Source organism: Marmota monax, unplaced genomic scaffold (assembly GCF_021218885.2).
Source record: "Marmota monax isolate L192 unplaced genomic scaffold, Marmota_monax_Labrador192_F-V1.1 WCK01_AAM20220418_F8-fsc00062, whole genome shotgun sequence".
In the NCBI taxonomy this organism is placed as follows: Eukaryota; Metazoa; Chordata; class Mammalia; order Rodentia; family Sciuridae; genus Marmota; species Marmota monax.
This window is the reverse complement of record NW_026695221.1, coordinates 5,008,376-5,080,464: the sequence shown is the minus strand read 5'-3', so window position 1 is coordinate 5,080,464 and position 72,089 is coordinate 5,008,376. Positions and strand designations below refer to the sequence as shown.

At 39.9% G+C, this 72,089-nt stretch overlaps 1 long non-coding RNA gene across 1 annotated transcript; it reads right to left on the bottom strand.

Annotated features, from left to right (window-relative positions):
- Positions 1 to 60,406: 60,406 nt before the first annotated feature.
- Positions 60,407 to 70,043, bottom strand: LOC124085239 (uncharacterized). Its single transcript, XR_006849378.2, has 6 exons — positions 69,568 to 70,043; positions 67,063 to 67,201; positions 63,102 to 63,171; positions 62,876 to 62,968; positions 62,136 to 62,265; positions 60,407 to 61,384 (listed from the first exon to the last, which is right to left on the bottom strand). It is a non-coding gene; the product is annotated as an uncharacterized LOC124085239 (long non-coding RNA).
- Between the last annotated feature and the right edge of the window lie 2,046 nt (positions 70,044 to 72,089).

The window sequence follows — 72,089 nt, the reverse complement described above, 5'->3', positions numbered from 1 at the left end:
GGGGCAAGCCTCCTGCCAAAAGGCCTCGTAATGCCCCTCTTTGGGGACTGAATTTATCCGCTCAGCTGTCCCTTGTAAATTTATTCCTGTGTGAGATTTTTCCCAAACCATTCATTCCTCCGCTTAGCTCAGGCAGCTGGAATGCAGAAAAAAATACATTTTTTTCTTTTTTCAAGAATGTGCCTTTTGTGTGCTGGGAGGGGCTGGGCAAAAGTGAAAAGAAAACAATCAAACATGCACAGACACACGCTCACAAACACTCACCCTGCTGTGAACAACCCCACTGAGGAACAGGGGCTGCTGTGGGCTGGTGAGGGTGGCAGGGGGCTCCTGGCACACGAGCAGTGAATATGTGTGCAGTGTGGGCCGCGGGTCCTCAGCCTGGGACTCAGCCAGAGAAACACCTCACTGGTTGTTTCCATGGCAACATCACAGTTTCACTGGAATGGAAAGCCTCTGTGGTGGGTCAGAGCCAGGAGAGGCTTTCCGACTGCACGTGTGCACGCCTGGCCAGGGTCTGTGGGGAGGAGGAGGGCGCTGGGAACTTTGACTTGATTTTTCCTTGAGTGATTATGGTCTCTGAGAGGCAGGTGAGGGCCGTGGAAGGGACTTAGAGATGACATACATGCTTAAAGAATTTGGGTTGCCTGAGGGGCAGAGAGAGTTTACCTGTGAGGGACAGGGACATTGGCATAGCAGGCATGTGAACCCACTGACCATGTACTGCCATGATATTTCTCTTCCCACAATGTCCCAGCACCTAGGGAAGGGGAGAAATTTAGCAATGGTGGTGCAAGAGTCTAGGACAGGAGTTTGTCTCATTTTTCTGAAAAAGACCCATGTGCCATGGAACAGAGCTGCAGGGAGATGTAAGAGAAAGAGATTAGAAATCCAGGGTGATATTCCAGCATCAGTCAGAGCAAGGTGGATGAGCACGCCCAGTTCTGGACTTATGCCTGTGCCCACAGCACTTTGTGAGTGATCCCACCATGATAGGCAGGTGCAGAAGCACTGAGGCCCCCACACATTCAGGACTACCTGTTTTCTTTTACCAGTTGGCAACCAATTTTTAGAATCAATGAGTGTACAACTGATGTATTCTGCCTGTAGAATACACTTTTGGAGGGCAAGTGCCACCTTTATCCCTATAACACAAGAAGACTTGGGAAACTTGGCAAGTGTGGTTCTGATTTTTCTTACATTTTCAAGGGCCCTCCATGGGTCTAGTAGCTGGGGCTGATGTGCATAGCTGTGGTTATAGGGAAGGATCCCTTCCTGTGGGTTGGGTTGGGTTGATGGAACCCAATTGACTATACAATGCCCAGAAAGAGGCCAAAAAGAAATTGAAGACGAATCCTTAGTGTTTAGACAGTTGTCCGGGTGATGGGGAAGATGGTAGGAGCTGGAAGGTGACAGACTGGAGAACAAGTCAGTGAGGGCATCTGAAGGCTTCTCAAGTTCAGGAGGTTCAGGTATTATTGAGGTTCTACCTTTCTAAGGAACTCCCAGACAGTGCCAATGCTGCTGATCCACTGACCACCCTTTGGGTAGTGAGGGAGTTTTGCACTGTGGAGAATGGAAGAATATTCTCATTATTACCTCACTGCTGTTCTCCTTGGGTGGAGTGGTAGCTCCTCTTTTGGAAGTCTGGTCTTGTCCTCCCATAAATACTAAGTAATCCAAATGCTGGTTATCAATGCCATTGTGACAACTGTCCAAATAAATGTGTTTAAGGGCAACAATTGTTTGAAATTTTAGTATCATCAACGAATAAGAGCACTTGGCATCAGTGAAACCTGGATTTGAATACTGGCTTGCCCACTTACATAGCTATGCAAACTTACAGCAGTTATCTGTCCCCTATAAACCTAATTTCCTTAACTGTACAGAATAAACGTAACACATGTGAAGCACTCCATTAATATCAGCTATTGCTATTAAATTATGATAATTTTGCTAGTCAGATTTGAGTCACTGTGACCAAAATACCTGACAAAAATAACTTAGAGAAGGAAAGATTTATTTATTTTTCTTTTTAAATTGATTTTAAAAAAATAAATGACAGTGGAATGCATTACAATTCATATTACACATATAGAGAACAGTTTTTCATATCTCTGTATATAAAGTATGTTCACACCAATTCATGTCTTCTTCATACATGTACTTTGGATAATGATGTCCACTACATTCCACCACCCTTGCTAATCCCCTTACCCCTTCCTTTCCCTCCAACCTCTCTGCCCTATCTAGAGTTCATCTATTCCTCCCATGCTCCCCCTCCCTACCCCACTATGAGGTAGTCACCTTATATCAGTGAAAACATTTGGCATTTGGTATTTTAGGATTGGCTAACTTCACTTAGCATTATCTTATCCAACTCTATCCATTTACCTGCAAATGCCATGATTATATTCTCTTTTATTGCTGAGTAATATTCCATTGTGTATATATGCCACATTTTTTAAATCCATTCATCAACTGAAGGGCATCTAGGTTGTTTCCACAGTATAGTTATTGTGAATTGTGCTGCTATAAACATCTATAAACTCTGATGTGGCTGTGTCCCTGTAGTATGCTGTTTTTAAGTCCTTTGGGTATAGACTGAGAAGAGGGATAGCTGGGTCAAATGGTGGTTCCATTCCCAGTTAGGAAAGATTTATTTTGATGCATGGTTTGGCTGGCTCCAAGGCAGAAACATCATGGCAGAGGGCATAGAGAAGAAAAGATGCTTAACTCATGATAGTGGGGAAGCAGTGAGAGAGAGAGGGAGGGAGAGAGAGAGAGAGAGAGAGAGAGAGAGAGAGAGGCCAGAGACAGATGAGTCTCCAAGGCCATGATCTCAGTGGCCCACTCACCTTCTCCAGCCGTGCCCCATCTGCCTACAGTTACCATCCAATATGCCTGTCAAATAATTAATAATTAATCCATTTATGGATTAATTCACTGATAAGACTATAACCTTTACAATGCAATAATTTCACCTCTGAACAATGCTGCATTGCCTAACACCTGAACTTTTGGGGATACATTCCATATCTGAACAATAACAATGATTGATACATATCAGAAATCATGAACTAGAATCTCAAGGCCAAATCGGCAACCCCTGACCCCCATGGATTTTGTTTGGCCTGTTTAGTGTTTAAGTAACAGTGAACTGTTGCCAACATCTTAAAGTTGGGAAATTTCACATAAAAAGCTGAATTGAGGGCTTATATTGAAAAATCATTCGCTTTGGCAAAATTGAACTGATATTTTTCATGGTCAAAAGTCAGCAGCGGGGCTGAGTAGGAATGTCGACTTTTCGTGGGGTTTACACCTCCTGTTTGCCATCACACATTTCTCTTTGTGTCACTTCCTCCTGTGTTCCCACATCTATAGAGTCCCTTCTGACCCTAGGGATCTAGTTATTTTGGCCCACTGATGTGTAGCAAGGACTTCTGGAACTCTGAAAGTAAATTTAAAAAATTACCTTGCTAATAGTGCTTCTGCTAAAATTAAAGAAATCTGGTAGCTTCTTCTTTGAGATCTAACAAAGCAGTTGCCTTTATTGCTCTAGCAGTACTCCTGGGGACCAGAAATTCTCCCTCATCTATCACTAACCACTGGCCATCTCAGCAGCAGGCCTCCCTTGCTTTCTCCCGGAAGTAAAGATGCTCATGATCTTGGTCCTGCAGTTTGGGTAGGTGCTTCTTTTGCCACAATGCTGACATCTGGGTGATTTATAAACATCATCACTCTTGTTGAACTTTGCTTTTTTGAGTCTCCCAAGCTGTCTGGGCCAAGTGTCTAAGAACTTTGCTCCTTGAATTAAGAGCCACACTGAAGCATGTCCTGAGCCTTTGATTCTCTTCTTCACAGTCTTTTCTGTAGATGCCCACCTTCCTGATATTCTGTGAGAGCTCAGATGGGTCCCATCAGGAGAGTGAGCCCTGGAAGATGGCTGGGTTTGGGTTGGGGAGTGTACTCAGGGTAGAGGGATGAGAGTGTCCCCAGCTGATATTGCAGGTGGATCAATTTCTTGGCTCTATTGTGAATGATGCTGTGTGAGTTCTGTTGCACCCTCTGCCCCCTTCCCTTGGGGGAAGAGGCTTTCCTGCAGGTTGATGGTTACTTGGGTGGTGAGAAGGAGAGGGGAGGCTGCTGTTGGGAGATGTGACTCTAGTGATTCTTCACATATGTGTCAAGTTCTCCAACTTTGAAAACAAATGCACTTTGAGTTTTGGTTTTGTAGGTTCGTATGTAGAAGTGGGTAAAAGACTTATTAAAAGTGGCTTGAAATTTCTGCCATCTCCTCTAGACAGTAGGAGTAGAACACCAGGAAAACATCCTTTTATCAAGTTTAGGTTCCTTCAGTTAATCCAACAAGGGTAAAAGGAGCAGAAAAAAAACTCACCTTTAATTTTCTGGAACTTTGATAGCATTAAGAAAATCTACTAGTGTGTTTACTGATGTAAAAATTAAAAATCAGTTGTAACAGAAATTAGGTGTACTGATACTATGTGTGGCTGGATAGGAGTGGTCTTGTCTAACCACTCAACTGTTTGGCATGGTGCAGACAGGATCTTTAGTCTTGGTGGCCGAAGGCAGACATTGTGAAGAGGCTGCTCAGATGCTCCTTGTATCTCTCAGCCGTGAGAAGCCGGGGGCAGTGGGGAGCCCCTGAGCTTGTCTAAACCCGAGGTCCCTGAAGAGTGTGAGCCCCCTTCACCCAAAGTGTGTGTAATTTTCTGCTATAAAATCTGAACTGAATCACCTGAGAGCTTTGTCAATACAGAGTCTAAGGTGCCTCCAGATCCACCAAGTCAAAGCTCTGGAAGGAAGCCAGTGATCACACTTTTAACAGGCATCCCCGGTGACTCTACATGTTAGAACCACCAGTTGTACACGTGGACTTTAAAAACTCATGTGGAGAATGTTTCTCATTGTTCAACTTAAAACTTTCTTTAATAGTATCTCTGCTCAGAGTGGAGATGCTCCAGGGAGAGAAAAATCAAACTCTAGGAACCTGCAGGCCAAGCCCTGGAGGGACCAGGATATGGGCTCGTAATCTTCTCATGCTGTTTCATACCCGCCAGGCCAGGTGAGTGAGCGCCTCATTACCTGGGTCGCCCACTGTGAAGGAGCCTTTATAACCTCCTCTAGATGTTCCAGTGAAGTCTGAATTGTATTTTTTAAAAGTTTGACCTGAATGCACCGTGATTCCAGGTGGAACATATTTTTTCACTTGAAACCATGAAATATTGGCTCTAAAGGGAATTTAGAGATCTATTCCAGAGCCCCCACATTTTTTTTTATAAATGAGGAATTATAGGTTAGAAACAGACAAAAAAAAAGTTATGATGATAAATTCCTGAATCTACATTCAGGGAGCTTTATGGGGAGAAGCTTGGGAAGAGAGCAATCCACTAGGAACAAATCATTCCCACCAAACCCAGCCAATAACTGGGAAGAAGTGACCTTCAGGTTTTCAAGAAATCCCTGTAAGGCTAGCGTGTACATCAGGCAGGGGCTATGAAATTCCTTGTCTTCCCCAGGCTTCTTTGTCAGCCCCACCCTGCCTGAGCAGGAAACTTCTGGGCTCTTACACCCCAAAATGTATCAACTCCTAATTTGCATGTGGTATGATTTAGTCTAAAAATATTCAGTGCCAATTATGTGCCAGGTCTCCTCTAACAGGAGAGATGGGAGCTAAATGTTATAGAATTTACTATCAAATTCTAAACTCATTAAATTCTATTTCTGTGTTTTTAAAGTTCCAGTGCTTTGGGAGTGGTAGGTGAAGGCATCACACTCCGATGTGAGATGTGAAGCATAACAGGAGCCTCTTGAGAGAAGTGGGACAGGGAACAGCATGCACAAAGGCCCTGAGTCAGAAGTGCATTTGGTCTTATCCCAGGAACCCAGGAGAGTTGAGGGTAGGGAAGAAAGCAAGGGCTGGATTATAGAGGGACAGGCAGGTGGTGGAAAGGAGTTTTAAACCATAGGCAGATTTTATTTGATTCACATTTCTAAAAGCACCTGTTTGTATGGCTGAGAACAGTGAACTGAGAACCTGGGCAGAAACAGCATTTAGGGGCTATTTATGCAGGCAAGACATGACAAGGGCTGGGGCCAGCAAGGCAGGATGGGGGTGGAGAGAATGGGTTAGGAACAGATTGCAGGTACAGCCAAAAGGGTTTGGGGGACCAAGGGCTTCTTACATGGAAACCCTTTGAAAAGTATGAAACATATAAATATGAGTATTGTTCTACAGTCACTCAGCATAAGCTTCAGAAAAGCAGGGACCATGTCTATTGTACACAACACCTACACTACTTATGAGTTGAAGCTCACAATATATGCACAGTGAAGAGGGGCTGCATGTGTTAGAGGAGTGAAACAATCCAAGTGATTGTTTCCTTTCCTAGATTAATTTTAAATAGTTTAGATTAATGCACAATAAATAGCCAAAATGAAAATATAGCTATCTCAAGTGTTCAGTTGGATGAGTTTCATTGTGGTTTTTGATGGCCACTTTTATGATTCAGGCTTTCTCTCCCTGCCCATGACCCACACTCAGCCATGACCTCGAAAGCCTTGATAGGTGGGACTTACAATCCAAGCAAATGAAATAAGCTCCTGGTGGAGAGCCCTTCTGCCACTTATCAGTAATACAACATTGTGATCCACAGCTGACACTGGAGCATCTTGAGGTTCTCGCCACATGGCCATTCCATGGAATGAAAGAGACGGGGCCAAAAGGAGTTGCTGAATTAGCTACTTGCCCAGTTTGAATATACAGAAGAAAAAAAGGCTACCTCAAATGGTCTGGGTGGAGCAGAGATCTGGACTGGGCAAAGGGACAAGAGAAGCCTTGAACCGAGAATACTTTGGAGCATGCTGGAAAGAAATTACTCAAAACTTGGCTGTGGGCAAGAGATGCCTGGGTGTTCTTTCTCAGTGCTAACTTTATACTGTCATGCACTGCATAACAATGTCAATGATGGACCAAACACAATGGTATGTGCGTTAAAATCTAGGTAGAGAGCAGGCTATACCAGCTGGGTTGGTACAAGTACACTCTATGTGATATTTGTGCAACAATGAAATTACCTAACAATGCATTTCTCAGAATATATCCTGTTGATAAGCCACCTGTGACTGTATTATTTGTGTGACAGTCATGATTGGACTTCTTTGAGCATGGACATTGTACCATCTCTTCCTCTGAAATTAGGTAGTTTTCCACCCTCACCCAGGTACCCACCCCTTTCCTGGGGCTCAGGAGGTATCAGACCTTTGGTGCATGGGCTCCAGCCATCAGACCTAGCTCAGCAGAGAAGCATATCCTTTATGGATGCCCACTAGGGGTCCCATACCTGCCCTGCAGTTAGATTCCTGAGTAAGCTGGGCTGGGTGGTGGAGGGAGGTGGTATTTAAGGCATGATAGTGGGGATACAAATACACAGCATGAACAATCCCTTTAGTTTTCCATTTGCCAAGTTGTTCCAGGGTCCAAGTTGCCAACTTGTGAGCTGGTGACTCATGCTGAATGGAAACACTTGTACAGCAAGGCACAGCTTCTTTCCACCCCTGACTGGGCTGCAGTGACCGAACCAACTTGGCACTTTCTTTTACCTCTTTTAATGTATCCATGGGAACCTGGAGGCTGCCTCCTCAGGGGTTTCCTGAAACATTACCCATTCCGGTCCTGCAAAGCTGCCAGGTGGGATGGAAGGAAAACAAAGGTGGCTCTTGAAGCCCTAGGAGCTGACCTTAAATCCTGACACTCCTGGGGTGTGAAAAGGTCTGAGGGGACAGCCAAGTTGAGGTGAAGCAGTAAAAACCTGTGGCTTGTCAGGAAAGTAGCAAGAGTCAAATTCTACAATTCTAGCAATTTACTGGCCTTGAGCAGCCTGCAGCTGCATAATTGCCTTGTAAAATGGTATAGAAATGCAGTGTCTATGAGGTAGCAGATCACTGGGGAAATGGGAGTCATCCCACATCTGGCAGAGCCCTGTAGAGTGGAGGCAGCGGGTGGTTTGAAAGGTGTAGCAGCCCCATTCTTCTTCTGGCTGGCAGGGAGCTGGAGGAGCCTAACCAACTTCCCCAGAGTCTGCAGCCCATCTGGTGCACTTTATACGGTCTCAGTTCGCTCTGTTGGGATAGTAATGAAAACTCAACCTTTGTTCTGGGTAAAATACTAAGTGCCTCATATACATTTAATCTTCATGGCAGCCTTATGAAGTAGGTATTATTATCCTCATCACAGAAAAGAGACTCAGCCTTTAGGCCATTAGCCCAAGGTCATACTACTGGCAAGGGAAGGATGGGACTTGAACCCTGGTCTGTTGAGCTCCCAAGAATCTTACTATTACTCACTGTTCCAGGTAAGATTGTGAACCCATATGTAGAAAGATTTTAATAATAGAATGGAGGGACTGCCAATTTTTTTTCCCTCTGGCAGGACCAATTTTTCAGTGAGACTGTGAACATAATGAGAGCAAAAGCTCAGGCCTTCTACTCCTTGATGTGCCCTGTAGACCCCAGAAGTGCAAGGCATGTAGGCGGTGGACAAAGAGTGGTATTACTGCTGTGAACTTTCATTAGGATGTATAGAATTCTGTTATGTGTTTGGAACAAATCCATCATCTCAAGGGGCTATATAATGCTCAAAACAGCTTTAGAAATTCTCCTTGGAAATTGCTTTCTGAGCCCCAGGCAGGAATGGAGATACATACATCTCATACACACACATACATATATGTATACACACACACACACACACACACACACCACACACACACACACACTCTCCAATCATAGCAAGTCTTAGTCCTTCAGGGATAGTTTGGAATGTTATAGAAATCCAATAGTAATTCAGAGCCAAATTTAGTGAAAGAGGTGAATTGTCGATTTCAAATTTCAGTTTTGATCAAAACCAAGTTTGTGTAAAGCAGCAAGGTGGATGGTCTTGAGTAGCCCATGGCACACATTTCTACATCAGAGGAGTTCTAACAATGTTTTAAGTCAGGGCCCCTGTCTTTACTGCCTGTCTTACCAGCCTCAACTCAAACTGCTTTCCCTATCCCTGTTCCTGTCCCCTGGTAGGATATGTGTGTGATTACCTGACTCTGCCTCCTTTTGTCTACCTCCTCTGTCAAGCTTCAGTTACATGCCATTTCTGCAACATAACCTCCTCTCCTGTTATTCCTCCCTCATGACACCATGTTCATTTCATTCTCAGCTATAATGACTCTTTACTAGTCCAGTCCTCAGCTCTAAGACCACCCTGCAAACTCTGTGGAAGTAGAGGCCATTTCATCTTTGATCACTGCTCTGCCTTCAGTGCCTAGCCTAGTGGATACTATGGTTTGAATGTGTCCCCTGAATGTTCATAGTTTGAAAAGTTAATCCCCAAGTTCATATATTAATGCTATTTGGGGGTAGGATCTTTGGAAAGTCATTAGGACTGGATGAGGTCATCAATACGGGCCTCCCATATTGACATTAGTAGTTATTAAGGTTTGGATGTGTGGTGTCTCCAAAAAGCTCAAGTGTGAGACAATGTAAGGTTTATAGGAGAAATGACTGGGTTCTGAGAGCTTTAACCTGATCAGCGATTTAATCCCCTGATAGGGATGGACTAAATGGTAACTGAAGGCAGGTAGGGTGTAGCTGGAGGAGGAGGGTCCCTGAGGGCATTATTTTGGGTATATATTTTGTCCTTGATGAATGGAGCACTCTTGCTCTCTGCTTCCTGGTGTGATGTCTTGAGCCACTTCCCTCCACTACATTCTTCTGCCATGATGTTCCGCCTCACCTCAAGCCCTGAAGAATGAATTTGGCTATCTATAGACTAAGTGTCTGACTGTCTGGAGACATTTGAAACCAAGAGGTCCAAAATAAACGTTTGCTCCTCTAATTGTTCTTGTCAGGTGTTTTGGTCGCAGCAGCAAAATGACTGATTAAAACAGTGGTTTTATGGGAAGAGGAAGAAAGACCCAAGCTGTTACCCTTGCTCTGTGTTATCATATAACGCCTGCTATCATGTTATGATGCAACAAGAAGGTCCTTGCTTTATGCCAGGGCCATGTTCTTGGACTTTTGAGACTCTGGAACTAGAAACAACCACACTTCTATATAAGTACTCAACCTCAGGTATTTTGTTATATTAACATAGAGTGGACTAAGACAGGGTATATTTTTGGCACTCAATAAATATTTTTGGGAGAAAAATAAACAGAAAAATCCAAATTATCAGTTACCAAACAAAACTGTTTTGAAACTTCTTCTTGGGTACCTTCTCCTCTCCCAGGTATCTTCCGGGCTTCATAGAAAGCCTTCTTTCTCAACCCCATATCACCTCTCTCTTCATCCAGGATACTTCAGTGGACCTCCTTACCTTTCTTGGTTGTCCTCAGGTTCTGTTTTCAGCTTTAGTTTCTTTTCATACCCAATTTTATCTTTAGCCTCATGTCTCTGAGGAACTCCAACCCAACTTGTCCAGTGACCAACTGCTCATTACCACACACTTGTTCCCTGGGTAACCGAAGCCCATCTCAAGGACCAGAACCAGAACCACACTTTCTCTCCCAATAGTTTTCCTCAGCACTTTTTTTCTGGAATGTTTCAAAATACATTCAGTTTCTTAAGAAGAAACCATAAAGTGATCTTCACCTTTTTTCATGTTCAACTTCTCATCAAGAGAAATTAATCTGCTTCTGGAATGTCACTTGCATCTTTAACTTCCTATTTATGCTGAGGAGAAAATTCCAGGAGAGGTCCTCATTCTTCTCAGCTGCACAATTAGAACAGCCTCAGAACTTGCCCCCAGTCACATCTGCAGCTGTCAAACTTTCCTTCCACCTTATAATTACCCTTCAAACTGTCAGTGCACAATGACATCACCCTTCATTGCTCTGGCTTGATCTATCACTACATCCCTCACTATTTTTAATCTAGTTGTTCTCAAAGTGTGGTCCTTAGATCAACAACATCAGCATCACCCGGGAGCTTGTTAGAAATGCAACTTCTTGGGTCCCACTCCAGACCTCTGGAATTGGGAAATCTAGGGTGGAGCCCAACCACCTGTATGTTAACCAGCCCTCCAGTTCATCTCAATGTAGAAAAAGCTTGAGAACCTCTGGTTTAATGGTGGCAGAGCTCTCATTTATCTTTGAAAATTGCAATTATATCTATGCTTCTGTGACTTTACTCATGTTTTTCATTTGAGTGAAATAACTTGCCTCCTTGACACCTCTTCCCCTCCACTCCACACTTTATCTTTTCTCCAATTTCCTGGTTGTTATTCAATGTCTTGCACAAAGGTTAATTCTCCACAAGGTGTTCCCTGATTCTATTACCTATGAGTTTTCACTAGTGCTTCTCCTTGTTTCCGATCTTCCTTACTGGACTGTGAGTTCCCTGAGAACAGCATCTAAGATGTTTTCACTACAGTATCCATAGCCTCATCTGTGATAAGCACTTGCTGGATTCACTTGGGTGAAGGTACTATTTCAAGTACACCAGGAGGAATGGGTGAGGTTTGTTCTGGAGAGGGAATCCAGCCAGAGACACTAAGCATCCCACCCCTGCAGGAACTTGATGTCCCAAGCAGGTGTCTGGTGGCTCCCTTCCAGCAATTGGGTCACCCAAAGTTGCATAGTTTGACTTTGGAGACATCTCCAGAATAACCGTAAGCCTCAATTTTTCTGATGATAGGATATTAGGGAAGGACAGAGAGCAAATCATGAGAAAGGTGATGAAAAGAAAGACTCAGGACCCCAAGCCAGTGCACCTAACCTGGCAAAGCTAACAAAGATAGTCCCCCCAATGCTCAATAAATGGAAGAAAGGTCTGTAGTTTTCTATTTTGCTGAGTTGGGCAATGTGGTACTGATATAGACATGGGAAAGCATTTACCTTAACTAATATTCAAGACTATTTCTCTTTGCTTATTTCAGACTGAAGTGTACCCTCTCAAAAATTATATGTTGAAGCTTTAACTCCCAATGTGACAGTATTCAGAGACAGGATCTTTAAATAGGCTTTATAATAAAGAGGTTAAATAATGTTAAATAAAATCATAACAGTAGGACCCCAATCCAACATGACAGGGTATTTGGTAGAAGAGAAAGAAGCACCAGGAATGCCTATGCTCAGAGGAAGGGCCATGTGAGGACAGCAAGCCTGTAAAGGAGGCTGCAGGAAAAACAAGACCTGATGGTACCCTCATCTCAGACTTCCAGCTTCCAGAACTCTGAAGAAATAAATTTCTATTGTTAAAGCCACCCAGTCTGTAATATTTTGTTACAGGAACCCAAGCAGACTAATATACTACTGCTTTCATTCTCCACCCCCCCCCACATCCTTTTCTTTTCCTATTCCCACTTACTCAATTTCTATCCTTCATTCATGTCTTGCTTTTTTTTTTGGTAAAAACAATAACAAATATGACAAAACAGTAAAAGCTGACTTGGAGACTTGTGTAGAATTCTATAGGATAGCTCAGAATCAGTAAACTGGAAGGTTTGGTTTCTATGGTAACAAATCTTCCATTAGAAATCATGCTCCCCAGACTTGTCTTCCATTAACACTCTTAAAATATGTATGCCTATAAATATACGTATATGCTCACAATTACATGTTATTTGGTCAGTCTTATGGGTCCACCCTTCCTGATCTAATTCTGTATTTTCACTCAGTTCTTATGAGACTGGAGATGAAATAATTCAAGAATTTAAATGCATTAACCCTCCCTAACTCAATTTAGAGGCATACTTCCCACTCTGTCTCTTGTGTTCTTTCTCCTCCCTAGAACTTTAGGTCCCAGGAAATAATCTCAGAAGAGAAAGACTTTGTCCTGCCTTTGACTTGACTATTTCAGTGATCTCTGGAATAGGCACTATTACAGAAATGGGGAAAATACAAGGACTTAAGCAAAAAAAAAAATACAGAAAACTTTTAGAATAAAGAAGAGATACCACCTAGATGGAAATCTGACTTTCATCTTTACCAATTGATAATTTCAGCCTGGTGGGTGCTAGTGGTGAAAACTGTTAACTGGCCTACTAGAGTAACATAGCAAAGAGACAATAATGAAGATAAGAATGATAATTTGGAAATTTTCAACTTATATGGTTTTATCCGATATAGATGAATGTCTATGACAGTTCTGAGAAATTAGTGTTACTAGTTCAATTTTATAGCCAAGAAAAGAGAAAGATCATAGGAGATAAAAGATTTTTTTCTCAAGATCATAATCAATAATGAAATGAACACAATAGGAGCATCTCACTCCAAGAATAATGCTTCTTTCTCTAGTACCTGCAAGGACTTTCATGACTTCTTTTCATTCTCTATTTCCTTGCCTCCTTACGATACCAGTTACATTTGTTAGACTCTATGCCTGTGTTGTGTGTGTCTTTTCTACTCTGATCATCTGTCTTCTGTTTGCGTGCACACACGCACGCACACACACACACCTTCAAACTCAGTGACTTGCTCTGTTATATCTAACCTACTCTCAAATCCAGCGACTTCTTGCTTTCAGATATGACAGTTCTAGAATGTCTATTTTTTTTCTTTCACTGATTTTCAATCATCTGTTGAAAATTTTCACCTTTCCATCTTTTTTTTTCTGTTTTCTCTCAAAGTATTTTCAAAGTCTTTCATTGCTTATTCTAACTCTTGGACATTTTGTGGCTCTGCCTTATCATGTTTTATTCCTCTCACTTATTTGCCACATTTCCCTACCCCTATTACATCTCTTTACTTACAGTGGCTTGCCAAACTCTATGTATAAAAGAACCACACAGACTGAGGTTGCTGTTTTTATCCCCAGAAAGAGTTTGTCCTTTCCCCAGATAGGATGATGGTACTAGAAGTTGGTCACTAAGATGCCACGAGAAAGTAAACAAGGCCACAGCTGGAGTTGCAGTTGGACTTGATTCACTTTGTTTTCAACTGTCTCTGGGGTGAGACCTGGTTCTTTTTTTTTTTTTTTTTTAAGAGAGAGAGAGAGAGAGGAGAGAGAGAGAATTTCAATATTTATTTTTTGGTTTTTCGGTGGACACAACATCTTTGTTTTTGTATGTGGTGCTGAGGATCGAACCCGGGCCGCACGCATGCCAGGCGAGCGCGCTACCGCTTGAGCCACATCCCCAGCCTGAGACCTGGTTCTTATTGACCTTCTATAATAGGACTTGGACTTTGGCTCCTAAAGAATGGAAGATCGGGGTATGTTATCTGGATTTCTGTTGTTGTGACAAAATAACTGAGATAATGAAAAGGAAGAAAGATTATTTTGCCTCACAGTTTCAGTTTCCAGGGTTGCTAGACTCTGTTGTTTTGGGCCTGTGGCAGCATAGTACATCAGGGCAAGAGATGTGAAAGAGAAGGCCTGTTCACCCCAAAGAGGCCAGGAAGAAAAAATAAAAACAAAAACGAGAAAGAAAGAGGAGAGAGAAGGAGAGAAGGGCCCAGATTCTAGTATCCCTTTCAAGTTCATGTCCCCAATAACCTAACTTCCTTCCACTAGACCCCTCTTTCTAAAGGCCCCACCATCTCCCAGCAGTGCCATAGGCTGGCCTTCAGCACATGAGCTTTTGAGGGGAATATTCAATATCCAAACTATAGTAGAGATAGATTGACTCTGCCTTCTTGGACCAGCTCCTTTTCTGGCCCAGCCTCTGGGCTTTGGACCAAGGTCCTATTGTGTCTGTCATCTCTGTCCTGGAAATTGAATTATTTAGCCTCTGCATCACTTGATCTAAATAAAATCTGCCAAGTGTTCTGCTGGAGACCCTGTTGAGTTGGTTGTAAGTCCTTCCCTTTAGTGTGACTTTGGCTTCTAGGAAATCTGAGGCTCTGGGAGATGTTACTCTTTCATGTCAATTCAGCCTCCCAGTGTCCTGTGCAACCCCTAGATGCAAAAAATGTCCCATGAAGAAAGCCAGCCATGCATCAGGGACCGCTCTGGGATACTAGCATGCAAAAATGTGTAAACCTCAGATTTCCTTTCTTTTCTACTTATGGGAAGGGAAGCCTACTCCTCAGACAGGGAGGACCTCAGCAAATGCCCCTAGGAACAAAAACACCCAGCACCCTTATTGCTTTGTGTGTGCTCTTTCCCTAAGGAATATGCATTCTTCTAGTCCTTTTCCTCTCTAGGACTCTCCACATACTTTTTAAAAGCACAATTTTTTTTGAAGATCTTTTGAATGGAGTGGTTGTCCTCATTTACTTGGGAATCAACCTAACAAAAGAGGTGAAAGACTTACACAATGAAAACTACAGAACCCTAAAGAGAGAAATAGAAGAAGATCTTAGAAGATGGAAAAATATACCCTGTTCATGGATAGGCAGAACTAACATCATCAAAATGGCGATATTACCAAAAGTTCTCTATAGGTTTAATGCAATGCCAATCAAAATCCCAACGGCATTTCTTGTAGAAATAGAGAAAGCAATCATGAAATTCATATGGAAAAATAAAAGACCCAGAATAGCAAAAACAATGCTAAGCAAGAAGTGTGAATCAGGCGGTATAGCGATACCAGACTTCAAACTATACTACAGAGCAATAGTAACAAAAACAGCATGGTACTGGTACCAAAACAGGCGGGTGGACCAATGGTACAGAATAGAGGACACAGAAACCAATCCACAAAACTACAACTATCTTTTATTTGATAAAGGGGCTAAAAGCATGCAATGGAGGAAAGATAGCATCTTCAACAAATGGTGCTGGGAAAACTGGAAATCCATATGCAACAAAATGAAACTGAATCCCTTTCTCTCACCATGCACAAAAGTTAATTCAAAATGGATCAAGGAGCTTGATATCAAATCAGAGACACGCCGTCTGATAGAAGAAAAAGTTGGCTACGATCTACATTCGGTGGGGTCGGGCTCCAAATTCCTCAATAGGACACCCATAGCACAAAAGTTAATAACTAGAATCAACAAATGGGACTTACTCAAACTAAAAAGTTTTTTCTCAGCAAAAGAAACAATAAGAGAGGTAAATAGGGAGCCTACATCATGGGAACAAATCTTTACTCCTCACACTTCAGATAGAGCCCTAATATCCAGAGTATACAAAGAACTCAAAAAATTAGACAATAAGAGAACAAACAACCCAATCAACAAATGGGCCAAGGACCTGAACAGACACTTCTCAGAGGAGGACATACAGTCAATCAACAAGTACATGAAAAAATGCTCACCATCTCTAGCTGTCAGAGAAATGCAAATCAAAACCACCCTAAGATACCATCTCACTCCAGTAAGATTGGCAGCCATTATGAAGTCAAACAACAACAAGTGCTGGCGAGGATGTGGGGAAAAGGGTACACTTGTACATTGCTGGTGGGACTGCAGATTGGTGCAGCCAATTTGGAAAGCAGTATGGAGATTTCTTGGAAAGCTGGGAATGGAGCCACCATTTGACCCAGCTATTCCCCTTCTCGGTCTATTCCCTAAAGACCTAAAAAGAGCATGCTACAGGGACACTGCTACATCGATGTTCATAGCAGCACAGTTCACAATAGCAAGACTGTGGAACCAACCTAGATGCCCTTCAATAGACGAATGGATAAAAAAAAATGTGGCATTTATACACAATGGAGTATTACTCTGCATTAAAAAATGACAAAATCATAGAATTTACAGGGAAATGGATGGCATTAGAGCAGATTATGCTAAGTGAAGCTAGCCAATCCCTAAAAAACAAATGCCAAATGTCTTCTTTGATATAAGGAGAGTAACTAAGATCAGAGTAGGGACGAAGAGCAGGAGAAGAAGATTAACATTTAACAGGGATGAGAGGTGGGAGGGAAAGGGAGAGAGAAGGGAAATTGCATGGTAATGGAAGGAGACCCTCAGGGTTATACAGTGGAGGGGGTAGAGAGAGAGGAGGGGAGGGGAGGGGAGAGGTGGGGAGGGGGGAGGGTGGAGGATGGGAAAGGCAGCGGAGCACAACAGACACTAGTATGGCAATATGTAAATCAATGGATGTGTAACTGATGTGATTCTGCAATCTGTGTATGGGGTGAAGGTGGGAGTTCATAACCCACTTGAATCAAAGTGTGGAATATGATATGTCAAGAAATTTGTAATGTTTTGAACAACCCACAATAAAAAATTAAAAATTTAAAAAATAAATAAATAAATAAATAAATAAAAGCACAATTTTGTGATACATTGTTCTCCACCAATTCCAGTGGGAGGAAATCTTTGAGGATACCTACTAAATCCAAGCTGGAAGTCAAGTCTAAACATTGACTATTGATTTATGTTTTCATCAATGAAAGCATACTGAGTCATTCTCCTTTGCCAGGATTTTGTTATGCGAAATTTGCAAACACACAGGAAAGTTTAAAGAAGTTTACAAAGAACAGCTCAAAGACCCAGTGGTGTGTTGGTAAGTTGATGTTCCAGGGGCTCGGGGAGAAATAATACAAATTCTGATTTGTATCATTTGCTAATTTCTTTGGTGTGGATGTTTCCACCACCAACAATTTTAAGCTGTCAATGTGATTTGGAAAATATCTGTGCAGAATCAGCTTCCAAAGCTCATGTGAGCAAACTGGGGCACATCACTGCAGGAAACTATCAATTTTATTATACTGCTAATATTTTAGTGTACATGTTCATGATCCATATATGTGTATTCAGATCTCCACCCATGATCAATATATCTTATTTTTGACAAATTTCAGTGTAATTAAATATATAAGCATAATTCTCTCTGCTTCAACATGTATATTCTAGATTTCATTATTTGAGATAAAATGAAATTTCAGTCTTCTCAATTTTGAGAATTCATATACTTGTGTAATCCATCTCCTTATCAAGATAAAGAAGAAAACCATTACCTTCAAAATTTCCCTTAAAGTTTAGTCAACTGAAACTTTCAACTGTTTTTGATATGAACTGTCACTAAACCAAGCCTTATATTGTATCAAGTAATTATCCTACCCTAAATGGATTCCTTTATGTTGCTCCCAATTTATACTCACAAAAATGAATGACCAGGAAATTTCTAACATATAGCTTTAAAAGTAGATGCAGAATAATAGCCTGAGCTCCAGTATCCAAAGTGTACACCCACATTGAGTCATGCCCCCAAAACACCCCGGACAGCAAAACAGACCAAGCCCACAGTCCCCAGGAAGCAAGGCAATGAACAAGCAGCCTCACATCCCATCCCTTCTGATTCTCTTCAGCTCCAGCTTCCACATAAATATATGTGAATCACTCTGATAATAATCCCATGACATAGTCGGCATCCCAAAGAACAAGCCTTTCCCACCCCCACCCCTGGCTGATGCTGACCACACTTCACTTGGCAATATGTGTTTGGCTTCCACCTGTCATAACTCAAGGAAAAATATCAGTCAGCAGTGGAAAACAAAATCCAGAAACATACCATGACAAGGGAGAAAACAATCATTTGACATCAATTATGAGGAAGGATATTTTAGATTCAAGTAGTGAGAAATACTGGACAGTGTTTCCAGTGCTAAACCACAAAAGTATATTCCAGATGAAGAAGGCAGGTTCAGAGAAGAGCAAACAAAACTCTCTCCTGAAATGCCAAAATGAAAACATAACTCAAAAATAATCTGGTATATCTGTAATACATCAGTGATTGGGACATGATGTCTGCCTTTTATTATTTGAGAACTGCTAACATCATAATATCTTACACATTGCAATATAGTTTTTGACATTTTTGTTCTGGTCACCTCATTTGCCAGACCTGGTGAGAGTGGAGGGAGGTTATAAGAAGGCAGATTTCTTTAACCATTTGAATCATGTAATAATTAAATAGGTGACTGATAGAAGCTTCCAGATTTTATGACTTCATGACCACATGACTCTCTAGTGACTGAATTTTCCCAACTGAGTTTGGGTTGTTTCTTTGTCAAGTAAAAACATGTACCCAGAGTTAACTGAATGTTCCAGAGTTTGTTGATATTCTGCTCATTTCACAAATGTATGTATTTATATATTTTCTTTAAATCTTTATTTATACATCTATACCACGCAAAAGATGCAATAGAACAATAATTCATGAATAATTCATTGGACCATTTTCCGACCCTTGAACATTTTGGTTTTTCCAATTTTTCCATATGACAAATATTATCACTTGCAATATGGCAACATAGAAAATTTTCTCTGTGTTTTAGGTTATTGCTTAAGCAGAGATTTAGGAGCATAAACTTTTTAAATACCATTGAGCATCATAATAAAATCCCCTTCTGAAAAGTTGTATCAATTTATAAAAAAGAAGCATGAGAGTGTCCATTTCTGTGCACCCATACTGATACCAAAAGAAAGTAATATGCTGGACATTTCGTTTTGAGGTAGTACATAAAGATGCAGGCTGGATATATTCCCATGCCAATTTGGAGAAGGATATAAAAGAGGCCTTGATCTTTAGATTAAGCTGGATGAAACTTAAGTTCCTATCTGAACTTCTGTGATTACATTTACAATTGACTTTAATTATGATACCATGATTGATAGGATAAAGCAATTACTTTCCTCCAAGTATTACTGCAAATATATATGAAAACCCTAAATTTGTTCATTTGACACATATTGGTATAATCGTTTGTCTTTCGTGATTTTTGGAAAAGAAAATGGGCATGCTTACAATTAATTCATTAAGATACAAACTATTTTTATTGTTACATGTGTGTATATGTATATATTTAATATGTCAATAAGTAGACATTAGCTTGGTTTGCTATAAGAAAATATCATAACCTGGGTGGCTTAAACAACAGAATTTATTTCTTACAGTTTTGGAGGCTGAAGTCCCAAATCAGTTTTGGTGAAGACTCTTTTGGCTTGTGGATGACTGGCTCTCACCATATCCTAAATTTAAGTCTACCTTTTATTATTTGAGAACTCTCCACCTCCCCGCTCTGTAACATGGTGGAAAGAGAGGAGAGGGAGAAGCGGGGAGGAGAGGGAGCATGAAGACAGAGAATCCTCCTCATTTTATAAGGCCATAGTTCTACTAAATTAGAGCCCCACTCTTATGATCTCATTTACCCTTGGTCTCCTCCTAAAGACCTTATCCTCTGATACGGTCACAACTGGGGTTAACAATTCAATCCATAACAGTATGTATCTCTAATAAAAATAAATTATTGGGATAATATTGAAAAACACTAAAGTATATATTTTTAAGTATGAGCTATCATATTGACTTTGTTTTCAGTCTCAAACTTTGATCTCAAGAAAGAATCTTTCTCTGACCTTTCCTTCAGATCTCTGGGGTTAGAGATCCCCCCCAGATCTCATGGGGTCAGAGATCACCTCTTCAGATTAAGGATCAGTGCTAAGACCTGTCATGGTTAACTTTGCTACATAACTAATTATCCCAATATTTAGTGGCTAAAAACAGGAACAACCATCTTACTATCTGTTGTGGGTTTTGCAGGTCAGAGATTAGAGAAAGGCTTGGTGATTTTTGCTTGGGGTCCTGTTATGCCTGTAATCAGATGGTGGTTGACACTGGAACATAGGAGTGGCTGGAGCAGGGGGGGCTGCCCAAGCACTTCTTTCCGTTGCATGTAGCCTGGAGTCCCCTCAGTGTCATCTTTCTGCATGGGCTGGTTTGTGCTTCCTCACACTTATGGGGACCCCATGGCAGTCAGACTCTCTTCATGGTAGCACAGGGTCTCAACTCTCAAGGTGGAAGTAGCATTCCTTTGGGGCCTAACCTTTGAAGCCAGACCATGCCTTTTCCTCAATGTTCTGCTAGTTATAGCTGAGGCACTGGACACCTAGTTTCAAGGAAAGGAGGGTTAGATGCCACCATTTAACAGGAACCTGGTAAGATTCTCAAAGGGCCACTAGGTGAGTACTATTGTTTCATTCATCTTAGGAATATACAGTCACCCAGATTGAGAAAGGAATGCTTCTCACTAAAATCTCTGTGGACACTCTCAGACTGATGTTACAGAGCTAGGATCCTCAGAGAAACTGAGGCACTAAGAACTTCCCTTCAAACCCTGATTCTTGCAGTCAGCTCAGGAAGATTTTAGACATGTTGCTCAGAATAACAGGAATGAGTTTATTGAAGGGATAGGAAAAAGGGAAATGGGACACACTCGGGGGAGAGAGTAGGTCCTCTTCTCAGAGAGGAGAGGGACAATGTGTCTCCTGAACTCCAGTTTTATTGGGGATCCCAGTGAAGTTTCTAGAGAGTCCCACCCAGGTCCACTTTTTGACTTTTGACTGACAGTAGGGTGACATCAGACTTTCAAGTCCCCACTATCATGGCAACTCTAAGTCACCTTGGCACATGTTGACTGGTTCTAATTGGATTCTTAGCCATACATTCTTAACAGATTTTATGGTTAGGAGGAACTATCCTTACCTCCCAGAGTTTCAGGATCTGGTCACAAAAGTCTCCTCCTTCAGGGTAACTTGGGTTCCTTTTATCAACATTATTTTGGACTGCATTTTTCCTGCAGTGAACAGGTAGTTTGCTGAGGAATGTGACATATCCTGTCCTCTGAGGCAAGGCAGGGCTGTAGGCAAATTGCTTCTTGGAAAAGAAAGCATGTGGTGGTCAGCACAGTGAACCCATTTTATAGAATTATTCCCTTAACCTCATGTTCCCACCATTCACATCTGGCTGTTCCCTAACACTGACATGCTGTAAGTACTTCTGGGTATCTTGTGGTTTTTTTTTTTTTTTTTTTTGTACTAGGGATGGAATCCAGGGGTGCTTATCCACTGAGCCACATCTCAATCCTTTTTATTTTTCTTTTGAGACAGGGTCTTGCTAAGTTGCTTAGAGCCTTGTTAAGTTGCTGAAGCTGGCTTTGAATTGTGATCCTTTTGCCTTAGCTGAGTTGCTGGGATTATAGGTGTGAGACACCACACCCGGCTCAGGCATCTCTTTGAACCCAGGTGTACAGGAGAATGTGAGAGCTCATCCTAGGAGGAATGATCTTAAAACTGGCTTTCTGCTGGGTAAGAGGGGTGAGAAGAGACATGGTGGTGCTGATCTAGCACATTGGAAGAGTTGTGATGAAGGCAAGGATGAAGCTTGCCCTGGGCTGCTCCAGAGGGATGAGTATAGAATTTTTAAAGGACCTTGATTTTCCCAATGTAGAAACTTAAGGCTTCCTTGGCTGACTGCCTATTTTCTCCCTGTACTCAGCTTCATTGTGGAATAATTGACAAAAGTTGTATATATTCAAGGTGTACAATGTGATATTTTGATATATGTATGCATTGTTAAATGTTACAACAGTGAAACAATTAACATGTCTGTTACCTTTTTTGTGTGTGTGTGTGTGTGTATGTGTGTGTGTGATGGGAATATTTAGGATTGGCTCTTTTGGCAAATTTCAGGTATGCAAAATATTATTATTAACTATAGTCTTCATGCTGTACATTAGTCTCTGGGCTAATAACTTTTATCCATGTGTGCATATACATACACATATATACATATATATATATATATATATATATATATGATATATGTATGTGTGTGTGTGTGTATGCCAAAAGTTAGCGCATCTTTACAATAAGAAATTTGGAACTTTTTTGCAATAAAATAATTCTTATTATGGAGTTGAATGTAACATTCACTTGTATTTAAATTAGAAACTCTAAGAGAATTTCCCAGGTGACAATAGCTCATCAGGTGACAGCCTTGTATTCTCAGGCATACTGTGTAGAAAAGTTTACATTAACATAACTAGGAAAGAGCAAAGACCGAAGGGTGGGGTGCTTGGTTCACATCCTGGCTTTCACTTAACAGTTAAGAACCCTGAAACGTACTTAACCTATCTATGCCTTAGTTTCCTACTCTTTGAAGTACATGTGATAGTAGAACCTAGAGGAGTGATTGTAAGGACAAAATGAGTAAATTTAATTACAGGAAGTTCCAAAGCTACAATGAGATGATTTATGACTTTTTTTGACTTTATGATGGTATGAAAGCAATACATATCCAGTACACACTATACTCCAGATTTTGAATTTTGATTTTTCCCCCCAGATAGCAATATGTAGAATGATACCCTCTTGCAATGCTGGGCAGTGACAGAAAGCCACAGTTACCTGTCAGTCATGCAGTCAAGAGGGGAAACAAGCCATCCTTTTCAGTATGCCACGTCACCAGCATTTTTGGAGAGTGTGTTTGTGTTTTTACATCCCATCATGTCTACAAAATGCCCACCTGCATTTGTGCATAACATTTTCAACATTTAGTTATAAAATAGCTTGGGTGTTAGGTGATTTTGCACAGCTATAGGCTAATACAAGAGCATATTTAAGGGAAGCTTGCCTAAGCTATGGTGTATTAAATACATTTTTGACTTACGATAGTTTCAGTTTACAACGGGTTTATTGAGACATAGCCTCATTGTAAACTGAGGTGCATCTGAACAAATGGTGTTTAGAATAGGACCTGTCATAAGAGTAAGTACCATATAAGTTGTTTATTAAATAAATGAAAGTTTGAAAACTATGAAGGAGCCCATATGGAGAGAAATACGTAGATACTTAATCATTCGGCCATCGTGAGCAGAGGCTTGCTCATGTTGTGGCCAACAGAGAATTCTAACAAACTAAGACTGGAGCTAAGGTTACCCTCCTATTGGGTAGGTTTTGATGGTCTAGACCAGGGATCAACAAACTTTTTGCCCAAAGGGCTGAATAGTAAATATCTTAAAAGGTCATTCTTTGTCACAACTATTCAGCTCAGCCATTGTAGGGTAAAAATATCCATGGATGAGACATACCTGAATTAATGAAATATTGAGCACTACTGGTACCACTATCCTAGTTTGCAGATCTTTGTTTAGATTATGCAAGGTATGACCTAGTGAGATGGAAATATGATGGTTACTGAGGTGGATGAAAGGCAACAGGAAGTCATATGGTACTACCCAATAAAATGCTGCATTGTGAGTTCCTGGGGTAAGCTCATCTGGATTTTAAGCAGGTTCTCTGTTAGATGCCTGGGGCATTCAGAGTTCTGCATCCACAGACACCCAGGGAGATTGTATTAGAAATGGCAGTACACAAGTCATTCATTCCCGTCACCAAGTGTTTCATTATTGCAAGATATTTGAAAAGACAGTTGAGGCTTTTATTTTCCTTCAAACCAGCTCCAAACACTTGAAACAATGCTTTCCATTCTGTAGATGCTTAGTGAGCCCTTGCTGACTATCTTTATTTCTTCACCTGCATTGAGATCTCCCCAGGCCCATATGGAAATGTAAGAAGTTCATGAGGGACTAATTCAGTGAGACTCTTCCAGGGGAAGTTCAGTCCCTGTGGGAAGTGATTACACACTGATGGAATTTTTGCACACTGGATGGAAAGATGATCTTTGCCTCTTGGCTGTGTCACAATAATAAGTGGGAGACTGATTATTTCTAAGACTGCAGCTCTTCCCGGTACTGATAAGAATGGAATGCAGGCTACCATAGAGATTCAGGTCACTAATTAGTCCCAGAAGCCTTTGTGCCTTGAATCACTGTTATATTAATTATGCATCAAATTAGTATGTTTGCCAAGGACCAGCGCCAACTGTACTGCAGAGCCCGGTGACAGCATGGAGAGATCAAGGAATGTCCCGCCCAGGACACTGCAGGGACCCACAGATGAAACCACGTGACCTGCCTGAGCATGCAGTGACCCTGCCTGATCTCTGATCCAGCTGTTTGCAGACTCCTAACAAGAGAGCTTGTTATCAGTATGCAGTGGACAAAAGAAGGGAAGGAAGAGACTGATGGCTTCCCCTTCTTCCCTTTCCACAATCTGAGCTCTACTGCAGTAGTGTCCAGCTGAGAGAAGATCATTTGAGCACTTCATTTCAAGTAGAAGATGCTCCCAGATGTTTGCTGACATGGCGATAGCATGTCTGGACTATTGTCTGATATTGAGTTTTTATCTGAAGTCCTTACAGTTGGACGGGCATAGCTTTAGTTTTGGTTGAACTATTCCATCACCTCCTCCTCTTCCTTCATCTCCTTTTTCTTCTTGTGTTCTCTGTGAGCATAAAATCAAAATATACTTGCTGCTTGATTGTAAAATAAACAGATGATAAATAGCAGTCTCTGTGACTGTTGGGTTATAATTCCATCGAGGGCCTGGGTTGAAGTCATAAACCACAAGAAGTGAAGCATGACCCACAAATAGCCTTCAAGATGGAATTACAGCCCCATAATTTAGAATGGACCTTTGAAAAAATAATTGTAAAACCTAGCTTTAATTTAGGGAAAGGACCCTGATGGTGACATTTTCTGGTCAGTTCATCAGTACACAAATAATTCCTTTATATTAATCTGATGACATTTACTAATGCTGGGGTGGGCGCTCACCTGTTCTCTCAGGGGATTACTGTTGAAACCAGGCAGCATAGCCCAAAACAAAAGCAAAGAAAGAGCCACTGGGCATCATGGTACAAATGTTTTTGCCAGAGATGAACCTAAATGAGTGCAGGGAGATATATTCATTAGCTTGAGAGGGATGAGCAATAATGATTTCTGGACAGGGGAACAATAACCTCTTGCCTTTCCTTTTCATACCTCTAGTCTCCTGGCACCCTTTTATTTTCCCATTTGTGATAGCCCATAGTGTCTGAGTTTGAGTTTTTGTGGGGAATAATAGATCGTCATAATTTTCAACCTGTTTTGTACTTCTCTAAAGGTTTCTCCATAGTCTTGGTATTACATGGGATCAACATATGTACAAGGGCTTAACACACGGTCATTCATTGCTATTATTCATATCACAAGACTCAGAAATTCTTTATGTATTCTCTTGTCCATTGCCATCTGCTTCCCAAACAAGGCTCAAGGTATCAGGAGAATAAAGTTCTCATTTGACCCTTGTCTGCTCTATCACACAGTTAACTTAGAATATCATTTTTGATAAAATCTATGACATGAAGAAAAGCAACAAAAAAGGATGAATTGAAGCAAGCTATACGCCAAAATGATCACAGAATAAGAACATTTTAGAACTAGACTTACTGAGGTATAATTTATATATAAGCTGTGTGTTTACTTTGCTATTTCTTTTTTAGCAAACTGGAAAAAGATCACTTATTTGAGACTTTCCTTTTCTTTCAAATATAAATATTTTAACTTATGAATTTGACTCCAAATACTGATATCACTGTATCCCATCCATTTTAATATGTTTTTATTTTCACTTTGGTTCAAACTATTATATAATTTCTCTTGTGATTGAGTTTGGACTCATTGTAACTTAGGGATTTTTCCAGAAATCTTTCTGTTATTGATTTCTCTTTTAATTCTGCCATGACCAAAGAACATACTTTGTATGATTTAAAGTCCTGTAAGTTTATTAAGACTTGCTTCATGACTCAGAATATGATATTTCTTTATGTATATTGTGTGTGTATTTGTATTCTGCTTTTGTTGGGTGGAATATTCCATAATGTCAATTAGGTCAGCTGTTTGATACTTTTGTTCAAATGTGCTCTCCACTTGTAAGTAATTACTGAGAAAAAGATATGAAAATTTCTAATTATTACTGTATACTTATCTATTTCTCATTTTGGTTCTATTATTTTTTGTTTCATTTATTTTGACACTGTGTTAGATATTATTAGGTATAGGTATTTTTAGGATTATTATGCCCTCATGATGGATTGGCCACAATTATGAAATGTCTCTCTTTATTCTAGATAATATTTCTTGTTCCATAGTCTATATTGGTATCAGTCATAGATGTTTCAGATTTCTTTTACAGATTACTTTAAAAAATTTTTAAATTTGCTTTAATTAGTTATACATGACAGTAAAATGAATTTATGCACTTTGATATATCATACATAGATGGAATATAATTTCTCATTTTTCCAAGTGTACATGTTGCAGAATCATATTGGTCATGTAGTCACATATATACATACATGTCTTTTTCATTCTACTATCTTTCCTATCCTCCCATCTCCTCCACTTCCCTCCCATAACTTCCCCATACCTAAGCATAATTTAAGATAATGCTATTCTTCCCTAGGGCCTCCTGACTTATTGGTGAATTAGTATCTGCATATTAGAGAAAATATTAAGCCTTTGGTTTTGTGGGATTGGTTTATTTTGCTTAGCATAATATTCTCCAACTCCAACCATTTATTGGCAAATGCTATACTTTTGTTTAAATCTGATTAATATTCCATTGAGTATATATACCACATTTTCTTTATCCATTCATCTATTGAAGGACACCTAGGTTGGTTCCATAGTCTAGCTATTATGAATTGAGCTGCTATAAACATTGGTGTGGCTTTGTCACTATAGTATACTGATTTTAAATCCTTTGGATATAAACCAAGGAGTGGGATAGCTGGATCAAATGGTGGTTCCATTCCCAATTTTCTGAGGAATCTTCATATTGCTTTCCATAGTGGTTGCACCAATTTGCAGTCCCACCAGCAATGTATGAGTGTACTTTTTTCCCCACATCCTCGCCAATATTTATTGTTGCCTGTATTCTTGATGATTGCCATTCTGACAGGAGTGAGATGAAATCTTAGAGTAGTTTTGATTTGCATTTCTCTAATTGCTACACATGTTGAACACTTTTTCATATATTTGTTAATCAACTGTATTTCTTCTTCTGTGAAGTGTCTGTTCAGTTTCTTAGCCCACTTATTGATTGGGTTATTTTGTTTGTTTGTTTTTTGGTGTTAAGTTTTTTGAGTTCTTTATATATCCTAAAGATTAATGCTTTATCGGAGATGCATGTGGTGAAGATTTTCTTCCAATCTGTAGGCTCTCTCAACACTTTATTAATTGTTTCCTTTGCTGAGAAAAATCTTTTAATTTGAATCAATCCCATTTATTAATTCTTGATTTTACTTCTTGCGCTTTAGGAGTCTTGTTAAGGAAGTCAGATCCTAGTCTAATGTGGTAAAGATTTGGGCCTATTTATTCTTCTATGAGGTGCAGGGTCTCTGTTCTACTGCCTAAATCTTTGATCCACTTTGAGTTGATTTTTGTGCAAGGTTTAATTTCATTTTGCTACATATGGATTTCCAGTTTTGCCAACACCATTTGTTGAATAGGCTATGTTTTCTCCAGTGAATGTTTTTGGCACAAACACTAGAAAAACCAGGGATAGAAGGGATATACCTCAACACTGTAAAAACTATATACACCAAACCCAAGGATATCATTATTCTAAATGGAGAAAAATTGAAAGCATCCCCGCTAAAAACTGGAACAAGACAAGGATGTCCTTTTCCACTGCTTCTATTCAACATCATCCTTGAAACTCTAGCCAGAGCAATTATACAAAAGAAAGAAATTAAAGGGTTACAAATAGGTAAAGAAGAACTCAGACTATCACTATTCGCTGATGACATGATTCTATATCTAAAAAATCCAAAAACTTCCACCAGAAAACTTCTAGAACTAATAGATGAATTCAGCAAAGTAGCAGGATATAAAAATCAACAATCATAAATCAAACACATTCCTATACATCAATGATGAATCCACTGAAAGAGAAATTAGGAAAACTAATTCACAATAGCCTCAAACAAAACAAAACAAAAAAACAAAAAATCCTCCAACAACCTGGGAATCAATCTAACAAAAGAGGTAAAAGACCTCTACAATGAAAACTATAGATCACAAAAGAAAGAAATTGAAACTAAAAAGCCAATCAGTGAATTAATCCCTGATAGGGATTAACTGGTAACTGAAGTGGTAGGGTGGGGCTGAAGGAGGTGGGAATTGGGGAGTGGCTTTGGGGTATATATTTGTATCTGGCAACTGTATCTCTCTCAGTTTCCTGATCATCTTGTGAGCGGCTTCCCTCTGCCACACTCTTCTGACTTGATGTTCAGCCTCACCTGGAGCTCCTGGGGAATGAAGCCAGCTTTCTATGGACTAGGACCTCTGAAACCATGAGCTCTCAAATAAACTTTTTCTCCTCTACAGTTGTCTGGTTGAGTCTTTTAGTTGCAGCAGCAAAAAAGCTGACTAAAACACTTTCAATGGCTAAGTAATACTCCATTGTGAGTACATACCTTCTTACATTTATTCACCTGTTAAAGGGCAGGTAGGTTGGCTTTGTAGCTTGTTTACTGTGAATTGTGCTGCTATAAACATTAGTGTGGCTACATTACTATAGCATGCTGATTTTAAATCTTTTGGATATATAACAAGGAGTGGGATTGTAGGGTCCTATGGTGGTTCCATTCCTAGTTTTCTGAGGAATCTCCACACTGCTTTCTAGAGTAGTTGCACTAATTTGCAGTCCCACCAACAATATATGTTCTTTAATATTTTAATAGTACAAGTCTATAGTTGATGGATTCCTTCAGCTTATACTGGTATAAACTTTTAAATTTTTTAAAATTTATTCTTCATTTCTGAAAGATAACTTTCCTGAGAATCCAATTCTGTGAGTACAGTTCTTTCGGTCACCATTTTAAGGTATTTGTCTATCTTCTTTGGATTTGCATATTTTCTCATAAGAAGTCTGTTGTCATGCTTGTCTTTATTACTCTGGCTGCTTTTAAGATTTTCATTTTATCTTTGGCTTTCAGCAATGTGATTATGATGAATTTTAGCATGGTTTTCTTTATATTTATTCTGCTTGGGTTTCACTGAGCTTTATTAACCTCTGGGTTTATAATCATCATTAAATTTGGATGCATTTTTAGCTATTATTTCTTCATATATCTCCCCTCTCTTTTTCTAGGACATGTTTAACAGCCTTGATATTATCCCATGGGTATTAGATATTCTTTTTGGTTTGTCAGTCTTTTGTTGTCTGCACTTAATTTTAGATGCTTTCTATTGCTATGTCTTCAAGCCCACTGATTTGTTCTTCTGCAGTTTCAAATTGGTTGCCAAACTATCTTATATATATATATATATTTCTTCAGATAATATCATTTTCATCTCTCTGAGTTCTGCTTTCATCTCTTTTTAACATCTTCTGTTCTGCTCCTCATCATGTTTGTGTTTTCCCCTCCTTGAGTATATACTTAAATACTTACCATAGTTGTTTTAAAGTTGTTTTCCAAAATTTCCATCATTTCTGTTTTTGCTTCTATTTATGGCTTTCTCCTGGTATGAACCATATATTTCTGTTTTTATTGCAGAATAATCTTTCATTTAATGCCACATTTAATGAATTTGTATATTGTTGAGTGTTAGATTGTGTTACATTCTTTTTTAATAATATTCGGCTTTGTTCTGTCACACAGAACAGTGGTTGCCTCTTAACAGTAATGAAATTGATGTTTGTGGTCATTCAGTGGTTCTATATCTTGATCTGGGTGTTTGTTACAGGGTTATTTGGGTTACATGTGTACTTGTTACAAAACTCATCAGAGTATATACCTATGATATGTGCATTTTACTCTAGGTAAATTATACCCAATAAAATATTTTTAAATGTTATATGTGACCTTTTAAATATTTTTGAGATAATTATATATAGAATAAAAACTAAAAGTCCTATTTTTACCGCTCCTCAGTTGTACTACCTCTTCATTATTCTTTGTTTCCCAGAATTTCACCTTGCATACAATTAAATAATTTTCTTTATTATGTCAAAGTTTTTAATCCATAGACTTACACATATAGCATCATTGTTAAAATCAGCAGCTCTAGAAACCAGATTACTTAGGAATAGAATCATGTCTTTATGGCTTAGTAGATTTGTTCTGCCTAACTTTGAACATCACTTTTAAAGTCTTCTGTGTTTGACTCTTCCTCTCAACATATTTTTGAGGTTCATCAACACTGTTGCTTGTATCAATAGTTCTTTCCCTTTTATTGTATTTACCATTCTGTAAATATACCACAATCTGTTTATCCATTCTCTGGTTGATAGACATTTGGGTTGTATCCAGTGGGCTATTATGATAAAAGCTGCTAGGAATGTTCTTGTACAAGTTTTTGGTGGACATATGTTTTTATTTCTCTTGCATAAATACTTAGGAGTAAACTTACTGGGTCATAGGGCATGTTTAACTCTAAAAAAAAATTGCCCAACTATTTTTATTTAATTTAACATTGCCATCAGCAAAGTATGAGAGTTCCAGTTACTCCACATTCTCACCACTCTTGGTATGGGTCAATTTTTTTAATTTTAGCCATACTAATGGGTGTGTATTGATATTTATTGTGGTTTTAATTTATATTTCCCTGATGACTGATGATGTCATACTTTTCAAGTCCTTACAGACCATTTGTGTATCTTCCCTTGTGAAGTATTTGTTCAAATTGTTCTGTCATATATTGTTCTGTCATATATTGCAATGTAACCCAAATAACCCTGTAACTTATTGGCTTAACAGTTCTTAGTTTTATTCACAAGTATTTCATTTGAGCAGGAATCAGTTTGGACAGCTGATCTTTGCCACACGGCCTCAGTTAAAGCAGCTCAACTGGAGATGGGTGTTTACCTCCAATATGGCTCAGTTAACATGCTTATCTAGCTGTCAGTTGGAAACTTGGATGAGGTGGTCCACAAGAAGTTCTTCTTCATGTACATTTGTACATTACGATACCTGGGCTTTTTTTTTTTTTTTAAGTCATAGATGGACACAATAACTTTATTTCATTTATTTATTTTTATGTGGTGCTCATACATGTGTGGCTCACACGTGCTAGATTAGTGCTCTACCACTGAGCCACAACCCGAACCTGATGCCTGGGCTTTTTCAAAGTGTGAGCGCCTGCATTGTAAGAATTTGTGTCTAAGAGAATAGAAGTGAATGTTAGCAGTCTCTTAAGGTTTTGATCTGGAAAACAAGTTAGTCTCACTTCCATCATACCCTGTTGGTTAAAGCAGCATAGACTTTAGCCATATTCATGGGGTAAGGAAATATACCCTACTTTTTAATGGAGAGATAGGACCATATTCAACTGGCCATTGTCTACTCTATGTTTGAACTGAGTGGTTGGAATGAATGGTTTTCACTCATCTCATGTAAAACTAAACTCAGTCCTTCCTAATACCTAAGAAGGCTTCAATTTCTGCTTTTTACCTTCCATATACTGAAGAAAACATGAAGCTATAAGGGGGAAGCCAGTTAAATATGGGTCTTATCTAATAATTTCCCCTTATTTCCAAGGTAGAACCAGCCCCATTTCTGCCTGCTTCTAATGCTATCCATTGCCTTCAAATAATTGTTTTTTTTAATATATTTTGTCCATAGTTTATCATTGTTTTTGGCAATATTGGCCTAATGAAAGGTACACCACTGTTCTTGGAAACTGAGCTCTCCCATACTTGTATATATTATATAAAAATATTTAAAATGAAGAAATATAAAAGAAACCTTAAGTAATGGTTGTAAAATATAAACATTAAGTAAAATCAAAAAAGTATTCACACAGGAAATTATGTACGGTCAAGGATAATTTATTGGTTATTTGGCATTGAATAAGCTATGATGTTAAGAATCCTTTGGGCCTTTGAGGCTTATAATTCGAATAACCTTATAATTTAATATATTCTTTGATTTCTATTTTGCTGGATACAAGAAAATTAAGGATTTATAATTTATATACTCAATGTGCAATCAGTAAATATAAAAAAGAAATTCTCTCAAGCCCTCAAATTCCATTTCAGATGGCGATTACAGTTCTTTTCTTAAAGAGGGTTTGCAAGGCAAAAAAGTACCTGAACGTGGGCTAGGAAATAATCACAGAGTAAATCTGACTCATTTTCTCAGGTTATTAATTTTAAGTATAAAATTTGGGGGAAGATACATTCATTTCATATTAAGTTTGGATACATAATTGTATAGAATACAAACATCACATGAAAAATTAAATTAAAATGGGAAGTAAAGAAACATTGTTCTTGGAGAGAAACCATAAGGCAACCCTTCACCCAGTTGGTGGGAAATGAAGTCTTTCTCTCCTCTGGTATTCTGACAGAAAAGTTTGAGAAGTGATATAAATTCACTGAGCACTAGGCAAGAGTCTGAACATTTCTTCTTTGTGTAAGGTCTGCAACTGTCATTGGATCTATGCCATGAACACACTCTTTTTTACTCTGAAATCTGCTATATTTATTTAGCTTTAGTCACTGAATAAAGTATTTACCTTGTATGAAGTGCTACTCTCAAAACTGTCCATGAAGATGGGATGAAAGATCTGTTTCTTTGATCTTCCATCAAGGCAAAACACAGTTGGCAGCCTGCCCTTCCATTCCAGCTGAAGACAGAACTGAGACTGGCACAAACCATTTCTTCCAGTTGACTTCTGAGGGATACACTATGAATAGTTTTTCAATGTGATTTAAGGGTTCCTTCTACCATAGGCCATCATGGTCCCTAAAGCACCAGTCCTCTGAGGTAGGTAGGTCAGGAGTGACCTTGATAGGCTAATCTTATGAGAGATGATGGGGAAATCCCTTCTAAAGTCATTTGTCATTCATGAACACCTTGGTTTGAGTTAGTGGGCTATAATTTTAAAACATGTCCTTAAACTCTTAAACATTCTCTCTGCCAAAAACTGGAATCTAATTCTCCTTCCCTTGAATATAGGCCAACCATAATGGCTTGCTTTTACTGAACATAATTAGGTAGAACCGACATTGTGTGACTTTTCAAACTAGGGTAGGAAAGGCAACACAACTTCTACCCAGAGAACTCTCTCTCTCAAGTATTCATATTGGAAGCCGGAGAGCCAACAAGTAAGAAAACTCATGGACATGAAAGATGCTTGAGGGCTCCAGTTGTTCCACTCCCCAGCTGTTTGAGACTCTCTGGTCTACCCCTCAGGCATGTGAGCAAGGAGCTTTCTGATGACTTCAGTTTTTGAATTGCTCCAGCTGCTGCCAAGTGGAGGAGATGAGCTGCTCCTGCTGAACCCTGCTGATGTTGATGATTCAGGAGCAAAATAAATGTTGTTATTTTAAGCCACTCCTTTGAGGTGGTTTGCTAGGCAACCATCTAGAGTGTGAATGGACCCTATTGCCTATAAAGACTCTGAGAAAAGCAGACATAAGTAAGGAAAGTTTCAGTTGTAGACTAAGGGAGAAATGCAGGAAGAGTTCAGGATCACAATGCACTAAAATAGAGAAATGGTTCAGAGATGTGGAAACTGAATTACTTTTACAGATATTATTTGCAATAACTGTGTGTATGCACAGAACCTTGAAAAAAAAGTGAAGCTCAAAGAGTTAATTCACTTGGGCAAGATCCTAGAGTAAGAATAGAGCTCAGGTATTATGGTTTGGATGTCAAGTGTCCCCAGAAAGCTCACGTGTGAGACACTGCAAGAAGACTTGGAGGTAAAGTGATTGAGTTATGAAAGCCTTAACCCAATCAGTACATTCATCCCTTGATAGGGAATGAATGGTAACTGAAGGCAGCTGGGGTGTGGCTGGAGGAGGTGGGCCTTTGGGGGTGTGCCTTTAATGTACATTTCTGGTATCTGGTGAGTGCAGTCTCTCTTTCTGCTTTCTGGAGCCATGTCTTGAGCTGGTTCCCTCTGCCACACTCTTATACCACGATGTCTGCCTCACCTTGATCTCTGAGGAATGAAGTCAGTTGGCTGTCTATGGACTGATGCTTCTGAAAACATGAGCCCCCAAATAAACTTTTCCTCCTCTAAAATTGTTCTTGTCAGATTGTTTAGTTACAGCAGTGAGAAAAAAGATGATGAAAACACCAGGCATCTGAATGCAGTGTCTCAAGGCATGTATAATAAACTGCCAGTTTAAGGGGAAAAAAAGACAAAATCAAATAAGCAAAAAAGCAACAGCAGCAGCAGCAACATCAAAAATGTCATATAACCTATATGGCTACTTCTAAAATTAACTGTTCTTGCTGTGTCTGTACCTGTCTCCTGTCTCCTTGTGGAACAACTGTCCCTATATCCAGGTCCTTCACATTAAAGGAGTTAGAAAACCACTGGTAGACTTGCAGTTGCAGTTCTTCAGGCAAGATAATAAATCTTGGACAGTGTTTTTAACACAGACAACAGCATATTTGTGAAGGGCTTGCCAGGTGATAGCAACTGTGCTAAGTACTTTACATACATTATTTTGCTTTATGCTGCATTGAATCTTTTTCTAATATTTGTTTTTTAGTTGTTGTTGGACACAATACCTTTATTTCACTTATTTGTTTTTATGTGGTGCTGAGGATCGAACCCAGGGTCCCGCACATGCGAGAAGATTGCTCTATCACTGAGCCGCAACCCCAGCCTTGCATTGAATCTTTTTATAAATCAAGTTGATTGAGGTATAATTTACACATACTAAAAAGTACTCCTATTAAAGACATAGGATCAACTAATTTTGACAAGTGTAAAGACCCATATGACCATTACCATAATAAGATACAGAACATTTTCATCCCTTTCTCCCCAAAAGGTTTCTCTGTGCTCTTTGCAGATAGTCCTCTTCCCCTTGTGTCCATGCAACCCCCAGATAGCCTTTTTGTGGCTCTAGATTTTTTTTGCCTATTCAAGATTTCATATAAATAGAAGTACCCAGTACATAATCATTTGTGTCTAATTTCTTTAAGTCAACATGTTTTTCACATTTACTCCTCTTATTTTGTATTAACAGTAGTTTGTGACTTTTTATTGTTGAGTTGTAGTCCTTTGTATGGATATGCCACAGCTTGTTTATCCACTTCCCAGTTGATGGATATATGAGCTGTTTCCAGTTTGGGACCATTATGAATAAAGCTGCAATGAATATTCTCGTATAAGTCTTTGTGTAGACAGATGCTTTTATTTTTCTTAGGCCAACACATAAGGGTGGGTCATATGGTAATTGTATGTTTAACTTTGTAAGAAATTGCCAAACTGTTTTCCATTGTGGCTATATCATTTTATATTTCTACCAGCAATGTGTGAAAGTTGCATGGACTTAACCACTCAGTGTAGTGGTATCTCACTGAAGTATTAATTTACATTTTTAGATATTTAATGGCATCAAATACAATTTTGTCTTTATTTTCTGTTTATATGCCTTTTTTTGGTGAGGTTCCTTTTCAAATACATTTCTCACTGTAAAATTGAGTTGTTTGTCCCCTTATTATTGAATTGCAGTTGTTCTTTATAAATTCTGGATACAAATCCTTTGCTAGATATATGTATTATAAATTACAGATACATGCACTGCAAAAACCTGTTATTTGTTTTTCCATCTTTCAAAGAGCAGGAGTTTTTATTTGATCAAGTCTAATTTGTTTTGTTTCCTTTATGGATACTTTTGTGTCCTGTTATTTTAAATTTTTATAATTGGACTATTGGGATGGAAGAGGAGCCAATCTAAAAAGAAAAGCCAAGGCATTAATAAGAAGGCATTATTTGTTAGTACTTCTCAGTCCTCACAATCATCAGATAAGTTTTATAAAACATGTGCCTAGGAACCGGTCTGATTAGATTGATCTAGGGTGGATCCTAATAACTGACAGTTTTTAGAGGATCCTCTGGTGATTCTACTATACAGCCAAGGGTGAGAATGACTGAAAAAGAGGTTGAGTGTATAAAATATGGGAAATGTATTTTTTAATACATTGAACTTTAATTAATGGAATATCTTATAATTCTAGAGAAATCACACGTCAAAGTGTGATTTGAAATTTGGCATGCAATAATCATTTACATTCACAATTTTTTGAGACAGAGAAGGTATGTAACCAACAAATAGTTAATACCCCTGAGTTCCAGATACTGCAGCATGACAGAGAGAGAGAGAGAGAGAGAGAGAGAGAGAGAGAGAGAGAGAGAGAGAGAGAGTGAGTTTTGTTTTGTTTTTGGCAGTTCTGGGGATTCTGGGGATTGAACTGTATCCCCAGCCCATTTTTTCTTTCAAGACAGGGTCTCACTAAATTGCTGCAGTTGGCCTCAAATTTGTAATCCTCCTGCCTCAGACTCCCAGGTATCTGGGATTACAGGCATGGAGCACCATGCCCAACCCACAGTGTATTTTATGTGAATATACAGATGCAAGGAAAAGTCTCAAGAAGAGGAACTAGAGATTGGTCTAGCATGTGTGAGGCCCTGGATTTAATCCCTGGCACCAGAAAAAGACAAAAAAAAAAAATCTCAGGAAGAGACCAAAGAAATATTAAGATGCTTTCATGGTCATCTTCAAAGGCCTTTTTAATCTTTTTAATGGCCAAAGAAGCCATGAAAAAACAAAATGGGCATTAAAAAGCTTTTCAGTAGAAAATATATAAAAATGTTGGGGAGTAATAAACAGGGAAAAGAAAACATTGTTGTTACATGTTGAAGAAATTGACTTGAAAGTTTTATTTACAGGCAGTGCTCTCTGTTATGGCAGAGTGCAGAACTTAGCAAATCTTCTTCCCTAAAAAGACAAGCATAAAACAAGAAAAACTGTTAAAAATAACTGTTGCAGAACTCTGAAAATTAACTGGAGACAAACTATAAGCTGAGAAATGTTTATTCATCCAAAACTGCTAGAACTTTGAATAAGAAAAGTTAGACGCAGTGATCTATTGCCTTCTTTCTTAGGACTGTTCCTCCCTTTAAACCCCTCCAAACACTTGGTCAGTGCACTTAGTTTTACCAAGGCAGGGCTGACCATGAGACCAGCAGCTTTAGAGCTGGATGAGTCTGATTCCATTTGGCCTGGAGAACAAAAACCCATTCCTAGCAGCATTATCAGTAAAAGCAGTGTTTGTGGTAGGAAATGGATAGGGACTTCTCACAGCTTTGTTAACCTGGGTTTTTAGTACCAGTTAAATCAAGTGACTGATCAGTCTGAATCCTAATAAGGATTTCCTGGAAATGAGAGAGTCATATAAGGGCTAAACAATCTCTCCATTTTTCTTGGCTGATGTGAAGCTATATTTACAGCAGATCCATGTAAGTAAAAACTGAGGCAGACTTGAAAACTGCCTGAATTTTGAATCCTAAACCCATCACCCTAACACACACAGAGATCTGTCAGCAGGGAGTTGAAGCTTACAGGCTCCAGGTTTAGCACAGTTCTCTCAGTCACTGATTTGACAGTAAGCTGTGCAGAAACTTGGGAAGCTAAGCAAAAAATAAAAATAAGATAAAAATTAAAAACAACAACAACAACTGAGTAGACATCAGTAGCTACATATCTCAGGCAGACTGCTTCTGTAAAGTAAGTCCAAGTAAATAACTAAAAATAAACTATATTTATATATATTTGAATATATATAAAAACACTAACTACCTCCTGAAAAGTATCAGAACCCAGACATGTTACAACGTATGGTCTGAAATATCCAGTTTCTAATAGAATATCATGAAATATTTAAAGAAACAAAAAATCATAACCCATGCTCAGGGAAAAAGAAATCCATAGAAACTAACTCTGAGTGGATCCAAATGTATATATCATACAAAGATTTAAAAGCATCTCATATTTTAAAAGGTAAAGGAAAAATATAATGGTAATGACATTCAAATAAGGATTCTCAATAGAGAAGTGGAAATGATAAAAAGGGAACAATGGCAATTCTAGAATTTAAAAGCACTCTAACTGAAATGAAAAAACGTAAATGGGCAGATTTGAGATGCCATATAATCAGTAAACATGAAATGGATTAATAAAAGTTAACCACTTTGAAGAATAGGGAGAAAAATTCATTGAGGAGAAATTAACAGGGATTTCAGAGACCTTGGCACAACATCAAATATGCCAACTTATATGTAATGAGGGTTCTAGAAGGAAAAGAGAGACAAAAGAAAAAAATTATTGGAGAAATCATGGCTGAAAGCTTCACATATTTGATGCAAAACATTAATTTACACGTATCCACAAAGCTCAATAAGCTCAAAGTAGGTAAATATAAAAATCCCCACCTATAGACATTATAGTAAAATTATTGAAAACCAAATACAAATAGAAAATCTTAAGAATAGCAAGATAAAGATAACTAAGCCCAAACTGGGGAACAGCAATGCAATTAATGTCTGAATTTTTATCTAAAACAATGGCAGTAAGAAGGCAGTGGAATGACACATTCAAAATCATGGCACAAATTCCATATCCAGCAAAACTATCCTCCAAAAATTCAAGTGAAATAAAGACATTCCAAGATATACAAAGATTGAGAGGATTTACTGCTAGCAGACCTGCCTTCCAAGAATCAATGAGAAATGAAAGCAAATGACACCACAATGCAAATCCATAGGAAGAGACGAGAAGCACCAGAAACGGTAACTATATACAAAAATGTAGAAGACTGTATAAATATATATTTTATTTTGTCTTAATTTTAAAAATTAGGTTGTGAAAAGCAATAATTATATCACTAAATTGTTGGGTTTATCATATTATATAGGTGTACATGACAGTTAAAGCACAAAGGAGAGGAAATTAAGATATATAAGAACATAGATGTTATTCTTTACTGAAATAAAATATAGAATACCTATCGCAACATAATCAAGTGCATGTGGAACATTCTCCAGGACAAACCTTAATAGGCTTTAAAACATGTTTTCATAAACATAAATGGATAGAAGTCATTCAAAGTATGTTCTTCAATCACAAATTGGAATTAAATTAGAAATTCATAAAAGAAATTTTAAAAAATGCCCAACAATGTCTGGAAAGTAGAAGAGACATTTCTAAATAATCTAAGGTCAAAGAAGAAAACAGCAAAGAAAATTAGAAATTATTTTCCCCTAATGAAAGTGAAAAGATGACCTATAAAAATGTATGGGATGCAGCTTATGCATTGCTTACGGAGAACATTATAGCTTTAATCACGTATTTTTGCTTAGAAAAGTCAAAGTTATGAATTAGAAAAAGTTTTACAGTGTGAATAATTTCTAGACTTTGTCAGTTTAGCATTTGTGTCTCTTGGTCAAGGTTTTTTAGGACTTTAATACATATAAAATCATTTAAAATATATGCATGGGGGCTGAGGCTGTAGCTCAAGTCGTAGAGCGCTCACCTAGCACGTGTGAGGCCATGGGTTCGATCCTCAGCACCACATAAAATAAATAAAGATATTGTGCCCAAATACAACTAAGAAAAATAAATAAATAAGCAAATTCTATCAATCAAAACTTTAAATATATATATGCATGTATGTAAATGTATATAATAAATTGTAAAATGTTTTATAAGAAAAAGTCTTAGATAATCATCACCATGTATTCTGATTCTGTCCACTTGTGAAGCCCTGGGCTAAGTATTTTAAACACATGATATAACTGAACATTCACAACAAACACTCTTATACAGTATTATTAAGAAAAATGTGGCTCTGAACTCACAATTCTCCTGCCTCAGCCTCCTGAGCTGCTGGGATTACATGCATGTGCCACTGTGCCCAGCACATCAATATATTTCTAAAGGAAAAAACTTTTACGAATTCTTATAATTCAGCATAATTAATTTCACTATTCTGTATAATTATAATGTACTAATAAAAAATAAAAATTCCTATATTTTAAAAAAAGAAAAATGAAGTTTATAACTTTCCTACATTAAAATGTCAAACACATGGCAGAGCTTGCCTCAAAGTCTCTTGGATGTGTCAATACCGAGAGCGTTTGCCCCACCTCCCTCCCTTTCTAATCTCTGTGATTTTGCCTTAATTCTCAAGCCTCTACAGTTTACATGTTCTTCTTCATCCATGAAGACAAAGATAAGAAATCACTATTTCTCATCTTTGCAACATCTGATACAGTTTTGAAAATCCCTGAGTTCTTGCTTTGCCAATTTTTCATTCCTCAAATGCATAGTTTTGGGTTACTTTGGGTTAGTATACAACAGATTGTTTCTTTGCTTGCTTCACAAAGCTGTATGAAATCACTGATTTCTGGCTTTTCTCTTTCTACTCAGATTTTTGCATATCCTGTGCTAGGTTTCTAAGTTGGTGTGCCTAACTTTGACATAAACTCCTAGTGGTCTGATACTCTCTGAAATAGAGATTCACATTTTAGTCCGGCAAACAGCGGAGCTGTGCTATTCTGATTTGATGATGAAGACTAAGTGTGAATAGTAGTAACTAGCAATATTGATCAGGCACAAATGTGGTATTAAGAAACATCCTGATAATATTATTTGGAACGATACAATGAAATCAGAGCCTTTTCAGATTTATGGGCTGCCTGGAAGTCACAAAGTCATATATCTGACAACAGTCAAGTGGCTAGTTTGTACATTTTTTTAAAGATAAAAATTGCCATTTGGAAAGAAAAATTATGTATCAAGTGATCAAAACCATGCACTTGATTTTCTTTATAATAAGTGAAAGTAGAGACTGCAGCAAAACTTACTTCATGATGTTTCTGTAATCTATTCTTCTCTGACTAGAAAAATGGAAATTGGAAAGATTTTGAATGACTTTCCTCCAGTTCTCTTATATTACAGATAAACAGAGACCCCAAAATATTAAGTCCTCAAAAACAGGAAGAGAGTATTTTATTTACTGTGCTCTACTTTGAGTTACTCCAGGATGTATAGAACAGCAGTTTTCAGCTGTGCCTAAACCTGTTACTGTATTTTTAAAGCCACAGCTTGCCATAAGCTACTCCATTTTGAGTTTAAGTGCTGAGGTGGAATGACTCTATACCTGTTTGTGCAAGTAAACAACCACTATCTGCCTGGTACCACCATAAAGCATAAACTGGTAAATAAATTAATCATGCTAATAAGAATGACCACCTGTGAACTTATATCAAATCAATCAGAAGCACATGGATGGATGAGCCTATCAAACTCATGTTGAAAAGACCAGGCCCATGAGTTAATCAATCACACCAGATCAACAAATGAAGCGAGTCCCTCACTTGAAACCCATAAAAGGAGGAGAATCTCAAGACTAGACCTGGTGGGACCCTGACTCTGTCACCTGGTCACTCGTCAAGAGCCTTGCCCAGAAAAGTCGCCATGGCAACGAACCTCCAGTTCAACGAACCTACAGTTTTCTGGCTTTAGCAGAGTATAGTTTCTTCTGCCCATGACAACCACCCAAGTCCCAATCCAAGATAACACTCCAAGCTGACACTGTGAAACTGCTATCCATCTGGACCTTGGTCTACAATAAGTTCCTGTGCTTTGAAGCTCTGCATCCTGAACAATTTATTTGGCTGGTTCTTAATCTTATCTGACCACCTACTGTAATTTTTTGCATCTATATCTGCTCTCTGCTCTCTGCTTTTGTTCTCAGATCAGCCTTCTAAACCACATATATGTATATGTATGTGTGTGTGTGTATACACACATATATACACATATGTACATATATATACACACACACATATATATAATATATATATATATATTTATTTATAAAATCGTGAAGTGTGATATGAGACTTGAGTGTTATACATATTAGAAATCAAGATTGGGAGGAAAAAAGAAACCTATGATTGCCTGGCTTATGACTATCAGGTGACTCACAAGTATTCAGAGAACTACCATTGTTCAAAGTGGAGTAGCTTGTGAATTTATTATTATTCAATAAATTCTGACATTGTGGAAAGACCCCAAAATACGTTTGGTCTAGTTAATGACATAGCACGCTCATGACATTTACCCATGAGTTTCCTGTACTTAGTAAGGTAGCTGTCCCCTAAATGCCGCCTCCAGAAGCAGGTGGAGGGTGAGTTGCCAGAAGAGCATCAGTTGAAGAAACACATCTCAGATTTCTCAGGTTGGTTTGAGACTTTCCTGTAACCGACACATATTTATTATGGAAATAAAATTCTTTCTGGGACCCAGCAAGGCCTTTAACTACTGTTGGTGAAGAACTAGCTATACTAAATAGAGACTCTGGGTTTTTTCCACTAGGGTCTTCATTTGGGGTTTTAAATTCCTCAGAAAGAAGACACACAGAAGTAGCAGTCAATACCTAATTGAGACACACAAGGTATCCTTTCTCTTGTGTTGGATGACTTAAAACAAAGGTCTCTGAACAGCTCTTTCCAGTCACCTGTGAACAACAACAACTTTTCTCTCCAGTGACCTGGGTCCTCTATTTTTCTTTTTAATTTCTTTTGAAAATAGCCACTTTCTAAGGGTGATTGTTCCTGAAATAGAAAGCCTAGGAGGAGGTAGTGGAAGTGGGTGCTATCACATCCTCAGTTGCTCTCTCTCTAGTTCTTTTGTTGCTTCTTGTTGCTTTCTTACTGGTCTCAACTTGCTATTCTTGGCTTCACCACAAGCTGGGCTACTTTGCATTTCTATGGCTTATCTGCACCCGAGTGTATTCAGTTCTTTCCCTTTCTCACCTTTGAGTATCTTTCTCTGAATCTTTCTTTGACATGATTGACCCCCAGAGGTCTCCCGGGTTATTCAAGGGCTGAGCCAAAATGTAAAGGGAGTTGTATGGTTGTTTGTGTGAAATCCTAGACTGTGGGGGTGAAAGGGAAGAGGGCAGAGGCAGCATAGGAGGCCCTTGTTTCCTGGCAGGTAGCTCACCTATCAAGCCCAGCTCCAGAGTGCTGGGCGTTTGCCTGGAGCCATCCATCACTACCTCGGCACTGAAGTGTGTGTGTGTGTGTGTGTGTGTGTGTGTGTGGTGTCTGTAATCATAATGCCCTGCCCGTTGCTTTTGTGAGTTTCCCTGGTTAATTTTGTCTTGGACACTCTTGAAAATCCATTAGGACCTTAAGGGAGAAGAAAGATTATTACATGGAAAGCTCCAGAATAGGTGGTCTTTTGGAAACAGAGGTGAATTGTGAAGAGTATGAATGAAGGAGAGCATGAAATCTCAGAAATGATGTAAATGAGGCAAGGTCATTGGGAGATGGGATAGAGGGGTGGAGGGTATGGTTCCGGGTGTCAAACTCAGTGGGAGGCCAGGATGGGAGGCCAGGATGGACAACAGTAAGGCCCATTAGTTGGGTGGGTCAGAGATGGACCAGAATGAGATATGAGTCCTGGGTTGAGGTGAAAGGCCCAGACTCAAGTTGTGGTGTCTGGTGTGCATAGCAGGGATGGAGGGTGTGGCTTAAGGAACTAAGTGAACTTATCCTCTCCCAAGCCACCACACATGGGTTCATCCTGTCTAGAACTTGGTCAGGGTGCAGCTCATGGGGCTCACCTTGCAGTTTCATGAACAGGATTTCCCCACATTCTGCCAGGCTGAACTTAAGGTATTGGAGGGAGTAGAAAGATTGGGATATCTGATCCTGTGTATTATTTTGCCTGATGTTTATAACTACTTTTTTCATTTAAATGCTCTTGTCTTGTTCTTTATTTTCAGTCATCCATTTTATAACCTGCCTTGTAGAAACTCACAGACTTCAAACAGCTAAAAAATCAGAATTTGTGGGGGCAAAATACTCATATCATTCAATCACGTGTCAAGCACCTCTTTTGTGTATCGGTCCAAAGAGTAAGCCTCATTGGCCTGGAGAAGTGACCATGGAAGGCTGAAGATTCTTTTCTGCCATTAGGTGCTCAAGCACTTTGTGACTGGTGACTGGGATTTCCTTACTCCCCTGACACCTATCCACTGGTGAATGCTCAATAAACATTAGCTGAACAAGCTGAAGACCCTGAAACTTTGTTCGTGAACCCTGATTGGTCAGTTTTCTTAAGCAGTCTGAAAACAACTATGATTTGTTGTCAATAACAATCATGTAACAACAGTTTTATCCAAATGAAAACAACATGGCAGAACTGGTGAGGAATACAAGGGCAAAGCAAGAGGAAACAGGCTAAAAAGAACAGTCAGGGAGAAAAAAAAGAAGAGTTCATTAAAATCGACAATTGGAGCAAAGAACAGCTGACTTCAGTTCTTGAGATGAGGCACATCAGCAACAGAGAACATAAACAGAGCTGTGATCCAAGGGAACAGAGAGTTGTCACTCTGCTGAACAGCAACAGTTCTCAAATGCATGGAAAACACTTCCTGAATGTTCTCTGCATGCTGGGTTTGCAGTATTGGCAAACTTTGTAGCATGTTGGCTAACTATCTTCAATGGCACCAGACAAGACACACACACAAATACAATGTTAAATAAAAATCCCAGGAGGTTTATTTATTTATTTATTGGAGGAAGCTCCTGCACTGGGCCCTAACAGACCAGACTAAAACTCCAAGTGGAGTCCCTTATGCCAAAGTTCTTTGTCACCAAGCTAAAATGAAGCTGATCTTCCAAAAAAATCAGGATTACAGAGAACACTGCCAAATTTCCCAAATAAGTCAGTTTCAATTGGCATGATATGAAGTTCCCCTGCCTTTATCCTTACACTAAAATAACCTGGGATAACTTGAGTGAACCTATCAGTTCTTTTTCTATTGTTCTGTCTCCCTGTCACAACCTTAAACAAAAACTAACTTTGAAAAAACAATCTGCTTTTTGTTTTAAATTTCTGCTTTCTTCAGCCCTTTTATGTCTATAAATCCAAACTCCTCTGTCCTATTCATTAGAATACTTATTCTATTTTATGGCATGAAATGCTGCCTATTCTAGAATAGAAAATAAAGCCAATTTAGGTGGCAAAACTAATTGTGACTGTTGTAATTTTTTCCTTTGTCAAAATTACTTTCTTGGAAAAAAAAGTCACTAGAAATATCGCAGGCACACGAGTGATTAGTAGATAGTGGACCGCCCAGAAAGATGTGAATGCAGAGGTTGACTGTGTGTGGTTGAACAGAGCATGGACTTAGGTTCTAGCTGGCCCTATTGGGCACCCACAAGCCCTATCATGGGACATTGGAAGACATCAGACTTATGGAATCACCCAAGTGGGATGTGAAAGGGATGTTGGACAGAGTGAGGCAAGGATGAAGTGACTGTGTTTGCCCCACCACCCCTTCTGCCCCTCAGTTCTCCTGCATGACAAATATTACTTGTTATCTCTGCAGCCTCAACTGACAAAAAGCTGGGATAAGAACATAGTGAGTTTTAAAACCTTCTGAGTAGGTTTTGGGAGACATATAGCTATTCTCCTCCATTCATTCCAACAGAAAAAGGTTAGTTTGCTTGTTGAAAGATTTTGGGACCTGAACCATCAGGGGAAAATCAAAACAAAAATGCACGGGTGGCAGAAGCCTGGGCCTGAGTCCCAGTGCTTTCAGGTGCTGGTGGAGGGAATATGAAGACTCACAGGTTTTCAGACCCAAGTTTCTTCATATATAAGATGGAAGTTAATAAATAACCTACATAATTCATGAACAAAATCATGAACGGAAAAGTTGTATAAAAAGGTGCAGAAATGCCAGGGGTGGTGGTGCATGCCTGTAAGCCCAAGATCCCGAGATAGGAGGATTGCAAGTTAGTGGGCAATTTGGTGAGATGCTGTCTCAAAATAAAAGAAATTAAAAAGTGTTGTGGATGTAGCACAGCAAAAGTTAAAAGAAAAAAGAAAAGTGCAGAGTATTGGAGGGCATGTCTCTCTGATGTCCCTTAACTTACCAGAGGGTCTGGGGCTGGGTGAGGACTCCTGATTCTTTCTTCTGTTTGTCCCAGCACAGTGGCACCAAACACCTGCTCTATATCCTGGGACCACCTGGCTTTGCAAGAACATACCTCACTGAAGAGTCTTGACAAGATTTCTATTTTTACTGTTCCCACATCCTTCTTCTCCAGGGCAACCACATACACAATGCCGTTTTGCAATTTATTTTCATTTAGCCAAGGAGACCCTTCCCTCTTCTTCCTGGGTTGGCTCTTATGGCCTGGCCATATTAGTCTTGGATGGCTCCAGGCTATTTCAGCCTCAGAGCTGGCATGGCCTTGTTATGCCAGCTGGAGAAGGACAACACACCTGTGGGTGTGCTAGGCTGGGTCTGGGAGGTGGCTGGGCAAGGGTCCTAATTACTCGAGGGTGACACAAGCTTAGCCAGCATGACTTCATCCATTTCCTTTCTCTAGGCTCTCTGAGCTCTGGGGACAAACTCTGGATGTTTGTGCAGCTGTCCCAGCCCCTGTGGGAAGGACCTCTCTTATCTGTAGATCACCCCTCTGGCCTCCAGGTGGACATCTGCACTTCAGTCCAGGCCACTCTCTTCTTTCTCTCTCTCTTTCTTTCTTTCTTTCTTTCTTTTTCTTTCTCCTCTCTCTCTCTCTCTCTCTCTCTCTCTCTCTCTCTCTCTCTCTCTCTGCAGGGGATCGAACCATGACCTTGGGCATGCTCTACCACTGAACTAGATCCCCAGCTCTTGTCTTTTCTTCTTAATGTTTGCAAAAGGTGCTATTTTAAACAAGAAAACTTAAAAACAGATGGATTGTGGTTTCTAGGCACCACATTTCCAAGTACATGATAGAAACCAGGAGTCAACCCATCCAACTCTTTGGGACGAGATTTGACATTTCTTAAATTGGCAAGACTCTCACTGAAGATGGAAGTGCTGAAGCTGCCAACTGGGGAAGAGTCACTGCTTCCTGTTAGAAGCGTGCTCCCTTCTGCTGCAATTGTCGCTCCGGCAGGAGGACTTGGGCTGGATGCTGACTAAGCCTCATGTGCTGTCTGCTGCACAGAAGATGCTGACTGGCTGTCTGGAATATGTCCTTAGGGTTGTTTTTCCAGGGGTGGTGACAGGAGGTGCTGTATCAGCAGTGGTCTTTCTTCCAGCCTTCCTTGGAGCCCAGTCCCTTCTTTAGATTTAGGGGTTCAATTGTCTGAATGTAGAATCATGCCTTTCTTTATGTGAGGTAGCCCTTCCAAGGACTGGATCTGCATCCCAAACCCCATCACCTCCCTCAGGGAATAAGAATGAAGTGTTCCCAGTGGGCTGGTCAGCTAAACATGACATAGAGTAACATGGGGACATAGAACTGGGGACAGAACCCAAGAGACCAAACTATGCTTCCTCATCACATCCAAATAAAAGATCCGGGTAGGAAGTAAGTCTTGTGACCACAAGAAAAAATATTTGGAGAAAACATAATGAATATTAGTCATGGACATTTTCATCATAAGGAAAGCTTTTCATAGTAGTATAGCATTGCCTAGGGCCCAGTTCATCTGGAATCACTCTCTTTGTGTATGCATGAGGTCTGCATGAGAATGAGAACACGTTCTCAGATGTGGACCTTTCACATGGTATTCCCCAAAGTGTGTTCCCTGAGCACTGGTCTCAGAAATCATTTTATGAGGAAAGGGTTCCATGGTCAAGTGAGACTGAAAAACACTACATTCTCTGCCTGTAGAGTCACAATATACATTAAAAACTCAGTATATATTTTGAAAAAAGTTTTAATTCAGGTTAATCCTGGGTTTCTGTGTTAATCAGCTTTGTGTTACTACAAAGGAGTACCTTACAAAGAGAAAATTTGGTTTATTTAGCTCCCAGTCTTGCTGGTTCATGGCATGTTTGTATTGGCTTAGTTCTCAGCTGGGTCATATCACAGTGGGTAGCAATGGCAGCAGCAAGCCATGATAACATCTTAAATTAGGAGTGGAGGGAAAAAGAGGATGGGTGGGGCTATGCTTGCTCCTTTTATAGCAACTGGCTTGGGAGAAATACCAAAGGGGTTCCACTGAAAATAACTTTCTACCCCTAATGACCTAATACTCCTACTGAGCCACTCTTCTCAAAGGTTCCACCACCTCCCAGAAGCACCACTCCAGGACTGAGCTTTAAATCACAATGGACTGTTGGGGGACATAAGTCATATTCAAACCAATGCAGTTTTCCAAACTTATCTGATGATAGAATGAGAATTCTGTAAAACACCCATGAAGCACAAATTGGGGCAAGCTGCTTTCATGGAAGATACTGTACTATGCCTCCAACTTGCAATATCTTCTCGCTCTGGGAAGTTACTATTCTCCAGGATCATGATCTTGGTTCATTTAAATGGTGAGTAGTTCATGCACTGAGGCTTGGTTTTAGGTTTCTGTTGCATACTAGCAATTTAGCATCACAGAACACTTGAGAAGGACAGGGTTGGGTAGGGGTAGGTGCAGAATTATTGTCAATAAAATTTAACTTTCTCATATTGATACCAAAAACTTTGGGACTACAAAAATATTTAAATTATGCTCTGAGACTATAAGGTTAATCCCTTTCAATAGTTTTCCACTAGGCTCTGGTATTCTGAAATGGCTACTTAAGAAGTCTGGAGAGAGGACTCTAAACATCTGAGAGTCAAAGACCTTCCTTCTATTGTTCCCCACAGTAACACAAGACTTGTGCATATAGGATACACTTGATTCTATATTTACTGAATGGTATTCATAAGGCTTAGTTTTATATACAGTCTAAAACATAGTGTGTAGTCCTTAGTCTGGGTCATTCTTGACTTATTTTTCTGTACAAAAATTTATGACCTGGAGTTTGGAAATGCTTAGTCAGAGTTTAAATGTTCTGGCTGGAATCAGCCATATCAGTTCTGAAATCACAAAGATTTTCCTACTGTATTCTTCACGCATGGTGGACACAGTTCCTGCTAGCACAAGTCTCAGTATGCTTGTTTGCTTCACCTGCTATTGTTTTCATCATCCACCATGTGACCACTTTCAACTCTATTGTTGTTGTTGTTCTTCTTCTTCTTCTTCTTTTTTTTAATCTTGGCCAAGTTTTGTTGCATCTTATTCACCTGTAGCCCAGGCAGGGCTCCAAACCAGCTTCAAAACTGATTCAACATCCTGTCTCCTTCCATCTGTGGTTGAGAATGGTTCCTGATTAAGCCTTAGTGTTGTCACCTGTTCCAAGGTATGAAATGTGCCTAACCTATCTTTTTCTTTCCCCAACCGATAACCTGTTTAATACCTGGTATAGATTTGCTTCCTCAAAGGTGAGTCAGGTGAAGGGGAACTCAGGGGACCACACTCTATGGGTGTTTCATTTTCTCAGTCTGGATACATTTAACATGTAATTAAACATTTTCTAGGGATCATCTCTGTGGATGCTTTTGTGAAACCGCTGGGATCTGATGGCAAATCAATGCTGCCAGAGGTCAAAGGAGTTCTGGTTTCAAAGGGAAAATGTTCAGTGTTGGTGCATTCACTGGCTGGTGTTCCCTCTCTTGTTACGTTTGATTGATTTTTATACAGTCCCCCATGTCACCCTTGACACATGCTTGTAATTACAGTGTGATCGCTTGCTATCCGTGTGGCAAATGTGTACTTCATTGCTGTTCCTTCTTTGCTGCTCCTTCCCTTAAGGCAGGTACTACTGCAAGCTACAGTGTTGTGTGACTTGAGTACCTCAATAAAAGCCATTTGAAAGAATCTGTTTCCATAACATTAGAAAGAAACCAGTTAACTCTATTAGCTCTTTTGTCTACAGAATGTCAATTATTTGACTGTTTTTTTCTTGAAATTCCCAGCTGATAGATGCAGTGAAGACCCAATGTGAATGTTCAGGGACTAGTCTGTGTATGAGAATTGTCCTTGAATTCATTTTCTGGATGAAATTTTTATAAAATGACGTTCTTCCAGTGTGCAGAAACGTCTGTAAACATTACTTTCAACGGGCTAAATTGGGATGGGCTTAGGTGGTGCTTAGAAGCAATCACCCAAAAGGAACTCTGTGGAAACCACAAAATAATTTGCAAGGCTCATAGAAAAACAGTTGCTTCAGATGTGCCCTCGGCACTCACACACATTTACACCGCTTGGGGAGTTTTGTTTCTTCTGTGATGAAATCCATATGTCACTGTTTGCCTTTCTTTTTTGCATAGGCACTTTGTTCTTGAGATCTGTCCTGTTTTCCTTTGTCTATCTTGCTTTCCTCTGTAAATCACATATGTGCATGAACCCTCTGGATGGCACCTGGGGAAACAAACAGAAACCCACCCAGAAATAACATGGTAATGGTGGAGAAAGGGGAAGTGAGCTACAGAGCAGTGCCAGGGAGACCCAAGGGAATTTCTCAATTTCTGCAAGCCTGCAATGCATGTTCGGGGCTGAAATTCCTAATTTAGAAACAAACAGGAAATGTAACCCTGAGGTTCACACCTTCTTGTGAAAATCTTCTCACTCTGATATTTCCAACTTCAACATCACCATGGGTGAGAGAGTGTGAACAAGATTTTACAATAATTGTGTCATCAACCACCTGGCTTTCATAACAATCTCTGGCGCTGGACTTTGTATAAGACCTTAGGCAACTTTTTAACCTGGGAGGTATCTACTTGGAAGGCAATTAAAATAAGGTGTTAGTTGGAGTCACCTGGAAATGAATTCTGACTCACATTTTGGTGGCAGTCATTGGAGTCCAGAAGTATTTTTGTAGATTTTCTTCGTTGGATCTGTAGTGCTCATTGTGGGATTTGATACTAAGGAAGTAGTTCTGGATACACATGGATTAAATAGCAACTTCTTCTTTTGAAAAATTAGTGCTTATTATATGCCAAGCATCTGTTCTTGTCATCTTCATTTAGCTGCAAAGAAACTGAGGCTTAGAGAGATGACGTAGCTGGTCCCAGGTCATGTTGCTATGAAGTTGCAGAATTGCCACTAGATCCTAAACCGGGCCTGATCCAAAGCTCTATCACTTAAGCCCTCTGCTAAACTACTTCCTGGAATATTACAGATAGTAGGATAGAGATTCTTCATTCTTAATTGGGTAGAGAAAAAGCCTCAAGGTCAGGCACTCCGTTAATGGGCATGGATCCCAGTTCTCTCACTAAGGTGGAACCTGGTAAATTACCATGGTTGGTAATGGCAGTGATTCTGATGGGGTCTGAACAGTTCAGAGGAACGTTGTGGTTGAATGAACAATGTTCACAAATGCCAAGTGCCTATAAAATAATGGCTCCAACACGGATTATTATTATTTTAACCTGTGAAAATGTAGAAATGGAAACTTTCAATCCATTTCAAAATGGCACTCTCTGTCATTTTTCTTCCATTTCACTCTTCCACACATCATCTCTGCTCAATATGGAAATTGATCTTTCCTGTTGTTTAGGACTCAGTTTACAAAGCTTTTTTTTTAATCTAACAAGAATAATGTTCTTTATATATGAACAGAATAATTTCTACTAGGACAATTCCCTTCTGAGTGTTTGTGGAGCGTACTCATGGTATAATTACGATTATGATTAAAGCAAGAATTTCTACTTATTTAGTATTTGACAATTGCTAAATTGTTTTACATGCATCTTTAATTAACTCAAATAATTCCATAAGTTTTATTTTTACTCACTTTAAAGATTAGCAATGTCATTCACTTTTTTCCAAGCAGTCAATGTCTGTTTCTGTTTAGTCACATGCATACCCCCTATCTTTGGGTATCATGACACCTTCCCCATCTCTTTTGTAAGGAGCAGTAATTTTTCTGGCAACCATTCCCAAGGCACAGTATCTGTTGACCATGGGAAGTCTTTTAACTTCTCAGTTATCATCATCTGGTGATGTATGTGGGTGTCATCAGACTTTCTCTACTCTCTGTTCCTCCAGAATACCCCTCCCTCCACACTTCCTGTCCACTGAGACTGCCTGTTCGTGAACATTCACATGCAAAAGTATGTTCCCAAACAGGAGGCTTGAAAAGCCACAGGATACCATGGCACATATTTTTAGAGAGCCAGTTTTGCTCCAAGTTTTGGCTAACAAAAGTAAAATAATTTTAATCTTTATTCAAAAAATTTATTTTTTCTAGCAAAATAGTTTATCAAGCAGAAAACAATATTAACATATATTTTAAAAATAAGACAATCTTGGAATAGGATGTGTCCCCAGACACCTAGGATGCACAAGTGCTTTGTGCCTCTAGCAGGTCCTTTGGTGGAAAACAGAATTTCTCAACTATGAACATAAATGTTTGCAGTGGCTGCATGGAGTTAATTTAGGGTAAAAGAATAAGGAGTGTCTCTGAGTCCTGCCTGATGGGAGCTGCCAGAGTCTCAGATGGTTTATATGTTATGGTGAAAAATCAAACCAACGTAATTCTATGGACATCTGCATTAGTTTGGTAGGGTTTTCATAACAAAATACCACAGACGGTATCCTAAAGAACAGAAATTCATCTTCACAATTTTGGAAGCTGGACATCCAAGGTCAAGGTGTTGGTAGGTTTGATTTCTTCTGAAGCTTCTCCTTTCCCTGCAGAGGGTTGCTTTCTTACTGGGTCCTCATGTGGCCTTCTAAGCACGAATGCCCCATAGCTCTCTGTATGTCCAGGTTTCCTTTTCTTGTAGGGATACCAGTCAGATTAGATTCAGACCCACTGCACTGGCCTCATTTTAACTTGATCACCTCTTTAAAGGATCTATTTCTAAATGCAGTTGTATTCTGGAGTTCCAGGGATTAGGGCTTCAACCTGTGAATTTTGGAGAGCAATTTAGCTCCTAATAGCATTAAAGACAGCTCACCAGTGAGGTCACTTTTCACCTAGGCTTTGAAGGAAGGCTGGGAGCTTGCTAGTCACCCAGCAGGATGAGCGTGGAGTGGGGTAGACAGGGAGGCATTTTAGATAGCAATAGCAGGGCGGGCACAAAGCACCATGTGTGGGGAGGAAGTTCAAAGGTGTGTTACTGGAACCTGTTAGCAGGAAGGTGGAAGGTGGGAGGAGGTGAATCTGGAGCCAGGGCAGGGATGAAACAAGGCAGGGCACTGAGTGTCATGTTAGGAGTCAAGAGCACAACCAGTAGAGAGAGCATGTGAAAGGCCTTGGTCAGATCTGCATTTTAGAAGATGACCCTGTACACAATGTTGGGTCATGTATTGGTGAGGGCAAGGCTGGGGACTAGGGACAATTGTCAGAGAATGACAGGAGCCAGGAAAGGGATGTGAGCCAGTAGGTTTAACTGAAATGCCCTTTAGGTCTACCTCAGTTCTCTTCTGTGGTACATGATGCCCACTTCCTTCATTCACAAAGGATACTAGTCAGTATTTCTTACAAACTTAAGTGTGTGCAAGCAATGTTCTAATATGTTTGCATGAATTACCTCATTTATTTTTCTCAGTGATTATAACTCTGTTTTATAGATTAAAAAAATTGAGAAGCATTGAGATTACATGGGCTCTTGAAGATCAGAACTAATGAGGGTAGTGCCAGAATGCAAACTCAGATAGTTTGACCATAAAGCCCTACTGCTACCTTACTTGTTTATATTGAACAATGGATAACCATCTTCCATATAACTTCTGAATCCATGAAAGCTTGTGGCAATCTTTCTTTCATATCTATAGGAAATGCAGCCTATTCCAGAAGAATCCTGAGGTTTTGTAGTAGATGCCATTAGATTGACTGAACATCAGTCTGATTCTTTCCCACTTACTTGATTTCCCTTATCATCAATGGTTGGGTACTAAATGGCCTCATCATGTTAAACTCTGGAGGTTAGAGGCAAAGAGGAGACGGTTTCCATTTTAAGCGACTCACTAGACTGTCAGGTGCACAGAAAGAGACCGGTTACCACTGTGGTAGAAATGAGACACAGCTATAGAACTCTTGGTATTATAAAGCTATATCCAGAGGAATGGTGTTAGGAATTTCCATCAAATGCTCCCAAAGAGAGCATTATGAGGAGATCATAGCACAAGTGAGGGTATAATTCTTATAGACTTATTCTTGGGGAGTTATGGCTATTCTATGCAGATGAAGTACATGGAAATGTCTAAGGAATATATCCCCATGTCATAGGGGATATAGGACTGAATTCATTCATTCATTGATGACCTACGATGTGCCAGGCAATGTACTAAGTGGTAGATGAGCTTCAGATGAACCATGCTTCAGTAATGCACTCTCACATCCCTCGCCCTGCAGTGGCTTTTTATGAAAGCCAAGAACAGTGCATTCTACCACACTTTACAGAACAGAACTTTGTTCCCAAAGACAGAAAGTGACCAATAGCACAGCTTCCTGGATTCTTTAGAAATTGGAAATCCCTGAGGAAGATTGGGGTGAGCTGGGATGCAACACTTTGGAAAGGTTCATAGCATGACCAGCTTCTGGGCCTCTGTTGGGAAGTTGTGAGAAAGAGAGCAGATAAGTGGGGAGGCAGCAGGGAGGGCTGCTGGTTTCTCTTATACCTGGAAATTTACTCCTTATTAGGCAGGGAGCTAGAGTTGTCACTTTGCAAAATCCCTCCAATCTGTAGGTTCTCTATTTCAACATATACCTTTTTCAACAGAGACAGAGTTAATTGACCTCAATTTCCCCACTGTTCTGCCTTGGTGGGAAGAGATGATTAGGAATAACTGAATCACACATCCCTGGAGAGGAGGAGGTACAGAGAAATGCTTGCCTCAGCCAAATATTCAGATGTCCACAAAGCAAAACATGCGGATATTTGGAAATATCTAAATAATCAGTGGACGTGATCCAGTTTTAATTCTCATATAACAAATACCTTTTGTGCAGACCACATTCTGTTTGTATTTATGTCAGGAAGACTTGGCCAGAGCTCTGTATGTGTGTGTATCTGTGTGTGTACATACATGACAGTGTATATTTTTTGTGAGTATGTCAGTATGCATGTGGATGTATCTGTGTACACGAGGAAGTGTGAATGAATGTATGAATGTGTGAATGTGAACTTACATGTGAAACTGTATGTGTTTATGTGGGTGTGGGAGTTTGTGTGTTTGTATGACTATATGTAAGTGTAGGAAGATACGTGAGTGTGTAATTAAGAAAGTAGGTGTGTGTGACAGTATGTGGGGAATGTTAGTGTGCACATGAGTTTATGTGTAAGTGTAGGCATGTGTGAGAACTTGTGTGTTTGTGCATGCAAATACATGTATATGAGTCTGAGGGCTCTTTGACAATAGGAACCTGGATTCCAGCTGGTGACATGGGCAGCATTTCCTGAAATTGCTTCTGACTCCCAAGCACTCTAACTAAAATAATATAAAACAATTCAAATATGCAAAAAATTGGGTTCACTTTATTTTGGTTAGTTTACATGAGGGCTATTAGTATTGGAGAAGGGATTTATCCAAAGGTTTTCTGAGGTATAGCCTCTGTTCTGACTTGGTGTGACCTTTTGCTTCCCTTCCTCACAGGGCTGTATCAGGCTATGTTTGTCAGCTGCAGTCCTAACCAATTTTGCTCAGAGTTTCAGGTTACAGAGTGATCTGCCTGACCTCATTTTGGATTTCATGCCATGGCATGAGCATCTAATGGAAACCACACTGGGCTGGAAGTCAGGAGTGTTCGTGTGTTCTTGGAGAGGTCAATGAAGCTGTCAGAGCCTCGATCTGCTTCTTGGTCAACCTGTGATCAACATCAAGAGACTTCCTGCCTCAGAAATTGATGAAGAAAGATGAGAAGAGGGTAAGAGGACATTGAAAAAAAGCACTAACCCTATTATTTGGTACTTACCTTTTGATCCTAAGCAATGAAGTCAAGGGGTTCTGAAAGTCAGCCACTGGGGGCTCTGATCTCCAGTGAATTTCCTCAGATTTCCATAGCTTTCTGTAGCCATCTACAAAGAGAAAGAAAAATAAATTTCTCTTTTATTGATTTCCCCCATTCATACAGTTTAAAATAAATGTCTATGTTCCACTGTCCCTAAGTAAACTCTGATTTTACAAATCCCTGAACTTCTCTCTTTGCTCATGGACTCCTACCTCAGCTTTCGGTCCTTCTGCAAGGACCAGCTTATCCCACTCAAGCTTCTACTTGGTCCCCTTTCACTCCCTTGCCTGGGAAGCATGCTGCAGTACCTCCCACAGGGGCTGAGGACAACAGCACATGTCCCAGCCCCTGCTGGCATTCCTCCTGCCTCCACCTAAAGTCACAGTATTTTTCCTTGGAAGGGAAAGTGAGGCCTGGATCCCAGTCAGATCTGGGCAGACAGGAATTCCATGGTGGATGCCAATTTAGTTTTCCTTTCTCCAAAGGGTGTACACTGTGGGCACAAATAATCTCACTGCAAGCTTAGATCAAAGAAGTCAGAGATAAAAGTTCTCTCATGTCTGTTATTAGAGCCAATGGAATCCATTGTTTAGTTCTGATTCTTTCTTTGTATCTCAGCCATGTCTCTCCTGCCTTGGGAACCCTTGGCATGCATGGAGTGCTTCTCTATACCAACTAGTGGGTTTGGCATTGGAAGATGAGACACCTGGACTTGCCTCATGGGGTATTAGTCCAACAGGAAGAGAAGACATCAAGCTAGTAACTATAGTATGACATGTTACAAAAGGAGATGTGCAGGTGACTTTGAGTATAGAAGACAGGGATTCCACTTTCTCTAGGGTCGGGGAAACCATCTTTGATGAGTGTAAGCTGAAATTTGGAGGGCTTGGAAGCTCCATGAGGTCCATCCCAAAAAGGATGCTTGGTATAGAAACTGCTCTGTAAATATTTGTTGAAGGAATAAATCAGGAGTCAATGAAGGGGTATGGTTCTGTGGAGAATATCTGAGGCCAAGGGAATTTCATGTCTGATGGTGTGTTGGCCTGCTGGGTGCAGTACAAGAAGTCTTCATAACTGCATTTGGGAGAGTAAAGGGAGACCCCCTAGGAAATGAGGCTGGAGAGGGAAGTAGGGACCAGATTTCAGAGGCCCTTGAATTTCCTAAGGAAGTGGGCTTATTCTGCAGTTGTGAGGAGCCAGTGAAAGCCATGAGGTGCTGGAATGCTCAGAGAGGTGCTGTGCACATTAAATGGTCCTTCTCAAACACTGATATTCAGTGGGATCACTTGGGCATCTTGTAAAACAGGCAGATTCTGACCCTGGAATTCTGTACCAATTTCAAGGGGGCCAAATGGCTGCAGTTCCAGGCACTGCACTGTGGGCAGCAAAGGCACAAAATGTTGTATAAATGTTGACTTTCTGGTCCCCTAACAACCTGTCTCTTCAAGATAGTGTATTTGCATCTGTAAAGTTCCGTTGTTTATTTTTGTGCATAAGATAATTAAGTCTCAGAACTGGGATGTTTCTTAAATCTGAGGAACTTGATCTAAGGAAATGGCACCTCTGGCTGGCTCAGTCACCTGCCTCTGGTGCCCCAATTTACTAGTGGCAATATTGGGTCCGGATCCCAGGTTTCCCTGAAGGTCAGCCCAGGAGTCTTCCCATTGTACTGAAGTATCTCCCTTTTTCACATGGCCTTTCCCCTACTGTGTCCCATCAGGATATGGGTGGAGGCTGACTGTGCCTAGAAACAGGCATTCGGCCCATACCGGAGAGGATTCTGGATACCATCCGAGTCCTGGAGGATTAACTTCAGTGCTCTGTGGCCTTGGAGAAAGGCCAGCCCAGAAAGTTTCCCAAGCTCAGATTAGCCACAGTCTGAGATGTGTACACAGTAACTGTGTTATGGTCTTTCTCTTTCCTGGATTTTAATGAGTTCTGGTAATTTGCCCATCGGGTGATGTCCTCTTGGTGCCAGGTGAATAACAATGCTCCTTGCCACCAAGGGTGGTTCTAGCAAGACCTGTAGTAGGAGGAGGCCACCTGTGAATAATCATGTAGGGGCTACAGAAAATTCCACAACTAAAATTATTCTACAATTGAAAATATCCATTACTTGCTGGTAACTGTTGCTCACAATTCCATCCTTAGTTATTCATTCTTTGGGTTAAGCACCATTTTATCTTCTACCCCATTTCTAAATGAAATCTGAGAAGGTAATCTATCTAGTTACCAACATCCATCAGCTCTTCCCCAAACAAGGAGTTGTCTTGACTAAAGAAGACCCCTAAGGTGGGGATGAGGAACAGTGAAAAGCAGATGAACGCAGGAGGCACCACAGACAAAACCTGCTCCCTTCACCATCTTGCCCAAAGCCAACTGTGAACTTGACCTCCAGATGCTTCCTATTTTTTATGGCTCCTAATCGAAGTTGGTGGTGATGTAAGGAACTGGAGTAAAACCAAGCTTTCAGATCCAGGGTGGAGTTTACAGTAAAGATATGAGTAATACCTGAAGCTTGCTTGTGCCTCTCCATCCCACAGAGGATGAATCCCTTAAAAACTTCATGTTTATTCTCAGGAAGGGCAGGGATGAGCTTAAGGTCAGGGACAAATGGTGTAGAATTTTTCAACAAAAGTGAATAATGTACTTTGATGGAATAATACCTATCATAGTCCTTTGAAATGGTGCCTTCCTGCTTTCAAAGCACTGTCACACATATGTCTTAACTTTACCTTCACAACTATCCTATTGGGAGGGAAGACAAATGTTCTTCTTATGGCAAAAAGGTTGCTGAGGGCTTGGTTTAAAATGCACATTTCTGAGCTTTACAATAGAGCTTCTCTAATAGTGATTTGGGGTGTGGCCTTGAATTTGAATTTTTAAAATTTTGTAGGAATAAGTGGGCAAATCTTTGAGAAATACCAATTCCTTTATGATAGAGTTGGTAAGTTACACAAATGGCTGGAATATAATGTTTGAGAGTGGATACTGAGCCCCATTCATATCAGTGTCCTCTGTACTGTTTACCGTAGTGCTTTGCAACGTTATGTTTCTGACAAACGATAGCAAATGTTTAATCAGGAAAATATTCATAAAAGTAATATCTGAGCAGGTCTCTTTAAAAGGAGAAAATGTGTGAGGTGAAAGGTATTCCAGAAAAAAAAAAAAAAACTGAAAGCAAAGGCATAGTCATAGGGCTTTTTAGGACTGCAGAAAAGTTCTATTATTTGATTGGACCACACACTATGTATTGGAAAGTATTGGGAGATATAATTACAAAAAAAATTAATTTAGTGAACCCCAGATTGGACAGGATGGAATGAGGAGGAATAGAGATGAGAAGGGGAAAGAGTGTAGAATAAATTGCACATAACTTTCCTGTGCTTATATACGAATACATAACCAGTGCAACTGCACATCATGTAGAACCACAAAATGGGAAGTTATACTCCATATATGTATGATATGTTAACATACCTTCCACTGTCATGTACAACTAAAAAGAACAAATAAAAAAACTTAGATAAAAATATTAGATCAAATTATGGAGGACCTTGAATGTAGGGATTTGCACAGTTCAGAAGCCATGGGGAAATGCTGAATACATGTATCTATGTGCACTGGGAGTACAAGATGGACAAACACAATGTCAGATATGATTTATTTCCACACTACTTAACCACGTTCTTAACACCAGGAACAATTTGGGAGGTTTTTGTGCAAACTCAAAACAACTCCTGAAGCCCTGATATTTCCTAGGTTGTAATCTGCAGCCACCCCCTAGGGAAATCTCTAAACACTCTTCAGTGACCACATGAGATGCACTGGGCCCTAAATCTTTTATCTCCATCCCATCCTCTTGGGAGTTCATGATTCCAGGTGCTGACTAAGCCCTCCCCTGAAATGTACCAATCCTAACAAGCTCCAACGTAGACCACCTTTCCCCCGCAACCTTCTTTTTGCATTTCTAATTCTGACTTACAGAATTAGACTCACCTAAGTCTAAGTCCAGAAGTCATTTTTGACTCATCTGTCACCCCCGTGCATCTGTACAAAGCCTCGGGCTTTCCATTTCTCAGAGTTTGCTCCCTTTCCCACCTTTAGGAGGTTTGCTGCAGAAGTAATATTTTTTGTTTTTCTTTTTCACATTTCCATGTACATGATTTCTCCCAGTTCAGCCAACAATGAGCATCTATGTCAAGAATGGTAGTGAGAAGGGAATTTTTATTCAACAGGAAAATGGAGCAAAGAAGTTCAAATTTTATGATTTGATTACCAAAATAGGATTTCTCAGTCCTTAATAATATTAGTCTTCAAATAGCATTTTATTGACAGCATTTTAAAAAAATTCCTTAAAATACTAGTAACATATCAAGAGCCAGGCCTATTGGGGGTAAACATTGATATTCTTCGGTTTTATTATGGTAGAAATGATAAAAACTATATATATTTAAGGCATAGTACTTGATGTTTTGATATATGTATATTATGAAATCATCACAGTAATCAAGATAATTAACATATACATTATATAATAGTTACCATTTGTTTCTTTTTCTTTTTTTACTTTGTGGTGTATGTGTGTGTGCATTTAGGAGACATCCCATTAGGTCTGGGGATGTAATCCAATGATAGAGCACTTGCCTAGCTTGTTCAAGGCTCTGGATTCAATCCCCAGTATCACCAAAAAAAAAAAAAAAAAAAAAAAAAAAAAAAAAAAAAAGAAGAAGAAGAAGCTACCCCCTTAGCAAATTTCATTTCAAGCTCATGGATCAGTATTATCAACTATAGTCGCCATGCTACATATTGAGTCTCAGAACTTCTTCATTTTCCATAACTGAAATTTTGTACCCCTCGATCAACATTTCTGCATTTCCATCTTCCTCCAGCTTCTACTCTCTGATTTTGAGTCTGATTATTTTAGATTCTACATATGAGTGAGGTAATGCAGTAGTTTTCTTTGCCTGGCTTTTTTTTCACTTAGCATAATGTTCCAGCTTCGTTCATATTGCTGCAAACGTCAGGGGTTCCTCCTTTTCAAAGCTGAGTAAAATCCTTACTTCTGGGTATATATTCAAAGGAAGAGAGATGAGAATCTTGGTGATACCTCTACTCCCATGTTCATGGAAGCACTGTTCATGATAGTCCAGATATGGAAGCCACCTACATCTCTATCAATGGATGCCTGGATAAAGAAAATGTGGTATATCTAAAAATATTGAATTTACTCTTAAGTCCAGTCTAGAGAGGTCTCAGAATCCATATCCTACAGGAATACTTAGACCCCAGGAGCGGAGAGAAAGCCCAACCCTGTGGTCCAGAAAGGAATAAGATGGGGAAGTGAGCCTAAGACTCATGTGTCCTGCTCGTTCCTCACCTGGCTCCGGGAGGGCAGTGCACTGAGGAACTGAAGGAGAGGTATCAAGCATACAAGGCTGAGCCCATGCCTCACTCAGAGCCCAAGGAGGAGGTGGCTATACCTGATAGCCTTGTGCCAGCATGGGGAGCCATAGCAGTATGGCTCCTGAGCTTCTGTTATTCCTGTGGGACATGGAATAGTCCAAAACTCCCTGCATGCCATGGGGGACGTGGGGTGCTATGATTTGAATAAGGTTTTTCTCCACCAAAACTCATGTTGGAGCTTGTTCCCAGGGTCAGTGTTGAGAGGTTATGGGGACTTTAATAGGCACTTGGGGTCATGAGGGATCCACCCTCATGAATGGACGAACTTTTCTTTGTGGAAATGGGTTAGCTGTCACAGGTGTTAGCCCTCTTATTCTAACTCACATAGATAGGCCTTCCAGTGGTGCCATGTGCCATGTCACAACACAGCACGAGGCCCTTTCCAGGTAAAACCACCAGATCTTGAACTTCCCTGCCTCCAGAACTGTGAATAAACTGTGTTAGTCAGCTTTTTGTTGCTGTGTCCAAAATACCTGGCACAAACAGCTTGGAGGTGGGCTCACAGTACCAGAGGTTTCAACCCATGATCCCCTGCCTCCATTGTTCTGAGACTGAGGTGAGGCAGACCAGTATTTCAGAGGAAAGTTGCTCAGCTCATGGAATCTGGGAGGCAGAGAGAGAGAAGAAGGGGCCAAGGATAAGATATAGTCACTAAGAGTATGGCCCCTGTGACCTACATCCAACCATGCCCCCCCTCCCCCCCACTGCAGTTTCCATCACCTCCCAGTAATCCATTCAGCAATCAATGAACTAATCCACTGAGGTGGTCAGAACTCTTGTGACAATCACTGTGACAATCACTTCCCCAAAGCCCCACCTCTGGACATTGCTGCACTGGGGACTAAGCCTTCAATATATGAGCTTTTAGGGGACATATATTCCAGAACTAAGCCATAATAATTTCTTTTCTTTATAAATTAGCCAGTCTTGGGTATTCTATTATAGCAACATTAAACAATCTAAGACACAGTGGAAAGAACAGTGGAAAGTGGATCAGAACAGTGGAAAGATGAACAATGTTGAGTGAGTGTCAGAAGGGTCAACAACGAGACAACAGAGTCAAAGTGAGCTGGTCAGATGGGGGTCTCTCTGGACCCATATAAGTCAAGTGAGCAGAATAGATGGCAACAGTGAAAGGCAGCTCAGTGTCCATGGACCAGGTAGGTAAGGAACACTACTAAGTAGCCAGATAGCACAGAGCCCACCATCAGACCTTCCAGCACCAATCCAGAGGCATCGATCCACTCTGACACCTTCTTGGGAGAGGCAAAGTGATGAAAGGAAACACGAAAAGCTGCGCCTTTATCTGAAAGGGCAAATTGAAGAAGAAAGTCATTAAAACCCATACATATTGTATGAGCCAATATACATAAAATGACCAGAATAGGCAAATTTATAGAAATAGGGTTGGAAGAAGGAGGAAAAGCAGTGTACTTAACTGCTAATATGTAGAGGGATTCTTGATCAGGTGATGAAACTGTTGTAAACTTGAGAGTGGTGACCTTGACTCTGTGAATATATTTAATAAATATTGAGTACCTTAGGGGAATTGTATGGCATGTGGATCATATCCCAATAAAGCAGTTAATAAAAAACAAAACAAAACCCTTAATTGGCAGTTTAAGTGTTTCCCCTAATCTCCACTGCTCAGATAGGAGAGAATTTGTGAGGAAGACAAGAACAAGAATACACTGCAGAAGCTGGGCCTTCCTCACATGCTGAGGTACTGGATTTCATTTCTGCTGCAGCTGCCATTGCTTAGCCCTGACTTTTTCTTCAGTTTACTGTGGGTCATGGAGTAGTTCAAAAATCCCTGCATGCCATGGGGGATGTGGGGTGCTATGATTTGAATAAGGCTTTTCTTCAGTTTACTGAAGAAAAAGTCAGATTGGATAGTGAAGATGACTGTGTTTACGATAAGAGTATGAAGAAAGATATTATTATTTGCATTACTTGTGTCCTCCTTGTAAGGACTCGCAGCAGAAATTTGTTTGGCTTTTGATTTAGTGACACTTATTTTCCTAAAACATTGGTTTACTTTTATCTCCTAGGCATTATGGTGTATGTATGTAAAGGATTTTTCCCTGTTGGTGTTTATTGCAACACCAAGAAATCTGTTATTCTCTCCCTTGTCCCTCATCAGTCCTTGTCAACACACACACACACACACACACACTCACACACACCACACTCTAATGTGCTCATCTCACTCCTGGCTCCATTTTGTCCCTATATTATCCTTATTTTCACTTTTTCTTCTACTTCTAATTTTCTCTAGAAAACCTTACTGTATTCTATGTATATTCACACACAACTTCTTTCTCTCTTTTCTTTCTTTAAACTAACTCACCAGAACATCTCAAGTCCATCCTTAACCTTGTGCTTGGGGAATCTTGGCCAGTTGTTAGTAGGCTCCTGAGTATTCTCCTACTCTCTATAATTCATTCTCCACATTTCTGCTTTTAAAAATTACCACTGTTTGTAAACCTTAATGTCACCTCTTACTTTTAAAATGGGGTTCACGTTTCTTTGGTGAACACATGTGCCTCTTTAGTACCTGACCCTTGTCTGTCTTATCAACTCCACCAAGCCCTCTCTCTTGGCTTTTATACACAGTTTTTCTCTATCTCGCTCCTTCTGAGGAAATCTTTCTTGTCCAGCCGCCCGCTCTGAGGACCCCTCTTGGACTCTGTGCTCCCAAACCCCAAGGAGTTACCTCTGCTTTATGATGATTTCCAGGCCTTTCACCCTATCAGTGGCTCCTTGGGGCAGGAATGTTGCTATATTCTTGAGTCACAAGTCCTTAGTAGTGTTTTTGGTTTATATTAATGGTTCTATAATTAATTTAAATATGTTAGAATCAACAGCTTATAAATAATATTCCTGTTTCTTTATTGTTTACTGCACTTAGAACAATGGAGACCAAAACTTAAATCAAACAAAGGAAGAGATGAATATATCAGTTTTGCTGATACAGTTAGAGAGTGTAGTATAAATAAATGGCCAAACCAAGCTTTTCAGCCCTTTCCTCTAAGATCCCATGTTGGGACATGTCAGGTGGGGGCAATTTGTGTTTACAGAGTAGATATATTAGCCTGAAATCAGTTTCTTACACTCCGTAAGAAAGAGATATGCCTTCAGACTTTGACTGCAAAGAGGGCCTAAGCCTAGACCACGTGCTCAGCCAACAGAAGTTGGAGCTGGGCAGAATAGAGCTCCTCTGTAGACAGATTCCCTAAGAGACACAGTCTCATGCAGTATAGCTCATTATTCCCAATTCAGTCATCAGATAAGTCATTCCTTCACAAAGTGAAGGGTAAAGAGCAGTGGAAGTCATTTTGTCAATATTTTCAGAGGGTAAAGCTTCTGCTTTATGGTGGAACTGGGGCAGGGAGTGAGTGTGTATTAAGTTCTCATGAGCACAGAAAGCATTTCTTGCTGATCTGAGCAAAACCAGATAGCAGCATTACTGTTAATTCCATTGGGTGGAAAATGGAATGATGATTATGTTAAGAAATAGTCCTTATCAGTTAAAAATGCGCTCTGAGATGTTTAGGGGTGAAACAGTATATCTTGGGCTTACTTTTAAATACTTCAACCAAAGCAAATTAAAACAAAATAAGTTGTGATGGGAAGGGCTGAAAACAGGTGACATAATGTGCCAAATGTTGATAACTGGGTGATGATAGTTACCAAGGGGCTCATCAAGGTACTCCCTTCAATGTTTTTTATGTTTGAAATTTCCCATAGTAAAGTTCTCTAGAAAGGGATATCGAGTAGCTCAGGGAATCTCTGAGTTGTCTACAAAGCCAGATGAGATAAGAAGAAAGTCAGGAATAGTACCCAAACTGTCCACAGATGGAAGGCATGAGTGCTACCCAAGGACTACAGCAGCCACATCAGAGAGAGAGAACAGAGAGAACCAGCTGTACATCTGCTACCACTGTCATGTCCAGACACCAGACAGTGTGGGCTCTCCGTCAGCCTGCAGCCAGGATGGATTTGGGACAGTCTCTTTGGGCAAATCTGGATCAGCATGCCCTAGGTCCATGCCCTGGTCTGGGGACAAATGCCCAAAGGTGAAAAGTGGGCTCTGCCACATTCTGTGAGGGATTCCTTTGATTTAGGAAGGGGATTCTGATCATATTTTAAAAGAAGGCTAGATACCCACCTAAAGAGGAAATGGCTCTTTCAGCTTTTGAAGTATATTAAAATTTTTCTAAGTTTTCACTGTTTATAGTTATTTACACTTGTGCAGTTCTTTGCAGTTTGCAAATGTATTCATATACATCTAATCTTACTAGTTCTTTATTTATAGTTCATGAGGTGTTCTCATCTTAATCCCTTTCAACATTTTCTGGGTCATAGTCATCTCCATATCACAGATGATAAAATGACAGAAAAGAGAGGTAAAGTGACTTGTCCAAGTTCACAGAGCTTTTAAGCCATAGCTCAAAATTCAAATCCAGAGATTCCTGCTCTGAGATCAGTCTGTGTCACTTCCAGTGTGATGACACCAAACTCTTCAGAATGACTTTCAGTCAGTTTCAGCATTTATATTTCCTTATCTCAATCCACTCAAGAACCAAAACTTCTCAGATTTTTGTCCTTCTTTGGTAACTTTTCTAAATAGCTTGTCTCAATCTTTTGAGAATTATCCTAACAGATACAAGGGCACCAAAAAATCTATTAAATCATTAGTTTATAGTTTTAAACATGTATCTAAGCATCACCCAGTTTAAATTAACTGTAGAGGAAGTGGTAGCTCTGAGAGACGGGCCATGAGTCAATTTTGACAGATTCTGAAGTATGAAATAGGTTTAAAGACAATTAAGGTGGTGATGCAGTATACTGTTGATCCCTAAATGTTAAAAAAAATGTAATAATAAAATGTATAATATAAAAGAAAAAAGAAAAATCCCAGTGAGGTGATTGTCTGGGACTCACTATAGCCTCCCCAAGAAGTGTTTATACAAGGGCACCTGGAAAAGGGATGCAGATCTGCAAAGTGTCAGGGAGGAGCAGCTGCCCTGGATGCAAATAACTGGCCTCAGCACATTCCAAGGGTGAAAGTATTGGGGGGGGGGGGGGAGTGTGACGCTATTTCAAAAGAAGGCACAGGCCCAGCAAGCTCTCCCCTGCTGCTTAATACAGGAAATATCTCCCAAACTTCTCTGCTAATCCTCCACCAATACAATGAGAAATGAGTGCCTCTGGCAGCCAAGCAGTTATTAAGCCAGGACAAAAAATATTCCCGCCCATAGCAACAGAGCCAAAGATAACAGCAGGGAATAGCCAAGCTGCAGAGAAATGGCAGATAGAAAACATTCAATCCTGAGAGCCTTCCCCACACCCCTAAGAAATCCATGTGTGAGAAAAAGAAAGGGCCTCGTTTTTTACCCAAGAAGCTCAGCACTGTGTTGTAAACCAGGTCTTCCTGTACAGCTCTGGTCAGGCTGAACTTGGCTTCATGATCTGGAGTCCTTACAGGCAGGACTAAACTGGGCAGCGTTTTGAGGCTTTCTGATCCGTTTCTGGCCTGTTGATGAAATACACACAGGAGACAGAAGAAAACTGCTGCTGCTCCCCATTTGCAACACAGAGATTCATGAATACGGTGCTTGGGTAGACTTCTCCCACAGAGGGAGATTTGGTTTTCCATGAATATTCCTCCAGAATTCTATCAAAGGGCTCACTCTCCCAGTGTTTCTCCAAGTGAGGATAAAAAAGAATAAATAGTAAAATGACCAGGCAGTCAGGATAATGGGCCCCATTCAACATCACCTGGAGGCCAACTAGTAGACTTATTAATGAGCACCATATCAAGGCCTATTTCAAATGTAAAAGACCTTGAGGCTCACCTGTGGGAACACCTCCAGCCAACTCTTTTGTCCCAGAGGTGGAAAACTGAAGGTGGGGATGAACCCAGATAGAAGTTACTAAAAGGAGGATGGGTTATAGACAGCACGATGGTAGCCAGGATACCTTGTTTCAATACCTATTTTACATAGATTTTGCTCCATGCTCTGACCCAGAACCATATATAAACTCATAAGCTGGTACACCAAAATGAGGTTTTCTGCTCTCAGGTCCCCTTCCACATGGCAGGAGGTATCTATCTCTTCTCAGTTTAAATAAATCCTGCTCCATTTATTCTTCCTTTCCATGATTTTCCAAGGATTTTACTCTAAGACAAAAATCCCAGAGGAAATTGGCAAAGCAGGGAATTTAGTCTCATTTCAGAACTCTGGTTTCACAAGTTCTTTGTTCATGCTAGGAGGGAAGCCTTTCTAGGAAGATGCACTCTCACCAATACCTTGTAGCCACTGATCGCCTCCATCCAAGGGCAGCAATTCCACATACCATTTCATAAAGAAGGTGGGCTCCTTCTTTGGGCTTCTGCACTGCAGCTAGTGAGAGGTATAGCCAGATACACACTGGAAAGCTGTACATGGAAAAGTTTTCGCTATCCTTTTGCTCAGAAATACTTGTTATGTGTGTTCTTTGCAACCAACTTGCAAAGAAGATTCTTTCCATTGGAAGAACTTTAGATATAACACAGCAGGTTTATTTTACAGAAGGGAAACCAAGACTGAGAGTTTTCGACACAGGGCTACACTTGTTCTCCTGTATTCTGGGTCAGCATACCCTTCACTTATTGTATTATCTTACCTAGACTCCACCTTGATCTGGGAAATACACAAACCAGACTGTTTTCATTTTAGGATTCCTTTAGGAAGGAAATCAAATGTATTCCCTATCTTGGCAAATGGTTCCAATTTCATAGCCTCCTTGCCTCAGCAAAATTATCTAAGTTACTGTAATTCATCTTTACAAATTTTAAAATTTGTATTAATTTTATTTTTAAAAAATAAGCCAATGTAATTCTAGATGAAAGTGAAATGTCTATACCAATGCCAACTCCACAGCTCCTGTTTCCATGTGGGTTGCTTGCCTCCTACTACCCCTCTTTCCTTCTCAGAGAGGAATTGTCCATCTGAGGACAAAACCACAGGCTGAAATAAAGGAACAAACTAATATCACTTGTTGATCAGCTGAGAGATCCTAAATGACTTCCCCTAAACACCTTTACTTTACCCTCCCACACTTTCCAAATGGAGACTGAACTGATCTGCTTCGATACCGTGTGAGGTCATACCAGGTCTTCCCTAAACCCAGAAAGAATGTAGGCTTGGGGTCAGCTCTCAACCATGAGCAAATTAGGTATGCCCTTTGTACCTCAGTTTCCCCATGTGTAAAACAGGAGTCAAACTACCTCCTTTAGGGATACTGAAGGATAAATTAAGTTATAATGAAATAGTCTACCTAAGGAATTTTAGAAGACTGGCACACAGTAAACATTAACTACATTCCTTTGGCTACCCAACTTAAACACACACACACACACAAACACACACACACACACACACACACACACACACGGGGGATGCTAAATTTCTGCCAACTGCCTCCTGGTCTGTTATTATCTTTAAGAATGTTGGCTTGGCTCCAGATTTCAAATTGTTAGAGACCATTTTTCAAGCTTTCCATCAGTAGCTTTTTCTCAAACTCCAGCTTCAGTCTTGTGTTCATGGAAAGGGAATGGGCAGGTATGCTGAAACTATTTTATCTCCCTTACCAAAGTGCTATAAACTCCCGGATTTCTCCATTGATCAATTCATAGAGAAATTTATTGACCCTTAAGTCTAAGCTTAGTCAAGACCTGCACTAACATTTTCAAAAGGAAAACACATGCACACACACACACATACATGTCACACACACAAACACACACACACACACACACACACCCCACAAATGTAGAAATAGTTGGGCAAAAGCAGTTCAAGTTTCTTAAATTATAGTCATCAAGTATTGTTTGCTACCATGAAGAAAACTCCTTACCTTTTGTCCTTGATATGACCACAGTAAATGACAGTCAAAGACTCACAACCCCACAGCAGGTTTGAGTTGATAAGCTGAGTAAACATGGATCCCTCTGGGCACCTTCTTCTCCAGCTAGGGGCTCTCTTCCATCACTTCTTGTTCAGGGGTGCCAGGTCTATCCTCTTCTGATTCCTTAGGTGATAGGGACACATTCTGCTGATGTATGCGCTTCAGCCTCTCCTTTACCTTTTTTTTTTTTTTTTTTTGCAGTTTTCCATGATTCCTAATTCTATCTCTGTTCTTGATCCATTCCCGTCCTGCCTGTTTTATTTCTGTGAAGTTTTTGTTTGGCTGAAGCTATGTACACCAGCCACAAATTAACGCTGTTTTTACCCTTCTCTAAAGCTCCTAGTCTTCATCCATCATCCTAACATGGCAGTTGAGTCTAGCCTCTATGACAGCCACATCTTTCTCTGGGGTCCGCCTGCCTTATATCACCTCCTTTCAAATCTTAAGCTTCCTTAGGACCACCCTTTGGGTTCTTGTTTCCTGTGACCTAATTCGTTGTGAGCTAATTTGCTGGGAGCTGATTTGCTGAACAGAAATGATCGACAGCTCCTTTGCTCAATCACTGATCAAATCTCTTCTGCTTCAGTTTTTCAACACTCCCCACTTCCTCAAATTCCCTTTGTTGACTCATTTCTCTGGAGGCCATAAGGATCTTCCGGATTTCTGACATCAATTTTACAGAATCAAACATATTATGTATGTACTATTTTCCACATATAATATGGAAAAAGATACCATTTCCAACTAAAGAAACAGATTCCTTGTGGGTTGGTGAAACGCTTGATTAAACAAGAGAGATGATTTATTTGCTTCTTCTATGGTTTCTGAGGCAATGGATTGGATATGTCATTGTTTTAGTCAATCCCAATCAATTTTTTGCTTCTAATTGTAACCAATTTGCTTAAAAAGCAACAGCCAAGGTCCCAATATTGTTCAGGTAATGGTGTATACAGAAAGTCATAATTGTACTACAGCCAAAGCCATGCAGGTATATTAACCCCTAAGGCTCTCTGCCTTCTCCAGGCCACACACGGTCACCCTGAAAGCAGTGGGAATTACTGTCTTCAGCACATCCTTAACACGTTCTACTCAGACTCAAGCCTAGGGAAGCACGCCTGAGGTTTCCAGAGAAAGTAACTTAATTTTATATGTATGTCACTGTCCTTAAAGCTTTCCCTAGCCAATCTTCTGTCCTCAAGTCTGCAAAAAGTCTCAGTAGAACCCTTTGCCTTTCCAAGTACATTCAGGCATGCCATCATTTCCCCCAAAAAATTGAAATAAAAAATCAAAATGTAATCCCCCACCCATTTCAAAACTTCTCTCAACTTGGCCCCAAACCAGCAGGGCAGGATACTGGGCTGTCTTTCTCTTCTTGTTCTACCTTTCTCTGCCTTCCTACTCCCACTGCTTCTGGCTTCCTGAGATGAGGTTAAAGGAAGGAGGAAAGTGCCAAGAGCTTACTCAGCTAGTGTGATTGATATTTGGGTTGGTTCCTTTGGTGTAGCAGACATTCCAATGCCAGCTCTTACTCTGTGCATCTCATACAGCTTCTTTCATTTAACTCACACCTTTCTCAATTGGTGGAAATGCAAGTCACTCTCTGGCCTCCCCATCCTCGGCTTTTTCATTAAGGTGGCCCTAGTGCCTCTTGGATAGAGGTGCACAGGATGAGCTCTTTCTAGATTATTCCAGACCCCTGGGTAGTACTGGGGCTGTGCATTTCCCATTCTCAGAGCCCCTCAATTGACTCACAGCCAATATCATACATGTGTCAGGATGAAAAAGAGAAATCAGGACTATATGAAGGATGGTTGCTCACAAACTCAGTAAGGGATTTTTGTTTCTTTAATTTTTAAAGATTAAAACAAAGCTTTTATTTAATTATTTATTTATTTATTTATTTATTTATTTATTTTAACTATCAGCAATTATTACTGACAGGCTCCAATTAGTATTCACTGAAGTCTCTCACTGAAGGAAGTATACTGCTGTTTTCAACGCCACTGCCCAAGTCTGAATGGAATCCAGTGCATCTCTTCGTGTTGTTTCAGTGGTACCAGCGAGCAGTGACTATCTCCTCACATAAAACTTTCCCCAGAGTCCAGGCTAGGCCTTTTACTATTATTTGTGCCCTGGATGCTGCAGCCTGTCTTATAACACATCATCAGAGTCCCTCAAGACTCTCAAATGGTTACATTTCAAATGAGGGAATTTTAATGCCTTCCAGGAAAATGTGTATGTTAGAAAAACATACACATACTAGACATACTAGTAAATCCCATGCAATATATTGAATGATCTGCTTGAAGATGTTTGGGCAGTACATTTCCTTAGAGGGCAGCCTGCCACATTCCTTACCTATGAGCAAAGATTTCAAGGTGGCATGGAGAGGCAGTGCCTAGTCTTCTGTCCCCTGATGCCAAGTTTCCTCCCATTGACACTCTGCTCACACCTGCTGGGAACGTGTGGAA